The following is a 60,948-nucleotide window of genomic DNA, read 5'->3' on the forward strand; positions in this document are numbered from 1 at the left end:
CTATACCCAGATCTCCACTGGGGTATGTACGTTGCCTTCATACTTAATTCTTTTTATCCGCTCGGCTCTTACAATTTCTCTGTTGCTGTAGTACTGGGCGGAGAGCTTGGCCATGTGCCAGAGGCTCGCATTTTTGGAGCATGAAGTCTAGTAACTACGCGCTCTGAGCGGCCAGTCAGTGGCTTCTGAGGCGTGATTGGAGCAGCTAACTGCCGAGGTCGTTCAACTGAAGGTCGTGTTAGAGTGTATACTAAAAGTCTAACTTTTTGTATAAACATATAAGAATCACACTGGTCAAATGTCTATATTTATATGTTAAGTGTAGTTGTTCATTTAATTTATATTGTAGATAACATGGTGTGTGGTGTCACACACAGAAGATCATGTTATCAATTCCTTATAAATTATAAACAGTAGCTCACGATTAAGATGGAAAGGAACAAACCATTGGAGTAGTCGTAGTGTAATTTGATATTAGTTTATTTTAATTATAAAATTACACTAGTACACTCTGAGTGTATTGAGCTGGACCATTTAAGGTAAGTTCTTTTTATACTGACTGAATAAAAGAACAAGACCTTTGTTATTATGGAAATGTGTGCTCTTAATCCTGATATAATAACAAACACATATATCTAGTATTTATTTCTTTGACTTATCAATGGATAAGATTTAGTTCGATAAATCAAGAGACCCGATAAGTTGGGAAATAATATTATTTATAGTGTGTGTTATTGATTATAGAAGGAAACTATGTCCTAGTAATCTAGGTTGATGATGCCCCCAAGAGGAGCTCATAAGGATTGTCATGTAAATCCTGCAGGTGGACTTAGTCCGACATGATAATGAAGTTGAGTGGTACTACTCTTGGAGCTAGATATTAATTGAGTTGTCAGTAACTCATTTAATTAGTGGACATTTTATAACTTAAACACAGGGAGACTAATACACTCATAATAAGAAGAAGCCCAAAATGTAATTTGGGATTGGTGCGGTAGTTCAATAATAATTCTTTAGTGGTATGAATTATTATTGATGAAATTAAGTTGGGTGTTCGGGGCGAACACGGGAAGCTTAATTTCATCGGGAGACCAAAACCAATTCCTCCTCTCGGTCCCTATCATAGCCTCTTATTTATAAAGTATTATACCCACCCATACTCACATTCTTATCCATCCTTATGTGGCCGGCCAAGCCAAGCTTGGAGCCCAAGCAAGGGCCGGCCAAGACATGGCTTGGATGGGTTGAAGTGTGGCCGGCCTTAGCTTGAGTCCAAGCTTAGGTGGCCGACCACAATAAAATTAAAAGGATTTTATTTTTTAAAATTTTTCTTATGTGGATTCCATGGTTTTAAAAGAGAGTTTAAAAATTTAAATATTTCCTTTTATAGCTTTCTACAAAAGATTAAGTGAAATATTTGATATATTTCCTTATTTGTAGTTGAAAGGAAGATTTTAATTTTTGATAAAACTTTCCTTTTTTAACCATCCTCATGATTTAAAAGAGAATTTTAAAATTAACTCTTCCTTTTATAGTTTCTACAAAAGATTAAGAAAAGATTTGATATCTTTCCTTATTTGTAAATTGAGAGGAAGATTTTAATTTTAAAGATAACTTTTCTTTTTGAAAATCATCCACATGTTTTAATAGAGAGATTTTAATTTATAAAATTTCCTTTTATAACCAACCATGAAGGGAAAATTAATAGAGAAATTTTTTATTTTAAAAATTTCCGGAAACAAATTAGGAAGTTTTAATTTTGTGTTTAAAACTTTCCTTTCTTGGATGATTAAGAGGTGGCCGACCACATTGAGTTTGGAAGGGAAATTTTTTATTAAACTTTCTTTTCATTGGCTAAGAGAATAAGAAAGTTTTTTTATAAAATTTTCCTTATTTGCCAAGATCAAGGAATATAAAAGAGAGGGTAGAGGTGCCTCACCTCATAACTTATGTTCTAGTTTTCTTCTCTTCTATTTCCTTGGTTGGTGGTCGGCCCTTCACATCCTCTCCCTCTCCTATTCTTCTTCCTTGGCCGGCGGCATCTTAATCTCAAGGAGCTTGGTTGGTGGCCGGATCTTTCTTAAGGAAGAATGAGAGATAGGAGGTCTTGTTTCTTAGCATCCCTTGGAGCTTGGTGGTGGTCGAACCTCATCTTCTCTTGGAGTTCTTGTGGTGGCCGAAACTTGCTTGGAGAAGAAGGTAGCTTGGGTGGTTCTCATCTCGGTAGATCGTCACCCACACGACGTCTGAGATAAGAAGAGGAATACGGTAGAAGATCAATAGGTTGTTGTTTACAAAGAAAGATATAACTAGTAATTTTATTCCGCATCATACTAGTTTTCTTTGTATACTTTTTGAAATATCAAACACAAGAGGCATATGATTCAAGGTTTCAAATTTGTGATTCGAGTTTGTATTTTTTTTATTTTTCGAATTTATGATTCGATTGTTCTATTTGGTTAAACCTAGGGTTATATAAGGAAATTAAATATTAGATTTCTTTAAATGGCTTTGTCTAGGCGGTGGTGGATGATCCCATACCAAAGAAGGTCTAGTACCTCGCCATGCAGTTCTGGAAGTTAATTTTAGAAATTAATATTTAATTGAATTTATAACATGGGTGGATTTGGATCAACAATGTTAAGCATCATTTGCGATCCAAGTCTAAATCATTAAGAACAGATAAGTTAAATTTGGAATCAATAATGTTAAGTACCGTTTGCAATTCCTAATTTAATTTCTAAAGAACACAATAGGTTGTTAGTAAAGGTTTAGGACTTGTACAAAATTTTTATACAGGGGAACCAGTATGATATTCCGCATAGCAACCAACAGGTCGATCTACAAATGAGCGCTGAACTGCTGGAGGCAGAGAGGGGCAAGAGCATTGAGTAGGCTTCGCAACTAGCGGGGCTCAATAAGTAGGCCAGCTCTTTCAAGGCGAAGTTTTTTTCGGCCAATACTAGGAAGCTTCGAGCCATTGAGGACCTGGAAATCAAGAACAAAGTGGCTCGGGTCCTGGCTCAAGACCTGAAGGAGGCAGTCGTAGCTCTGAATGTCGAGTGAGAGAGCCAATTGGCTGAGAAGGCGGTGGTGCAGGAGCAACTGGCCGCTAAGGATGCCGAGTTGGCTTCCATGAAGGCCGAACTAGATGCCTCCCGAATGGCATTGGAGGTCTATCAAAGCACCGAGTCCAGCCGGTTCGAGATTATGAAACGTGACTACCTCCGCTCGGACCTTTTCAACGACCAGCTCACCGACCGGGTGCTCCACCTCTTCAACCTCGTCATTGACAGGACGCTCGACCAGTTGAAGGGTGGTGGCTACATCCCAACCTCCTTTACCAACAAGGTCATCAGTTGGGACAAGCTGATCTAGTTGTTGCCCGATGATGTGCTAGACTACTTGGAGTGAACCCGTCCCATTCGAAGCTCGCCTCTTTTTTTACTGCCCCTCTCAAGCTTGTAAAAATTTTCTAAGTCTTAATGCATGATCGCCCGTTTGGTGTATTCTTATTTATTTGATTCTATATTTTATCATGCATCGTCGTTCGGCATATATTTGCTTTGTTGGTCGTCACATCTATTCATGCATCATCACTCGGCTCAAGTAGGACTAAGAACTACTTACGTTTTGTGAAAAATTTCTAAGTGTGGTTCCATATTCATGCGATCGTCAATGTAACTAGTCACTAGGATGTCCGAGCGATCAATCCAAAACTGCTAAGCGGCCTTATTTTAGTGAAAACTACTTCTTGGAGTGACACGTTTCCTGGTCAGCCTGACTCTCGGCTTATATATTTTATTCGTCGATCCTGTTCACTTGTCATAGAATTTATTTTTAGAGTGATTGATCAACCGTTAATCGTTATAGACTTGGGTTTATAGTCGCTGCTCGACTATTAACAAAGACTTGGGTTTAAGGTCGCCGCTTGACCGTTGATGAAGACATGAGTTTAAAGTCGCCGCTCTACAGTTGACGAAGATAGGAGTTTAAGGTAGTCGCTTGACCGTTGATGACGACAAGGGTTGAAGGTCGCCGCTCGACAATTGATGACGATAGGGGTTTAAGGTCACCGCTCGACCGTTGACAATGATAGGGGTTTAAGGTCACCGTTCGACCGCTGACGAAGATAGGGCTTTAAGGTCATCACTCGACCGCTGACATAGATAGGGGTTTAAGGTCGTTGCTCGACTGCTAACGTAGACAGGGGTTTAAGGTCGCCGCTCCACCGTTGATGAAGACTTGGGTTTAAAGTCGCCGCTCGACTGTTGGCGAAGACATGGGTCTAAGGTCGCCGCTCGACCGTTGACGAAGACATGGGTTAAGGTCACCGCTCAATTGTTGGTGTAGACTAGGGTTTATAGTTGCCGCTTAACTTTTAACTTAGTCGATCGACACAAGAGTCTTGGATACTTGTGAATTTTATTCATCGTTTACATTCATTTATAGGATATACTCTATTACAATATTATTTATATTTTACCATGTACCTCTCAACCGGGCCTATAGGGTTGGAGATGGTTCGCGCTCCAAGGCCGATCGAGCTTTTTTCCTTCCTCGTCTTGCAGGTAGTAGGTTCTCAAGCTGAGCTTCTGCACGACCTTGTAAGGTTCCACCCACAGGGCTTCGAGCTTGGTGATGTCGCTGACCAGCTTTATTCTTTTCCATACCAGATCGTCGACCTGGAAGGACCTCGGGATCACCCTCCGGTTGTAGTTTTGCTTTATTCACTGCATGTATGCCATGAGTCGGATAGCGACTTTATCCCAAGCTTTATCCACCAAATCGAGCTCCATGAGCCTCCGCTTGGCATTCCCCTCGTCGTAGAGTTGCACTCGGTCGGATTCTATTCCGACCTCGATGGGGACCACTGCCTCGTTTCTATATACCATTTGGAATGGTGTGATGCTAGGGAAGAGCCCACAGGACACTGGGGAGTTCATCGACCCAGCTGCCTCCTGCATGGTCGAGCCGAGCCCATAAGCCTCTGAGGATCTCCTGGTGGTGACTTCCGCCTGGCCATTTCTCTGGAGGTAGGCTACTGAGGTGAAGACTTGCTGAATGTCATAGCCTTCGCACCACTCCCTGAGTCTATGTCCGACGAACTGCCTCTCGTTGTCCGAGACAAGCTGACGAGGGATGCCCAACTGGCACAAGATGTTTTACTAGATAAACTTGATGACCATCTGTTCGGTTATCTTTACTAGCGGCTCAGCCTCCACCCATTTTGAAAAATAATCCACCATGACAAGTAGGAATCTTCACTGACTGGTCGCCATTAGAAACGATTCGATGATGTCCATACCTCATTGGTCAAACGGGCAAGACACTGTGGATGCCTTCATCTCCTCGGTCGATCGATACGAGATGTTGTGATATTTTTGGCATGACAGACAGGTGGCTACTGTTTGAGTGGCATTATCTTGAAGCGTGGGCTAGAAATATCTGACGAGGAGGATCTTTCGGGCCAGTAATCGACCGCTCGGATGACTTCCGCATGAGCCTTGGTGCACTTCCTGAAGGATGTATTCTGTGTCCTCCGGTCTAACACACTTGAGTAGGGGCCTGGAGAAGGCTTTTATACAGCTGGTCCCCGATCAGGGTGAACCGTCTGACCCTCTTCTTCAGTAAGCGAGCTTCCTCCTGACCGGTAGGTGTAGCTCTAGAGCGGTTCGCCAACGCTCAACTTGGCCAGTACAGGCAAAGAGTTAAGGTACTCTTTGAGTTCCTCCAGCGCCTTATCTCACTTTGCGTCCCATTGAAATTTTATCGCTCGGCGCAGCACTTTGAAGAATGGATAACTCCGATCGGATGACTTGGAGATGAACCTTGACAACGCAGTGATCTGCCCGGTTAGCTGTTAGGCTTTCTTCAAGTTACGAGGTGGGGGCATGTCATGTAGCACCTTCACCTTGTTTGGATTTGCCTTGATGCCCCCATTTGGTGACGATGTGTTCGAGGAAGTGGCCACTCCTAGTGTCGAATAGGCACTTGTTCGGGTTCAACTTTATTCCATAGGCCCCCAAGGTTTGACAAGTTTCTTCGACGTCTGCACAAAGATCAACAGCTTGGAGGGATTTTATTAATATGTCATCGACATATATCTCCATGTTGCGGCCGATCTATCGTCAGAATATCTTGTTCATTAGCCTCTGGTAGTGGCGTCGACGTTCTTCAATCCGAACGACATGACATTGTAGCAATAGGTTCCGTCAACCGTTACGAAGTTAACCTTCTCTTGATCCTCTCGGACGAGCAGCACTTGATGGTATCCTTGTTACGCGTCGAGCATGCAGATCAGCTCGTAGCCCGCCGTAGAGTCCACCATCTAATCTATCCTGTGCAGCGGATAGAAATACTTCGGGCACGCCTTATTCAAATGACGGAAGTCGATGCAGACCCGCCACTTGTTGCCCAGCGTGGAGACCAGCACGACATTTGCAAACCAACTCGGGAATTGAACTTCCCGGATGTGACCGGTCTCCATCAAATTTTCTATCTCCACCTGGATAATCTGATTTTGCTCAGTGTTGAAGTCTCTCTTCTTATGCTTCATAGGTCGAGCGTTCGGTCGGACATTAAGCTCATGATGAGACACACTCAGCGAGATGCCTCAGAGCTCGTGTGTCGACCAAGCGAACACATCATGGTTTCGTCTAAGGCAGGTGACCAACTCTGCCTTCTTCTCACTTTCCAGGTCGGCCACAATAAACGTAGTTGCCTCCGACTGGCTAGGGTGGATCTGGACCTCCTCCTTTTCTTCATAGACCAGCGAAGGAGGTTCCTCCCTGATGGCATTCACCTCTAGGAGTGGATTCTTCCGAGCGGCCCTTGCTGTAGACTTAACCATCTCGACGTAGCATCACTAAGAGGCCAGTTAGTTACCCTTGACTTCACCCACCTCGTTGTCCACAAGAAACTTAATCTTCTGGCAGAAGGTGGACACCACTTATCGAAACTCATTAAGGGTCGGTTGGCCTAGTATGACGTTGTCATCATCCTCGTCCTCTTCAGCGGTTTCTCTCCAAGTGAAATGGATAGCCATGCCTGGCCGATTGGCAATACTCGTTGCCTGTGAATCCGTAGAGCAGGGTCATCATTGGCTGCAACTCATTTCAATTGATTTGTAGCTGGTCGAATGCCTCCTTGAACATAATATTCATTGAGCTCCCTATATCAACAAATGTTCGATGAATAGTATAATTATCGATTATCGCTCGGATGATCAAGGCGTCATTATGAGGGATCAACACTCCCTCTAAGTCTCAGAGGCTGAAGCTTATATCAGGTCCTTCGGCCTTCTCTTTGTTGCATCCAATAGCATGGATCTCCAGTCGCCGAGCGTGTGACTTCCTCGCTCGATTGGAATCACCATCGGTTGGCCCACCAATAATCATTCCAATTTCTCCCCGAGCGGTGTTATTCTTATTTTCTTCTTCCCGAACCGAGGGTCTGTTCCGCTCGATAGAAACTCAGGCGGGACTCATGTTGTTCCTTCATTGGGGCTGATGATGTCGCCGCTCAAACTCCCCTCTCTCTTCCTCCTTCCGGCCGGTTGATCGATATCTATGATGTTGATTGGGTGATGGTGACCATCAACAATAACCTTGTGGTGTCGGTCGGCTTGCAATCAGAGTCAGATAATAACAGTCGCTCGTGTTGTGCGTTGCCGACTGATGGAAGGAGCAGAATAGTGGCTTCCACGCCTTTCCTTTTGCAGCCTTCGGGCGACAACTGGCACATGTTGCACTGCATGCGTCCGGGGCTCATGGTGTGGTTGTTTTCCTCCCGATCGGGACCTCTTTGGGGGTTGATGGCTACTCGATTGTCACTGCTCGGATGCTGCTATGGGCTCAACAGGCGCCTCCTTTCTTCTGGCCGTTTGGGCTTCCTCCACGTTTATGTACTCCGTGACCCTCTTGAGCAGATAGTCAAAGTCCCTCGGCGGCTTCCGGATGAGTGACCGGAAGAACTCTCCTTCGGTGAGACCTTGGGCGAAGGCGTTCACCAACACTTCTGCGGAGATCGATGGAATGTCCATGACCACTTAGTTGAAGTGTTGAATGTAGGCTCTCAGTGCCTCCCTAGACCCTTACTTCAAGGAGAATAGATTGATGCTTGTCTTTTGGTGGCGACGACTACTGGCAAAGTGGTGTAGAAACGCTGCTCAAAAGTCCTTGAAACTATGGATTGATCTGTTTGGCAATCTCTTGAACCAACGTTGTGTTGATCCGGAGAGGGTAGTGAGGAAGACCCGACACTTCACCCCGTCCGTATACTGATGAAGTGTGGCTGTGTTGTCAAGCTTGGCCAAGTGGCTGTCCGGATCGGTAGTTTCGTTGTAGTCCCCGATTGCCAGCGGGGTGTAGTGCCTCAGCAGAGGGTCGTCTATAATCCTTTGTGAGAATTGTTGATTGGTCCGTTCGAGCGAATCATTGTCCCTTGGTGTCTTCCCTTTTCGCACGTCTCGAATGGGTGCGTCATCCGAGGAAGATCCCTGGTCCTTGTCCGCTCGACCTCGTTCCTCTGATGGAGTCCGAAATAGTGCTCAATGAAAAGAGATCGGTGCATTGGGTACCTCCCCATATGTGCCAGCCAGCTTATTATTTTGTCCCCGAGCGGATACATTCTCCGCTCGATCTCCAAATCTTGCTTGATGCCCCATCGTTGATGCCATGGGCTTATGCGCTTGGCGCTCGGCCAGCGCTTGTTGCTGTTGTCGCTCCACTATCCTTGCCGCTCGGGCTTGTTGCTGTTATCGCTCCACTATCCTTGCCGCTCGGGCTTGTATAATCATATCGAGCTCTTCCTTTGTCAGCGTCATCATGGTGAGTCATCCAGCGTCTTCCATTTTCTTGTTTCAGATGCAGGCTACGTTCCCACAAACGGCGCCAAAATGATCCTATCCGAAAACGGGAGGGTGGAAAACTGGAGATGTGGCTGCTACGCTGACTGACTGTAGAACACGCTATACTCTGCAAAACAAGTAACGTCAGTGTCGAGCTAGGGCAGGGGTCCCCGGCGTTAGCCCTTCGACGCTCAAGTCAGTCACCGAAAATGTAAAGGAAAATAGAGCAACAGTAATGCAAGCGCAAACAGTAATCACGCATACCTCCGTCGGTGATAGACCCCCCTTTATATAGAGCCCTGGTGGGCGACGTGCATGCTCCTCGAGGCATAGGCATGTTCTCTAATATGTCCTATGATGGAACTTGTTAGGAAAGTACCTTTGACACCATATCTTAACAGGGTATGCATATCTTTGACAAGACAATAGAAGCTTCCATCGTACGATCAGCCTGTCAATCATGTCTCATGTCAGCGACACTAACTCTCAGAAGGATATCGAGAGATAAGACAATGGTTCCGCTGCTTGACCGAGTGGGGTAGCCGCTCGGTCGAAACTCCTCCACTCCATTGATAGCCAGGTCCCGCTGCTTGGTCGAGCGGGGTATGCGCTCGGCTGGGACTCCTCCGCTCCATTCATGACCAGGTCCTGCTATTTGGCCGTGCGGGGTAGTCGCTCGGTCGAGATCCCTCCGCTCTGTCGACCTAAGCTGCTCTTCCTTATGGTGGCTGAGTGTAGTAGCATGGTCCTTCCGTTCGGACAAGCCCTCTGATCTCCTTAGCATCTTGTTGCTCTACACTGAGCGTCTAGCTATCTTACCGTATTATCCGAGCTAGATGGTTGGTCCGCCTGGACACTTATTACTCGACCAGCCTTTGTAGTCTCTTGCCAATTGGACCCTAATTGCCTCGATCGGCCGCTGTAGCCATCCTCCGCTCGACCACCGTAGGTAAGACTTTTGACACCATAGCGTAGACCACCTTGACTTTGATCTCCACCTCGGCAGTTGACCCGTACCGGATGGGCCCCCCTCTATCGCCGTATCAGTAGCTTTTGAGGATTCACCTCTAAGGAAGCACAAATTTAGAGCTACAAGATATTATTGAAAGAGGGACACAACACTTCACGACCACCATTCTATGAAGGCAACAACTTTGTTTACTAGAAGAGCCGCATGGAGTACTATCTCATGACCGAAATTGACATGTGGTTCTCAATCACGGAGGGATTTACGACACCAACCGAGAATGAAAAAGTGCTTAAATCATTAAAATGGACTATTAAACCAAAGATGAAGATCCAAGTAAATGCTAAGGCAATCGTGACTCTTCAATATGGGTTGAGCTCGGAGCAACTCAACAAGGTTGGACCCTTAAAGAGTGCCAAGGATGTGTGGGATAAGCTCATTGAGCTAAATGAAGGCACCAAGGATTCGAGAATTGCAATGAGAGATCTTCTAATAAATCAAATTCAAAACTTCACAATGAAGGACGGAGAAATAGTAAGCTCACTACATGAGAGATTCAAGCGACTCCAAAACGGTCTCCATTCAGTTGGAAAAAGTGTGGAGAACCGGGAACTCATAAGGTATGCACTAAAATCTTTCCAAGAAACTCATTATGGTCATCCATGGTGGATGTCTATAAGGTTTCAAGGGATTTGTCAGTAGTAAAGTTAGATGAATTATTTTGTGAACTTGAATTGTATGAACAAGCTAACACAAGTCATAAATAGAAAGGTATAACATCAGTTGCAGGTGAAAATACTAAAAAGAAGCACAAAGAAAAGAAGAAGGAGAAGAAGGAGGAGTCATCTTCAGAATCGGAGCAAGATAGTGATAGTAATGTAGTAATGAAGAACTATCATAAAGAGAAATGACAAATTTTGTTTGAAGAATGATGAGATGCTCAAGGAAGTTTGACCAGAAGATGTCAAGAAGATCTTCAATGATGACAGAAGAAAAAGTAAATCTCTTATGGATTCAAATTCTAAAACTAATATAATTTACTATGAATGCAAGAAAAGGTGCACTACAAAAAGAAGTGTCCAAAATTGAAGAAGTAAGAAAAAAAGATTAAGAAGAAGAAGAAAACCTTGAAAGCCACATGGGATGAATCATCTTCATGCTCATCGGAAGAAGATGAGAGGAAGAGCTCAAGGCACGTGGTACACTCATGACCTTAAGCCAAGAGGAAGATAGTGAAGGTGAAGATAGTCATGGGGAGAATGAGGAATCTTCAAGTGAGTCATCATTTAGTGATGACGAGGTAACTTCTCCCAAGCTTGATAAGATGTATTCTACCATTGTATATTTAACTAATGCTCTAGCAAAATCAAAAGATAAGGTTAAAAAGTTAAAAAATGAATTGAGATCATTTAAGAATGAAATTGTGCCATGTGAAAGTTGCATGCATCATGAAAATGACGTGGTTGAATTAGATGACCTTAAGAATGAGAATGCATTTTTGAAATTGCAAGTTGATGATTTTAGAGGTGCTTAGATATGATTTTAGGAGCTCAAAGGAGTGTTTACAATAAAACGGGTTTAGGTTTTAAATCACAACATAAAGAAATCAAATTCACGTCTTTAGTTAGTAGAAACCATATTTCAAGGGTTAAGATTGTGCAAGCTTGGGTACCCGAGCAATTTGTTGTTGATGCTACCAGACCCAAAATTTGGGTACCAAAATATTTGGTTTATCGTGTTTAAACAGGCAAGCGCCGAGGGGGAGCATTCAACAACATGGTTTATAGATAGTGGATGCTCTAGGCATATGACGGGAGATTCATTAAAATTCTCATCATTTAGACACAAAAGTAAAGGTACTGATCCTGCCCCGAAGTTGAGGAGAATGACCGCCGGGAAGTAACGCTGAGGTGGCTCTTCGTCTTCGCTGATGATCCTATGCTCCTACAACCACAAGTCGTTAGTGCCAAGCCGGGAGGGGGTTCCCGACGACGGTCCTCCAACGCCCAAGTCACACACCGGCAAGTGAAGATAGGAGCAAAAAGAAAGTGATGAATAGTATCTTCCAGAGATGTATTCTGCGTACCTCGACGGAGGGCGATCTCCCTTCTTATATAGAGCCTTGATGAGTAGATTGCACGCTTCCTGAGTGGACACGCTTCCCCAAACTTTCCCTAAATGCTAGCATCGAGAAGGTGTCCCTGACACCTTACCATAACGGGCGGGCATATCTCTGCAGCGGCAGCGGAAGCTTCTCTCGTACGATTCTCTTTCTTACCGTTTGATTTTCTATCCATCTGCGCCGATCGTCGGCGGCACTAACTCCCAAAAGGATGTAGGCATGTGCCCCTACTGTTCCTGTTTGTTGGCCACTAGTCTGACTAGACTCTCCTCGACTGGTTCGGTCAGTGTGTCGTGGCTGATCGGCTAGAGTATCATTTGCCTTTGTGCGCTGCAAGCTCGGTCGTCTCTCGCTGAACTCTATCGGTCGATCGGCGATGGAGTGCTTTCCGGTCGGCTAGTCAATTAGTTGACCCCCTTGACCTTGACGCCTACCGAAGCCCCAAACTTCCTCAGAGGTGGACCCTCCTGCGTACTCCCTAGGTCATCCCCAAATCAGAGAGCTTCCGGTCGGCTGGTCAATTAGTTGACCCCCCTGACCTTGACACCTACCGAAGCCCCGAACTTCCTCGGAGGTGGGCCCTCCTGCGTACTCCCCCCGAATCACATGCCTCCCCTTTAAGTCTAGTTGAAGGAGACTGCAAGTCCGACTGATTAGACGAAATGGTGCGAAAATATTACCCTCTGATTGGTGTTTCGATCGGTTATGCTTCTTTGTTCTCGAGGCGATGCCTTTAGCGGGCTCATCGGTCAGTATGAGGGACGTCTGACCAGGAGTCTGCTATTCTTGTCCGCTCGACCCATATAACCTTTGTCTTGGCACTTCCCCTTTCCTATCAGCAAAATCTCTTGGAACCCGCACCAATCTAAGGCGTTAATGCTGAGCATGCCTCCTTAATCATTCTGACAACCGCCCTACGAGCGCACGCCATGTGTCACCGCCTGTCGCCACATGCCTGAGGTGACAGGATGGGTCGTGACCCTTGGCATTTTGAATTTTGACAGCCAGATTTTCCTCTAGGTATTCGTGCTACCGATCGGATGGCATAGCCTTGCCTCTTGACGTCTATAAGCAAGCGGTCGCCGCCTTCCCCCCATCTTTACTCATCGTTCTTATTTCCGGCGACTTCCTCAGCGTTTCTCGGTGAATCCTTCTGCTTCTCTTGCTTTTCCTGCCCTCGGTGAGTTCGTTATTTCCTTTTCTAACTGTCTTCTATTCTGCCATCTCCGACACCCCTCCGGCGAACTCTTTTACCCATCCTTTACCCCATTTCCTTTGCTTTTCCCTGGCTCTTCTTGGTTATTTCTTTGACCATGGCCAGTACCTCGCAGCCTTCGACCCCCGCATCGAGTCCTTGGTACGACATCATGAAGTCCAAGTTTGACGAGGACGATGCTCGGGCTCTTGCGAATACCTTTGAACTTCCTCCTGGCTATGAGATCCACATTCCGTTGGCCACCGATCGGCCGTCCACTCCGCCGAGAGGCTGTGTCTGCTTCTTCCGGGACCAGTTTGTTGTCGGCCTGCGGATCCCCCTCCATCCCTTTATCGTAGATGTTTGTAAATATTTTGGCTTGTCCCTTTCCCAGTTAGTCCCAAATTCTTTTCACTTTTTGTGCGGGATAATTATCTTGTTCCGCTTGCATCACATCCCTCTGACCCCTTCGGTTTTTCACTACTTTTATTACCCAAAGCTCTCCGATCAGCCAGACACCTTCCACTTGCAGGCTCGCCCTGGCCTGGTCTTTTTTGACATGGTACTTTCCTTCAATAAGCATTGGAGAGAGTATTTCTTTTTTGTTCACTTTCCCGATCGGCCACCCTTCCAGACCATTTGGCAACTTTCGTTGGGGCCCCAACCTTCACTGCCCCATTATAAGAGCACTCCGGCTACTTACATGCTGCCTCCATGCTGGCCGGTCAGAAGTTCAACATTCATAAGTTGCTGGAGGAAGGAGTTCTGGCACTCTTCGGTCTGAGCCCGATCAACCCATCCGAGCCGATCAACTTAGGTAAACTGTTCACCCGCTTCTTTTCTCTTTGTCTAACTGATTTCTTTCTTTATTTTGCAGTCGACATCATGATGAAAGCATGATTGGTTGGACAATCGAAACTTACCAACGCCGACGTCGACAAAGTAGTGGTCAAAGTTTTGGCCGAGCACGAATTCCGACCGGATGATCTTCCAGAGCAGACACCCACCGAGCGCGGGCTCGTCGGCAATCAAGAGGCCGGTGGGGAGTCGAGTCCGGCGCCTATCGAAGGTGCGGCGATTAGTGTGTCGCCCGCAGAACTCCCGGCCACTCAGTCCACTCCAGAAGAAGGCTCGCTATCGGAGACGCCGCTCGAAAATACGCGCAAGAGGCACCGATCGGAGAAAGCTGCTCGTTCAATTTCCTCAGCGGCAAGGACCGTTGATCGGATTGGCACTTCCTGGCCAGATGCGTCGGAGGCTGCCAACATCTCCTTCGACCAGACACCCTCCGACCCTCTTGTCGCCTCTCCAATCACCAGCTTGCCGCCACTATCAGGTCAGGGTCGTATCTTAAGGTCAAGCATTCACCCCGCACCCTCTTCTTCCCGCATTGGCCGGTCGGCTTCCTCTCACTCAGCCCCTACCGGTCGGAGACGCGTCACTGCAACCCTCCATCTTCCTACCGAAGAGATTTCGGAACCGGGGGGCTTAGCGGATCAGACTGAGCACCGGATCATCATTCGAGGCCACCTGGCCAAGGTGTGGGAGGATGCTCGTGCTCAAGCAGCGACCGCGCCCCCGGGTGTGCTGGCGGATAGCCATACTAGGCAACTCACCAGCGTGAGTTTCTCTTTTAGCTCTTGCATTAGTTTGGCCTCTTCTCTGCTCTACTCCAGGTTCTTGTTTCTATAGTTTTGGGTGGACGGCTTGGCAATGTGCCAGAGGCTCGATTTTGTGGAGGAGGAACTAAGATGGTTGAAGGAGGCTCTCGTCCAGTCGGGGACCACTCACGGTCTGAACGACACTCAAGTGACTCAACTGCAGGCCGACTTGGCCAAGAGCGAAGAGCTGCTAACCGCCGAGCAGGGTAAGAGCACCGAGCAGGTCGAGTACATCGACCGACTCAAAAAAGAGATCACTACCTTCGAGAGCAAAATCACGCTCACCACCTTCCGCAAGCAAAGGGTCGTTGATGATCTGGAGAAGAAGAATACGGAGGCCCGGGCTCTCGAGCAGAAGATGAAACAGACAGAAGACGAGCTGAAGAAGGCGGAGGGCCTCCTGGTGTCCGAACGGTAAACTCGTGAGTCTGAAGAAGCCTCTTTAAGGAGCCAGCTGTCCGACAAGGATGCCGATCTCGCGGTGGTGAAGGCGGACCTGGAGAGCGCCCGATCGGCCTTAGAGGCTCATAAAGAAAGCGAGCATAGCTGCTTCGAGGAGATGAAGGTGGCCTACATCCGGTCTGACACCTTCGTTGACAAGTTCGTTGCCCGGGTTCTTAGACTCTTCGGCTGCACCGTGGACAATATCTTTGATCAACTCAAGAAGAAGGGGCACCTGCCTGCCGATCTACCCGGCACTACCATTGACCGCAATTAGCTCAATGACTCTATCCCTAACGACGCCCTGGCTTATTTGGAATGAGCCCTTAAAAACCTTGTCTTTTGCTCACCTTGCTATGTAATCTTTGAACTGTACTTTTGTCTGCCCCCGTAAGTATCCGGTCGGCAGAAACTTTAAGGCACAACTCGGGTTTTCTTCATATTCGATGCCTTTCTCCATTTTTCTGGTGGCTTTTGAATATGACAAGGCGATCGTCTAGACCTATACTTATCCGACCGTCGATGACGTGAGGGTTTAAGGTTGCCGCTCGACCGCCGATGACGCGAGGGTTTAAGGTCGTCTCTCGACCATCGATGACGCGAGGGTTTAAGGTTGCCGCTCGACCGCCGATGACGCGAGGGTTTAAGGTCGCCGCTCGACCGCCGATGACGCGTTAGTTAGACAGGGACTTGAGGAAACTCATGAGTTGTTTTCTTCCTGCATTCAACAAGGATATACAAACGAAGGAATACATGAATTCATTCGTGCACCTCTTCACCTAGCTCTATAGGGTTGGAGGTGGTTCACACTCCACGGTCGATCCAGCTTTCTTCCCTCCGCGTCTTCCAAATAGTAGGCGCCCGAGCGTAGCTTTTCCAATACCTTGAACGGACCTGCCCATGGAGCTTCCAACTTCTTGACATCGCCGACCGACTAGACCTTCTTCCATACGAGATTGCCCGGCTAAAAAGATATAGGGATTACCCACCGATTGTAGTTTTGTCGCATCCTTTGCCTATACGCCGTCAGTCGGGCGACTGTCTTGTCACGTACCTCATCGACCATGTCGAGTTCCATCATCCTCCGCTCTGCATTTCCTTCGTCGTAATGCAACACCTGATCGGACTCGACTCCGATTTCTACTGGGACTACCGCTTCTTCACCGTATACCAGATGGAACGGAGTGACACCAATTCCCTCTTTGGGCGTCGTATGCAGCCCCCATAATACACTGGGCAGCTCATCCACCCAACTGTCTCCCATGTGATCGAGCCGGACGCGTAGTATTCTGAGAATCTCTCTGTTGGTGACCTCCGCTTATCCATTGCTTTGGGGGTAGGCCACAGAGGTGAAGGCTTGCTGTATGTCATAGCTCTTGCACCATTCTTTCAGTTCTTGGTCAGCGAATTGTCTCCCATTGTCTAAAACGAGCCGGCGTGGAATGCCGAACCAGCATATGATGTTCTGTCATATGAACTTCTTGGCCATACTCTCTGTTATCCTTGCTAGTGGTTCGGCTTCCACCCATTTGGAGAAATAATCCACCGCTACCAGCAAGAACTTTCTTTGACCAATCGCCATAGGAAAAGGGCCGACTATATCCATATCCCATTGGTCGAACGGGCAGGCCACAGTGGATGCCTTCATCTTCGTGGTCGGCCGGTGTGTCAAACTGTGATACCTTTGGTAGGACAAGCAGGTGGCCACTGCTCGGTTTGCATCTTCCTGGAGCGTAGGCCAGAAATATCCTGCCTGGATGACTTTCTTGGCCAATGACCGCCCGCCCGGATGTCCCCCACAGGAGCCTTGATGTACCTCTTGGAGAATGTATTCGGCGTCCTCCGGGACCACACATTTGAGCAGAGGGCGGGAGAATGCCTTTTTGTATAGTTGCTCACCTATCAGTGTAAACCGGGCGGCTCGCCTCCTTAAACTCCGATCAACGTCGTGATTTCCAGTCAGAACTCCCGATTAGAGGAACTTCACGATGGGTGTCCTCCAATCCTCCGGAAATAGTATTCCTCCCGCTCTGTCCACGTGCGCCACTAGGGAGACCTACTCAATCGGACAACAAGTGACGATCGGCGTTAGTGCACTAGCCAACTTTGCTAGCTCATCTGTTATTTAGTTCTCCGATCGGAGAATCTTGCATATGATGACCTCTTGGAAGCTCGCCTTGAGCCTCTCATAGGCCTCCGCATATAGCCTGAGTCGAGCGTTATTAATCTCGAACGTTCCGCTCAACTGCTGCGCAGCCAACTACGAATCTGAATGTATGAGTACTTTGGTGGCCCCGACGTGTTGAGCAACTTACAGACCAGCTATGAGCGCTTCGTACTCGGCTTCGTTGTTGGTGGCTCGGTGATCCAGCCGAATGGATAACTGCACCCGGTCCTCTTTAGGAGAGATGAGTAATATACTGATCCCACTTCCTTGGCGAGCGGACGAACCATCCACGTACACCTTCCATGAGGACTCAGGTTCCAGATTTTGTACTTTCACGACGAAGTCCGCTAAGGCCTGTGCTTTTATGGCAGACCGAGGTTGATACTGGATGTCAAATTCACTGAGCTCAGTGGTCCATTTGATTAGCCGGCAGGAGGCTTCGAGGTTGAGCAAAACTCGACCCAAGGCGTTGTTGGTCATCACAATTATGGTGTGGGCCAGGAAATAAGGTCGGAGCCTTCGAGCGGTGAGGATCAACGCATAAGCGAGCTTTTCGAGACCAGTGTAGCAAGACTCAGCTTCTTTCAATATGTGGCTCAAAAAATACACCGGTTGCTGTTCTCCCCCCTCTTGCTTGACTAACGCCGATCCGATCTCATACTCAGTGGATGATAGATAAATCCACAGCGGTTCCCCGACAATTGGTTTAGCTAGGATGGGCAGGGAGCTGAGATATTGTTTGAGCTCCTCGAAGGCCTGATCACACTCATTGTCCCATTGGAACTTGGCTGCCCATCGTAATATCTTAAAGAATGGCAGACTCCGGTCAGATGACCTGGAGATGTACCTTGATAGGGCCGTGATTCTTCCGGTCAGCCTCTGCACTTCTTTCAGATTGCGGGGCGGTGGCATGTCCTGGATCGCCTTTACTTTGTCGGGATTCGCCTCAATTCCTCGCTCGGTGATGATCTAGCCCAAAAAACACCCACTCTTAGCGCCGAACAAACACTTGGTCGGGTTGAGCTTGATCCCGTAAGTCCTCAGCGTTCGACAAGTTTCTTCTACGTCTGCACAGAGGTCGACTGATCGGAGAGATTTAATGAGGATGTCGTCGACATATACCTCCAAATTTCGCCCGATCTGCTTTCGGAACACTTTGTTCATCATCCTCTGATAGGTGGGGCCAGCGTTCTTTAGCCCGAACAGCATGACCTTGTAGCAGAATGTCCCATCAGCAGTGACGAAGCTGACCATCTCCTGATCTTCGGCCGCGAGTGGCACCTGGTGGTAACCTTGATAGGCATCAAGCATGCAGATCAACTCGCATCCGGTCGTCGAGTCCACCATTTGGTCGATCCATGGTAAGGGGTAGGGATCCTTGGGACATGTCTTGTTTAAGTCTCTGAAGTCGATGCATACTCGCCATTTATTACCTGACTTGGAGACCAACACTACGTTGGCGAGCCAGGTCGGAAATTGAATCTCCCTGATGTGTCCGGCCTCTAGTAGCTTGTCAACCTCGGCCCGGATGATCAAATCATGCTCAACACTGAAGTCGTTCTTCCTTTGTTTGAGTGGTCGAGCATCTGGCCGAACGTGCAGTTCATGCTGTGCCACGCTCAGGTTGACTCCAGGCAGCTCGTGCATCCACCAGGCGAATACGTCGTGGTTCCTTCGCAGGCAGGTGATCAGCTCCCCCTTTTCCTGGTTTGGCAGATTGGAGGCTATAAAAGTAGTAGCTTCTAATCGACTCGGGTGTATCTGTATCTCCTCCTTGTCATCGTACACCAGTGTAGGAGGCTTTTCCCTGATGACGTTCACTTCCATCCGGGGGCATTTCCTGGCGACTTTAGCTTCTTCCTTGACCATTTCAACGTAGTAATGCCGAGCCGCCACTTGGTCCCCTCAGACCTCGCCCACCAGCTTCCCGACAGGGAATTTAATTTTTTGGCAATAGGTTGATACTACTGCCCGAAACTCGTTGAGGGTCGGTCGGCCTAATATCACATTGTACGCTGAGGGCGCATCCACCACAATGAAATTCGTGGTGCGCGTCCTAACCAGTGGCTCGTCTCCGAGCGAGATGACTAACCTCGCTTGCCCGATTGGCAAGACCTCGTTGCCGGTGAAACCGTATAGCGGAGTTGCCATGGGCAGGAGCTCAACCCGATCAATTTGTAATAAATCAAATGCTTGCTTAAAAATAATATTTACCGAACTTCCCGTGTCGACGAAAATCCGGCGGATGGTGTAGTTGGCGATTACTGCCTTGATGATCAGCGCATCATCATGAGGGACTTCCACTCCCTCCAAGTCCTTGGGGTCGAAACTGATCTCTGACCCTTCTGCCTTCTCCTTACTGCAACCCACCGCGTAGATTGATAACTACCGAGCATGGCTCTTCCGAGCTCGGTTGGAGTCCCCTCCAGTCGCGCCACCTGAGATCATTCCGATTTCTCCGCGGAAGGCGTTTCTTCTATTTTCTTCCTCTCGTATAGGGTGCCTATTCCGATCAGCGGAAACGCGAGTAGGACTCTGATCTCGCCAATGATGCCCTTGTTGGTCGCACGCCTTCCGACCATTGGTCCTTTGCTCAATTCTGCGCTCGGGATGTTGCTCTAGGGTGGGCGACCGGTGTCGGAATTCCCTCAGCTTTGGTCGGTGCACATTAGGGTCTCCTCGGCACTCCCAGGTGTTGTGCGTTCCTGACTGGTGGAATTTACAGAACATTGGGGTCCATTTTTGCTCTTCTTCTGCAAATTGGCCTCCATATGCACTGCATGCGTCCTTGGCTCGAGATACTGTTGTACTCCTGTGGCCCGGGGTCCGCGCGGGGGTTGGTGGTTGCTGGGCACCCTTCGTTCAGATGGGGCGTGGGGCTCGGCGGGTGCTTCTTTTCTACGGGCCGCCTATGCTTACTCTACGTTGATATATTCCGTGGCCTTCTTCTGCAGATGGGCGAAATCTCGTGGTGGCCTACGGATGAGTGACCGAAAGAATTCGCCTTCTACGAGTCCCTGGGTGAAAGCGTTCACTAGTACCTCCGGGGAGACTGTTGGTATATCCATCGCCACCTGGTTAAAGCGCTGTATATAGGTCCTGAGCGTTTCTCGAGGGCCTTGCTTCAGCGAGAACAAGTTGACACTCATTTTTTGATGTCGGCGACTGCTCGCAAAATGGTGCAAGAAGGCAGCCCGGAAATCCTTGAAGCTATGGATGGACCCGATCCGCAGCCTGGTGAACCATCGCTGAGCAGGCCCTGATAGGGTTGTTAAGAAGACCCTGCACTTCACCCCATCGGTATATTGGTGCAGTGTGGCCGTGTTGTCGAACTTGGCCAAATGGTCGTCCGGGTCAACACTCCCATTGTACTCTCCGATCGCCACCAGGGTGTAATGGCGAGGTAGGGGATCCTCAATAATTCCTCGCGAGAATTGATTGTTGACCCGCTCGGGCGAATCATCGTCTCGTGGCGCTTTTCCCTTTCGAGCATCCCTTTCGGGCGCCTCATCTGACGAAGAGCCCCGGTCTCGACTGGCTCGGCCTCCTTCCTTTGAGGGCGTCCGAAACAACGCTCGGTGGAAGGGGATCGGCGCGTTGGGTGCTGGTCCGAACGTGTCTGATATTTTGCGGATCTCCTGGTCGGCCACGGGTTCAGCCTCGCGACCCTGATCTCCAAGTTGGCCGGATCCTGAGACGGCTGGCTCTTGTGCCGGGCGTTCGGCCAAAACTCGTTGTTGCTGCTCCATCACCCTCGGCACTCCTGCCTGGATCATCTTTTCCAATTCTTCTATCATCAGCGTTACGATCATAGGTCGTCCGACTTCTTCCATCTTTTGCTTCCGGGTTCAGGTTGAAGTTCCCACAGACGGTGCCAATTTGATCATGCCTCGAAGTTGAGGAGATGGCCGCCGGGAAGTAACGTTGAGGTGGCTCTTCGTCTTCGCTGATGATCCTATGCTCCTGCAATCATAAGTCGTTAGTGCCAAGCCGAGAAGGGGTTCCCGGCGACGACCCTCCGACGGCCAAGTCACACACCGGCAAGTGAAGATATGAGTAAAAAGAAAGTGATGAATAGTAGCTTCCAAAGATGTATTCTGCGTACCTCCGCGAAGGGCGATCTCCCTTCTTATATAGAGCCTCGATGAGTAGATTGCACATTTCCCGAGTGGACACGCTTCCCCAAGCTTTCCCTAAAAGCTAGCATCGAGAAGGTGTCCTTGACACCTTACAATAACGGGGCGGGCATATTTCTGTAGCGGCGGTGGAAGCTTCCCCCGTACGATTCTCTATCTTGCCGTTCGATTTTCTGTCCATCTGCGCCGATCGTTGGCGGCACTAACTCCCAAAAGGATGTAGGCATGTGCCCCTACTATTCCTGTTTGTCGGCCACTAGTCTGACCGGACTCTGCTCGATTGGTTCGGTCGGTGTGCTGCGGCTGATCGGCTAGAGTATCATTTGCCTTTGTGCGCTGCAAGCTCGGTCGTCTCTCACCGAACTCTATCGGCCGATCTGCGATGGAGAGCTTTCCGGTTGGCTGGTCAATTAGTTGACCCCCCTGACCTTGACGCCTACTGAAGCCCTGAACTTCCTTGGTGGTGGGCCCTCCTGCGTACTCCCTGGGTCATCCCCGGATTAGAGAGCTTTCCGGTCGGCTGGTCAATTAGTTGACTCCCCTGACCTTGACACCTACCGAAGCCCCGAACTTCCTCGGAGGTGGGCACTCCTGCGTACTCCTTGGGTCATCCTCGGATCAGGTACCGTTTCTTTTGGAAATAGTGGTGAATTAAAAGCAATAGGAATTGGAGATATTAGAATTTCTGAAAAATTTGTGATAAAAAGATTTTATTAGTGAAAGACATGACTTTTCATCTTCTAAGTGTTAGTCAACTATGTTTTTGGGTTATAGAGTTGAGTTTATCTCAAAAGTACAAAATATATGATGCATGTCAAATGGGTAAGCAAATCAAAGCTACCCATAAAGATAAAAATATTGTAAATACTTCAAATGCATTGGAATTCATTTACATGGATTTGTTTGATAGTAGTAGATATGTTTATTTAAATGGTAGTAGGTATTGCTTTGTGATTGTAGATGATTACACTAGATATACATGAGTATTCTTCTTGAAACATAAGGATCAAACTTTAGATACCTTGATTACTTTTTATAAAAGGGTAAAAAATGAAAAGAATCACAAGATAAACAAAATAAGAAGTGATTATAGAGGTGAATTTGAAAATGATAGGTTCACAAGTTTTTGCATGGAAAAAGGTTATAAACATAAATTTTCCATCCCTAGGACTCCACAACAAAATGAAGTTGTTGAGAGGAAAAATAAGATTTTACAAGAGGCCACTAGGAGCATGTTAAATTAATATTCACTTCATAGCTACTTATGGGCCGAAGCAATATATACGACTTGTTATGTACAAAATTGAACATTAATACATAGGTTTCTAGGAAAAACACCTCATGAGTTGTAATTTGGTAAACCACCTATAATTAAACATCTTAGAGTATTTGGATGTAAGATTTACATTCTAAAAACCAAAGATCAATTAGGAAAATTCTCCGTTAATGCAGATGAGGGTATTCTTGTAGGTTACTCAAATCATAGCAAAGCATATCAAATTTATAATAAAAGATCAAAATTAATTGAAAAATCATTAAATGTTTTGTTTGAAGAAAATCCTCCATCAAATCCTACTAGAACAAATGAGGAAGAATTATAATTTGAGTTAGAGAAATTAACATTAAATGAAAGAAATGATCAAGGGGGAGAAAACCAAGAGAGTGATAGTGAGAAAATTAAAACTTTACCACTTGAACTCAAAATTACAACAAATCAAGAATCAAGACCTACTAGGATTCATGTAAATCATTCCTTGGATCAAGTAGTAGGAGATATCACACAAGAAGTGAAAACTCAATCTTATTTTAGAAATGAAGGAAGTCAAGTAGCCTTAATCTTTCAAATTGAACCAAAAATCATTGATAATGCCTTGCTTGATCCAGATTAGATTTTAGCAATACAAGATAAATTATCTCAATTTAAGAGAAGTCAAGTTTGGAATTTAGTTCTTAGGCCTAAAGAAAAATCAATTATTGATACAAAATGGGTCTTTAGGGACAAACTTGATGATAAGGGAATAGTTGTAAGAAACAAAGCTAGATTAGTTGCTAGAGGCTTCAATCAAGTAGAAGGGTTGGATTATGATGAAACTTATGCACCCGTAGCTAGATTGGAGTCTATTAGGATGATGTTGCATTTGTCGCTTATAATGGATTTAAATTGTATCAAATGGATGTAAAATCATCATTTTTAAATGGTCTTATAAAGGAAGGAGTATATGTTGAGCAACCACCGGGGTTTGAAAATTTAGAATCTCCAAATCACGTGTATAAGCTTAAAAATGCCTTATATGGATTAAAACAAACTCCACATGCTTGGTATGAACGATTGTCAACATAAAAGATTTTATAGAGGAAAGATTGATCCTACCTTGTTCTTGAAAAATAGTGGAAATGATATATTTGTGACCCAAATCTATGTAGATGACATTATTTGTGGTTCCACAAATAAAGATTTCTTAAATGAGTTTATCAATTATATAGAGAATAAGTTTGAAATTAGTTTGGTTGGTGAGTTGACATTTTTTTTAGGTTTTCAAATTAAACAAACAAATGAGAGAATTTACATCCATCAATCTAAATATGCTAAAGAATTATTTAATAAATTTAGAATGGAAAATGTCAAAAATATATCTACTCCCATGGTCACTAATACTAAATTAGATAGCGATCTTGAAGGAAAAGAAGTTGACTCTAAGGTGTATCGTAGTGCTATAGAGAGTCTTCTTTATCTCACGGCTAGTAGACTCGACATTCTATTTACCATGAGTATGTGTGCAAGGTATCAATCGTGTGCCAAGGAGTCACATTTGAGTGTCGTTAAGCGAATTCTCCGATATATCAAGGGAACTCAAAATGTAGGCCTTTGGTATCCTCGAACTGAAACTTTTGATCTAGTGGGATATATTGATTCTGATTATGCCAGATACAAATTAGATCACAAAAGTACTAGTGGTGGATGTCAATTTCTAGAGTCCTCTCTAGTTAGTTGATCAAGTAGGAAACAATATTGTGTGGCTCTCTCCACAATCGAAGTAGAATATATTGCTATAGGAGAGTGTGTATCACAATTATTATGGATGACCCACACACTAGTGTTAGGATCGATGATCGCGGCTAGAGAGGGGGGTGTGAATAGCCGCCCCAAATCGTTCGTTTCTTTCTACAAATCAGGTTAGCGCAGCGGAAAATAAACCAATAGAAACGAAAATAAGGAAGAGCAAACCTCAACGCGATGATGTAACGAGGTTCGGAGATGATACTCCTACTCCTCGGCGTGTCCGTAAGGTGGACAAAGCCTATCAATCCGTCGGTGGATGAAACCCCGGAAACCCGGCTAATAGTCACTCCTTCTGGGTGGAGAAACCTCGCCACAATGTCTTGCAACAGCAAGATAAACAGGAGTACAAGAATACAGCAAGAAACTAAGTACAATACAACAATGTAATAACCCTAGCTTGCCTTCTTGTCGACTGGTTGAAGCAGCAACTTCACGAGACGCCTACAACAGCAGGAACCTAGTCGAAGAAGCTCACACGAAGCTTCGGAACTCAGCAAAGCTCAAGAGCACACCAGCAGCTCAGTAGAAAGAAGAGGAAGAAGAGCGAAGAACAGTAGCTCCTCAATCCCTTTTATAACATGCGAAGAAGACACAGAAGAAACTAGCCGTTGCTACGCAACGGCTAGGATGTGGACCGATCAGGCTTTATCCTGATCGGTCCACAAGGGTCCTGATCGGTCACAAGACCGATCAGGCCCTTCCCTGATCTGTCACAAGACCGATCAGGCCCTTCCCTGATCGGTCATGGACCGATCAGGTCCTTCCCTGATCGGTCCCATGACCGATCAGGACCTTTCCCTCCCGAAGGTGATCTCCTTCTGATCGTCTCCTGATCAGTCTGCAGACCGATCAGGAACTTCACTGTATGCGATCTGCTGACCGATCAGATAAGCAACAGAAAGCTTCTGTTTGGTTACTGATCGGTCACCAGACCGATCAGATAACCCAGCGTATCACTGGATCGGTCACCAGACCGATCCAGTTTTAGAGCTCCCAGCCCTAAACCCTACTTGGTCCTGAGAACGAGCTACCGAGCCCTCTCCGACTTCGTCCGGTCCAGAGAACGAGCTACCAAGCCCTCTCCGACCACAGTCCGGAGAACGAGCTACCGAGCCCTCTCCGACTTTGCATGCCAAGTCTCCAACTTGGTCTTCTCCGTTCCAAGTCTCCATACTTGGACTTTTCCCATGCCAAGCTCCCTGCTTGGACTTTCCCGTGCCAAGTCTCCATACTTGGACTTTTCACCAGATGTCTGGTCAACCTTGACCCATCTGGATTTTCCTTGCTTGGCTTCACTCACCAGGACTTCCAAACTGCCTAGCTTCACTCACTAGGACTTTCCGAACTGTCTGGCTTCACTCACCAGGACTTTTCCAACTGCCTGGCTTCACTCACCAGGACTTTCCCACTGCCTGGCTTCACTCACCAGGACTTCCACTTTTACCTAGCTTCACTCACCAGGACTTTCCCACTGCCTGGCTTCACTCACCAGGATTTCCCGACTGCCTGGCTTCACTCACTAGGGCTTTCCGAACTGCCTGGCTTCACTCACCAGGACTTCCCGAACTGCTTAACATCCCAGTTAGGACTTCCCAGTCAAGTATCCGGTCAACCTTGACCTACTTGACTCTTCTTCATCCAACCTGATCAGACCCTGATCAGTATCTCTCCGCATGGACGACTGCACCTGCATTGTCCATGTCTATATGTCTTTCTGTATTGTCAAACATCGAAACCATGACCATGGTTTACGCTTGGTTAACTAGGTCAACCTTGACCTACTGGAAATTTCACCAACAACTAGAAGACTATAAACTCACTTATAAAAGTGTCCAAGTTCTCATCCATCATTCAAGAACAAAACATATAGAGGTCAAGCATCATTTTATTCGTGATCATGTGACTCAAGGTGATATCGTTCTCAATTATATTGAGTCAAAATTAAACTTAGCCGACATTTTCACTAAACTCCTTCTCGAAGTTGAATTTAGTTTTCTTCAAAGGGAATTGAGAATGTGTTGTATTGACTAGACCACAATCCTCCATGATCATTTCAAAGCTAAAATTCTTGATGTCTCCTTAATCATTGCTTTGCCTCTCACAAAAACATAGGATTTTCCTTGTTTATCCTTTTGATATGTTTAGATGGAAGTGAGAGGTTAGGGTCAATTCTCTTGGTCATAATGCTTATTACGATGCATTACTTTAGTCAAGAAGATTGAATTTTTCCATTGATCATTTATTTGACCAATCATGGGGAAGATCAATACATAATTAATGTGTATTTGGTCCAAAGATCATGATTGGATATTTTAAACCTCACCAACCATCCTAGTCCAATTAAATCACTTTATTCTTTTTAGTGATAATTTTGGAGTACTTAAATCCAAAGGTGGGCTCCAATTATGACAAATCGATACAAATATGTAGATTTGTGGAGTTATCAGACCTTAAGTGATTGATATCAGTTATCAATTGCTTAAGAATTCCACTTTTCGTACCTGTTCAGGTCGGAATCGATCGAGCCAATTAATTAGGACAACCCCAATCGATTGGATCAATTGATTTGGAACCATAATCTGTGCCAAAAAGTGTGTTGAATCAATTATGGTAATCGATTCGGCTAACTTCACGTAATCACAGTAGCTTTCTAAATTTATCACAGTGATCGATTTGGCCTATTTAATCGATTATGGTAGTCGCTTACCGAACATTTTCACGACGCACAGAATCCGTCTGAAGGGCTTGTTATAATCGCTTACTGTCATTCTTAAGCGATTAATGTATTCCCTAATCAATTACGTTATGGGCTTTTGCGATCCCGCGCCTTAAATAAGTCACCTACCCACTTTCCCTTTTTTAAACCTTCTCGCCTCGTGTCTCTGCCCTAGCCGACCTCTTCCCTTTCATCGTCGATCGAGTGTCTGAGCCAACCCCTTCTCGCCATCGAAAGCTCTCTGGTTCGACAACACACATCAGCGCCTCCTCCTTCTCATCCATACCTCCGAAAAGTAAGTAACTTCTAAACCCTAAAACTCAATTTTCAGTGTCTTTGTTGCTCTATGTTCTTTGCTAATCAGTTGCTTCTGATGTCTTCTTGCATCATCCCATTTGCATTCATATTGTGTGTTTACTTTTCATTGTTGGTGCATCATTCACATATTGACAACTAGTTGCATTTCATTCTCATATTAGACGAAAAACTATTACGGGTGAGGGTTCTTCCCACTCTCCTCAGCCACCTACAGATTCCAGATTTCCCAATGCATTATTACAACACAAATTCAACACCCATAAGTTCAAGCTTATTTCTCCTCTCTCAATAGATCAACAGTTCTTTCATGATCATTGCTCCAATGTAGTGAGTGTTCTATGCCACTATCAATTGAAAAAAATTAGTGTATCTTGAGCGTGCATCCATGAGGATTATGTATCCCAATTTTATAACAACCTCAATCCTCATGGTGACGAATATCACTATCGAACTCGCGTTGCTAAATGCACTTTGGATTTTTCTCCTTCTATATTACGGTCGTTCTTAGAGTGTTCGTCATCCACCAATACGTTTATTTTCTACCCTATATTTCCAGAGCTTTTACCTCCACCATTTGGTCATATTTCTCTTGATAACATGCATCAACATTTTTATGGTCGGCCACGACCTGATGGACCCCTAGCTTCTATCACCACATACTCTGCTATGGAGCTCTCTCCAGTTGACTATGCCTTGTTTAAGGTCATGGTCAAATGCATTTTACCCATTATAACTTGGGCCCTTGCATCTATCAGACCCATACACATATTCATGTTATATGTGTTGGTATAGCGGGACCGGCAAGAGGGGGGGTAAATTGCCTATACAAAAAATCCCCCTTCTCAATTTTTGAACTTGATTAGTAGCACTATTAAAACAATAATAATAAAATTGAACTTAACAACTTAAAAAAAAAAAGTAAGAGGACCAGAGGTTTACTTGGTTATAACTTAGATTTGGTTGTTAATCTAAGACAGTGAACAACACTAAAAAGATCTCCTTTATTGTAGGCGGAGAAGCCTCTTACAGACGTTGACAGCTCAAGAAATAAACTAGAAAATAGTACAAGAGTTGTAGTTCGAGTTGTTCGATATTTTCTAGGTCCAGGGCTTTTTTATAGCCTCTGGAAAATCTTATCCGCAGCTTGAAGGTGCCTCCAAAGAGATTCAGGCGCCTTCCATCGGATAAGATTTTATCTGCCAAGGATAAAACATTATCCTCGGCCAAAGGATAGCAAAGGCGCTTTCAAGGGATGGAAGGTGTCTTCATACTGTTCATAGAAGGCACCTTCCATAGAGAGGCGCGGAGGAGTTTTCAGTTGAAGGTGCCTATAGCAGTTTAGTAACTCCCACTTGCTTCTTTCACTGCTCCGATTACCAGGGTGATTTCATTCATCCGGAATTAGGCTCATTGGGACCCATCTTCCGGCCTTCTCCTCGAGCAATCTTTTCCCTTGGCTTCTCGTCTCTCGAACGCCACGTACATTCTTCTCGTCCATCGGTGTACTCTTTCGCAGCACATCGTCCCTTGGATGAACCGAGCCCGTCCGCTCCTTTCCCATGTCATCCTTCTCTCTAGCTGTGTCTTCCGCTCGACTTCTTGTGGTCCTAAGTTCCTGCACACTTAGACACAAGGATCAAATACACAAGACCTACCTTAACTTGATTGATCACATTAAAATAATCCTGGGGTACTTACAATCTCCTCCTTTTTGATGTGCATCAAGCCAAGTTAAGTTAAGGTTAAAAATGCACTAAAATGATGCAATTTGTTAAAATGGAAAAAAATTGAAAATTATCTAACTCTCCCTTTCTCCTCTTAAATTGTACTTATTTTTCCCCCTTTGATCATATAAAAAAAGGTAAAATTATAATAGACAGTTAAACAGTTTTGAAAATAAATTTCTAGGGGTACACTACAAGCATTACTAATAGGACAATGTTTTTCAGAAATAGTTTTCAGTCCTTTTTAAAAATATATATATATATAGAAAAAGATTCCAACTTGACATATAAGCAAAAAAAAAAATCTAATTTAGACAATTTCTATGAAAAATTTTGGAATTTAATCTAAAAAGGATTTTAGAACCCAATATAGGTTCCTACCTACTGAATTTATTAAAAATTTAGGGGTATATGAATTTTCCTAATTTTCCTAATTTGTCACTGGTGATGTCTAATGAACCAATCTAGTCTATCATATTTTCTAAATATTGATTTTTGAAAGATATTCGAATTTAGGCATGCACAGTATTTTTTCCCATAGATTTTATTCATTCTTCTAGTTTATCTTTTTCTATTTTCAAGTTATCAAACATTTCTAATGGGCATAAATTTGCTAAGTTTAATTTTAACCTAGCATTTTCCTTTTCTAGTTGTACTATATTCTTTGAAAGTATTTTAATAAATTGGAAAGATTGTTCGAGTGAAAGTGTGCGTACCTCACTTATCTCGTGGTCTGATGCTCCTCCTTCATCACAGCTTTCATCTGAAGATTCTCCCCTTCATCTATGCTCATCTCTGAGCTGCTTTCATCGTCATTTTTAGGTTGGTATTCGGTTATTAGCGTTATGTTATTGTTCTCTTCGGTCTCAGATTCCTCTGAAGTGATGTCCATCTAAGGGTCGAATTCTTCTTTTCTTGCCGCTTTGTGGTGTTCCAAGAACTTTTTCCAATGTTCTTTTGCAAATGTATAGTCACCAATTTTTTTGAGTTCCTGGACAGGTAGAACATTAAGTAGATGAAATTCAGCCTTATCATTGGCCATGAATTCGTTTCTTTGTTTTTTGCTCCATCGATATTCCTTGAGTTCTTTTCCGTCTATTATTTTGGGTACTTCGAAACCATTTTTTGATACTTAACATGATGTTGAAGTTTGTTTTGAAGAAGACCTCAATTTTGTGTTTTTCAGAACTCGAACTCCCTCTCAAATGTTGGCGGATTGATGCTAGGTCCGGCCATCGTCTTTGCACTGCAGTTGGCGGTTAGTCTTTCTGAAGCGGTTGGACTCTGATACCACTTGTTGGTGCAGCGAGACCGACAAAAGGGGGTGAATTTCCTACAGAAAAAAATAAACCCCATCTCGATCTTTAGACTTGATTAGTAGCATTATTAAAACAACAATAATAAAATTGAACTAAACAACTTAAAGAAAGAAGTAAGAGGATGAGAGGTTTACTTGGTTAAAACCTAGATAGTTGTTAATCCTAAGCAGTAAACAACACTAAAAAGATCTCCTTCATTGTAGGCGGAGAAGCCTCTTATAGATATTGACAGCTCAAGAAATAGACTAGGAAATAATACAAGAGTTGTAATTCAAGTTGTTCGATATTTCCTAGGTCCAGGGCTCTTTTTATAGCCTCTGGAAAATCTTATCCGCAGCTTGAAGGTGCCTCTAAAGAGGTCCAAGGCGCCTTACATCGGATATAATTTTATCTGCCGAGGATAAAACATTATCCTAGGCCAACGGCTAGTGAAGGCGCCTTTAAGGGTTGGAAGACACATTTGTACTATTCATCGAAGGCGCCTTCCGTAGAGAGGCACGAAGGCAGCTTCAACCCTGTTGAAGGCGCCTCTAGCAGCTCAACAACTCTCACTTGCTTCTTCCGCTGCTCCGATCGCCTGGATGACTTCATCCATCCGGAATTAGGCTCACCAGGACCTATCTTCCGGCCTTCTCCTCGAGCAGACTTCCTCCCCGGCTTCTCGTCTCTTGAACGCCGCGTACATTCTTCTTATCCACCAGTGTACTCTTCCGCAACATCTTGTCCCTCGGATGCACCGAGCCCGTCGGCTCATTTCCTGTGTCATCTTTCTCGTTAGCTGCGTCTTCCGCTTGACTTCTTGTATTCCTAAGCTCCTGCACTTAAACACAAGGATCAAATACACATGACCTACTTTAACTTGGTTGATCACATGAAAACAACCCTGAGGTACTTACAATATGCTCTCAGCTAGTCCCTTGACATCAACATTGCATTAAACATGTTCCAATGCATCATTCATTTCACTCGACCAGCTCATAGGATGATACACATGACATTTGGCCATGTCATCACTGAGTGGCTGGAGCCTGTGGGGATCGATATGACACATGGTCGTCAGCTTTCGATGTCATGGAAGTATTCGAGGATCTCTGTGTGATCCTTCTCCTTGGCTCACATTGTGCCTGAGGTTAATCATCTTCGTTAGGACGCGCAGCGGCCGAGGCGGCAAGCGGCCGAGGTTGCCAGAGCTGATGCTGAGGCAGAGGCTGGATATAACACGTCTGAGTCTGAGGATGACATCCGGGCTCAACTTTTTCAGTTTGAGGAGACCACAGACACCCGATCTAAGGAGTTACGTTTGGAGCGTGAGCTAGAGATGACACAGATCCATGGGTGACTTGATACTCTTATAGAGGGCCAGGCAGGCACTTAGATGACTCTAGCTGATATTCGATCAGATATTGCCTCATTGCACGAGCTGGTCCGCTCCTGGACCATCGGGCCATCATTTCGATCTCCTCCTCCTCCTATGGTGGCTCTGCTATTGATGCTTGCACCTTTGCAGTGGTCGTTCCTCCTACAGCTAGCAATGATGCTGCTGGTGCTAACGACATGATGGATTTTTATATACCATTCATTAGGGACTAGTAGATATTTATAGTGTACTTAGATATTTTCTTTAAGTCATGCCTACTTGTATGAACTTTTTGACTTAACTATGATTTTTTGGAAATGGGTGCCCTTATTCTATCTATCTGTTTATATGTTTATGTTTTTCTCATTTGCATATATTTAGGGGGAGTGACCCTACTATGCTTATATTCCTTGTATTTTTTAACAGGAGCACACATGCTTTTGTGATACAGATTCTATGCATAGCTTAAGGGGGAGTTTCACTTCCTACTTTAGTTTCTACTCTTGTGTATTATTCTTTTTGATATTTGCCAAGGGAAAGAAAATATTGCATTTAAATTTCATGATATTGCATAACATCTTTTGCAAGTTTACAAATACAGTTTACATAGTTTTATACTATTGTTTATGCTTATATTATGCGTTTATGCTTATGTTATGCTATAAATTAGTCTAAACTTAAATACATTGTCAAACATTAAAAAGGGGGAGATTGTTGGTGTAATCATGCCCTAGGAAGAAATTTTGATGGTTGACAATTATCTAAGTTTAGGCTAATACATTATATCTAATATGAGTTTGAGTTTCTAGACTAAAAAGATTGAGGACCGGATACCTGGCAAGAGAAGCTCTTGCAGGTCGGAAGACTAGATGCAAGGCAAGAGAAGTCCAAGGAGGTCAGTGGACCATATCTTTGGCACAGAAGAAGTCCTTGCAGGTCAGAAGATCGGATGTAAGGCAAAAGAAGTTCAGGGAGATCAAGAATAAGATTCTTGGCGAGGCAATTGAAATCAGCTAAAGTAAAGTGTGTTAATCGATTAAAAAAACTCTTAATTGATTAAGAGGATGTTAAGCGATTGAGCCAATCGCTTAACAAACCTTATGTTTGAAACAGATGGTTTGTCAAGAGATTACAGTAATCGACTAGGAAACCATAAGCGATTAAATCAATCACTTATGTTGTTATTTTGCTTCAAATAGAATGCTTCTGTTCGAAGCTTAAGCGATTGGCTCAGTCGATTAAGAGACATTTTGTTCGAAATCAAAATAACTCCTAATCGCTTAAGCTAGTCGATTACCCTAATCTTAATCGATTAGTAGGCGATTTAGAGGAGTTGCGTAAATGAAACACGCACAAAATTGACTACTTTAATCGATTAACACCTGGTAATCGACTAAAATCACTTCTTAATCGATTAAGACTCACAAAATGACAAGAAAAATGACTCTTTCTCTACGGTTTAAGAAGATCCAAAGCGCCTATTTTAAAGGAAACTATTCTATTACGATTAAGTATTCTCCATTACTCTTTAGTGCTCAAGCTTAAGCTCAAGTTCAACTTCAAGTGCTAAGCTCTCACTAATACTGTAATCTCAAGCCACTCAAAGAAGAAGAACGTGTACTCAAAATCCTAATTTCTTGACTTCTTCTTCCTTATGAGGTATTCTATTGAGAGGGAGAGTTGTAGATGATTGTATAAGATTTCTCCATCTTTAATGTTAATCCGAGAAGGAGAAATTTCATAGTGCAAAGTGTGACCCGGATGTAGAACCTTAGATTAGTCATCTTAAAAAAAATGGATACCAAATAAAAATAAATTAGTATTACCTTCAAATTTTTACTGTGTAAAATCAAATTAATCAAATAATCAAAGTGAGTAATTCACCCTTTCTTCTGACTCAACCGGACCTAACATTAATTACATTATTGCTTTCCATTTTTTTTACCGTTTTCTCGTTCACGTAAATCCTTATGAAGGAGCTACAGCCATTTTTGTTTAGTATTCTAAGTAACTCACATTAATAAATTAAAATAAATTTAAATTTATAGGCTTAATTTGTAACCAAGCATGTAAAGTTATAAATATTAAATTCTTTAGTAATACACACTATTGTTATGATTTTTGTTTTTTTATTATCTGCATTATTTGATTTTCACTTAAATTTTAACTGAAATTAAAAATAATAAATAAAAATAAAATCTCAATCCCAAAATTTCCAACCACATGCTTGTGAGTAGACAAGTACCTTTGGCATCAATTTTGCTAAATTGTGGCTAGTGGATAATGGCGTGTATAAATATCTACAAGCAACAACAAAATAAATTTAAAAGGCATATTCCAAATAAAATTAAAATGTTTTTTATGGAAAATAAAATAAAATTAAAAAATTTTTATGGAAAAAAAATAAAACCATAAATCCCCCAATTGAATGAGCAGCAGCTCCACACTCCCGACGCATACTGACCACTAATCTTATGAGCAATGGCGACGGCCGGCGCTCTCCGCCTCGGCCACGCTTCCTTCTTTCTCTCTGGCCACCGGCGCAGGTCTCCTCCTCCCTCATTTCCCACTGGACGGAAGGTGCCAGCGCCCGCTAGGGCTTCGGCCCACCTGCACGATCTCTTCGTCGGGGTGGGCGTGGGACTCCCCTGCACCGTCATGGAGTGCGGAGACATCATTTACCGAAGCACCCTGCCCCGACCCACTGGCCTCACCCTTACCGCCCCCGGCGTCGCCCTCGCCGTCGCCGCCGTGTCCTACCTCTGGGCGACCCCCGGCGTCGCACCCGGCTTCTTCGACATGTTCGTCCTCGCTTTTGTGGAACGCTTCTTTCGTCCCGCCATCCACAAGGTATTGCCTTTCGATTGATGCACAATCTTATACTTTTGCTTCCCTTTGTGCGCCTTCCGATCCCTTGGTCTATCGCCTCGCTTGGTTCCGTTATGCAGGATGATATTGTGCTCGGTAAGAAGCTCGGTGAAGGCGCCTTCGGGGTCGTCTATAAGGTCTCCTTGGCAAACCCCAAGCCTTCAATCAAGGTGCTCTCATAGTAATTTCCCAAATCATGTTGATTTTTTCTCAATTCAGTTGTTGGATTATTTCACTGGTCTAGAGATGTAAAGAGGGCTGTTGCCACCGGCACGGCACGGCACGGCACGGCACGACCGCTTGCACGGAACGGCACTTCCGCCGACACGGCACCGCACAGCAACCGGCACGGCACAGCGCGGCATGGCACGGCCGCCGGCACGGAACGACAGTCGGCAGCACGGCACGGCACGTTCGCCGGCACTACACGGTACGGCACGACAGTCGGCACAACACTGCACGCCACGGTTCCCGGCACAGCGCGTCATGGTACGGCGGGCGTTACGGCACAGCACGGCACACCGGCACGGCACTGCACGCCACGGTTCCCGGCACAGCGCGGCATGGTACGGCGGGCGTTACGGCACACCGGCACGACAGTCGGCACTGCACAGCACTGCACGTCATGGAACGGCAAGGCAGCCAGCACAGCAAGGCATGGTAGGGTCGCCGTCACGGCAAAGCACGGCACGCCGGCACGATAGTCGGCACGGCACGCCGGCACGATAGCCGGCACGGCACGCCGGCACGATAGCCGGCACAGCACTGCACGTCACGGCACGTCCGCTAGCACGGAACGGCACAGCAGCCGACACGACACAGCACCACGCGGGGCATGGCACTGTCGCCGGCACGGAACGGCACTGCCGCCGACACAGCACGGCACGAACTGGACTCGTGTCATGTCCAGTCCAAGCACGGTCCATTGACACCACTACTCTAGTCATAGCAGTTTTCATGTCAACCAAGCGAGCATGACAGGGCTAAGCTCCTGTTTAGCCTAATCCCTAATTCTTGTTCATTTGATTGGTTAAAAGGAAGGCGATTTGGTATTGAAGAAAGCCACCGAATATGGAGCAGTGGAGATATGGATGAATGAGCGTGTGCGACGAGCCTGTGCTAGCAGCTGTGCCTATTTCTTGTATGGTTTTCTTGAGGTACTCTTCTCTTATGTTCTGGGACACTGTCTTTTATCAACTCGATTTCTTTTGGGAAGAAACATTGCTTGATGTAACAAGTGCCGTGTGTTACTTCACAGAACAAATCTAAAGGGAAGGGTGGAGATGAGTACTGGCTCATTTGGCGTTTTGAGGGTGAGGACACACTTGCAGATCTCATCCAAAGCAAAGAATTCCCCTATAATGTCAGTATACTTTTGCAACCATTGTTCCAGTTTCATGTGCTCTATTTTTCTAATGTTGTTCTATCTCTGTGCTGCTACTCAGTTTAGCTTTTTAATTTTCCCAAGTATTTCTGAAGAGTATGTTGAACCCCATGAAGCTTAAGTATCTCTGAAGAGTTGCCAAATTAGATGAAGTTTTTTATTAGTTCAACCAGTGTATGGAATAATTAATTCTTTTAGGGGAATCAGTTTATGAGATTTTTTCCTTTTTGCCTTTCATAAAACACCTTTATAAGTAAACAGTTCAATATGACAAGGAAAAACTACAATGAAGTGATTCAAGTTAAGCCAAAGTGATCTAGCTAACTTCCGCAATAAGCATAATCTATGTGACAGTATGATACCAGTGCACTAATAAGCATAATCTAACTAAGCGTTGGTTATAGCTTCTAGTGCTTGTCACACAATTTTTCTCATCTCTTTCTCGGAAGATATGCATTTATGTTCCTTCGAATAGTTGAAAGTAACCGAGTCATTTTGTTGTATCTTGATTATTTATGTACTGTTGCAATAACTTAGCAAGTGATACCTTTGTTAAAGAAAAAACTGATTATAGTGAATCAGGCTCCAAGTGATGTGATTTTAAAAGCTCAACATTCATCTTTAAGATTACATTAATGCTCATCACACTAATCACAACTTTTGGATCAGTTCTATTACATTGTTTTTTCTGAGGTTCTTATGTTGTCTTGCCTTTTCGTAGCTGATTTTATTCGCAAGTTCTATCCTACTATTTCTTAATTTGCCCGACATCCATTTCTTCAGGTGGAGGCTAAGATTCTAGGAGAAGTTCAAGATTTGCCAAAGGGATTACAAAGAGAGAACAAAATTATTCAAACAATCATGAGGCAACTTTTGTTTGCTTTAGATGGTCTTCATTCGACAGGGATCGTCCACAGAGACATTAAGCCTCAAAATGTGATTTTCTCAGAAGGTGGAAATTGTCATGTCATAGTTCTACACGGTTGAATTTATCTGTTTGTAGATGGGTTCTAATCAACAATAACTATAATTGCAGGGGCTCGAACCTTCAAAATTATCGATCTGGGAGCCGCAACAGATTTGCGAGTTGGTATAAACTATATTCCCAAGGAGTTTCTGCTCGACCCACGGTATATATATCTGATCTTGCATATTTCTGTTCTATTATATTTTTGATATCTTTATCCAAAGGAGTTTATACATAGGTAGTTCTAAAACATTCTAATTGTTGTTGTTGTTAGGTATGCTGCACCTGAGCAGTATATCATGAGTACACAAACACCCTCTGCACCTTCTGCACCAGTGGCTACTGCATTATCCCCTGTTCTGTGGCAGGTTCATCGATATGCACATTTTAGTATTCATTTATGTGCCAAAAGGATGAAACAGTTATATTTTCATTTGTTTTTACCAGAAAATTAAGTCAGTCTTTACTCTTTTGGCGTTTTTGTTCTCAACAGCTGAACTCACCTGACAGATTTGACATTTACAGCTTGGGCCTTATTTTCCTTCAAATGGTATGTTCTCAAAGTCTCAAGAAATGCTTGTCTTACCAGAATGTGCTAGTCAATTCCCAGCAATGCACACACATACAATCATTCACTATGAGTATTTTCTTGTTCAATCAAATCATCGAATGACTTTCTTTACCGTCATTGTGAATTTATAAGATTAGACCCTTATAAGCCTTAAGTGAGGGAGATCGTAACTCCCCAATTTAGTCTTATAGGTGAGTTGAGAGCTAGCAAAGGAGTTTTAAAAGATTAGATGAGGTTAGCTACTATTAAGTTAGGCTTAAGCATTTTAACTTCTTGATATACTATTTGTCAATCATCACAAATATTGCTTTTGAGTAAAGTAGAAGAATGAGGCTAATTGCTACTTCTTTGTTCAGGTATTTCCGTCGCTACGGTCTGACAACAGCCTTGTACAATTTAACCGTCAGCTGAAGCGCTGCAACTATGACTTAAGTGCATGGAGAAATCTAGTGGAGCCCCGTGCCAGTCCAGATCTCCGAAAGGGATTTGAACTGCTAGATTTAGATGGAGGCATTGGCTGGGAGCTTCTCACTTCCATGGTTCGTTATAAAGCGCGCCAAAGAACCAGCGCAAAGGCTGCACTAGCTCACCCATTTTTCAAACGTGAAGGCCTGCTCGGTCTGTCCATTATGCAAAATTTAAGGCTTCAACAATACCGCGCGACGCAAAAGGACTACAGTGAAGCTGCCAATTGGATTATTAAGTTTATGGCAAAGTCAGGGACAGCATCAGAAGGCGGCTTCACAGAAGCGCAACTCCAGGAACTGAGAGTAAGTAGCCTTAACATTTCTTCCGCCAGTAGTCATATGAAAAAAAGACTAGCTTATCGCAGTTTACAATGCTTGCATTGTTTCTTCTGCCATTTTCTGATCTAGAGTGCAATGCAATGCAATTAACAGGAAATCAAGCCGAAGAAGGGCGGTTCGCAGCAGCGTAACTTGCTCGCTTCCATCCTCCGCGTGCAGAGGAAGTTAATTAAAACCCTAAATGAGAGCATGGATGATCTTAACAGACGGAGGAAAAGTATTTGGTGGAGTCGATGGATCCCCCGGGAGGAGTAAGAAAAGCTAAATGATATGCTGCAAATCTATAGATCCAGGGAATTGCTCCCTTGAAATGTAAAGGAATGTATATATGGCCTCGCTACTCAGCATATAAGAACAAGTTCCTACTCACCCTTTTGAGTCACTTGTGATCGACAGCTTCCTAGTTTGTATCTTCTTTATAGTGGCTGTTCATTAGAAGCTAGGTTTCAAAAGTTGAAGACTCAGGGCGAGACAATTGGAATTTTAAAAGGAAAGATCTTTCATCTTTTTGATTTCGTACATTCAAAATAATACAGAATAAAAGATGCATGAAAGTTTGTGGCACACTCGAGCCCATATCTAAGATGAATTTGAATGTTTTGAAATGGCAGAGGTAGTTAAGTTAGCTTTTCTGATGCACAGCAACAACATGGAGATCCATTTCCTTCAGCATGACGGAACGCCCACATGAGTCGCATGGAGCTGTCCGAGACCCGCAGATACTCTCATGTTCGGAGAGCCCTCTGAAACGATCCCGAGCATCAGCTGCTGCGGCACCAGCTTGGACCATATCTCCGCAGAAGCGACAAGTTACCAAACGAAGTGGGCACATCAAGGATTGGTGTTCGACCTGTCACATAAGAGAATGAAGGTCTCGTAAACAAGAATGAATTTTCTTCGCAAATACATATATACAAAGCAGTGTAAAAGAGGCATCAAAGGAACAATCTACTGAATTAGTAATCGTTTTTATGGAGAAACCTTGATGCACGAAATATAAAATGCCATAAAAGTACTAAGAGTTCGTAGTTGAAACAAAAGCGACAAATCAAATTCTGTGCAGTACAGATGATTTAGAGATCCAACAAAACAACAATGGCAAGCCAATGGGTCGCCTTCAGCAAATTAAGCTCAGTCATTACCATTATAACACCCCTCGCATTTTTTTTACTCTGATTGATAAACCTAGTTTCTCTCTTTTATTATATATATAGTTGTACCAAATTGCTTGTGTAAGGCACAGAATACATCCATCCAGTGCCATCTACAATGAAGAGAAGAAACTCCAAAAATCAAGTGGTTTACAAACAAGTAATTGATGGTAAACACTGAACAAAAGGTTTGTGACTAATTTTTACATGGAATAGGTAATTGAATTTAGTGACTCACATCCAAAAAATGTAAAGGTGGGAATCTATAAGATTAATATGCAATGATTGAGAGATCATGTATCTAGACCATTGAATAAACCATAATATCCTGACTAATTACAGGAAATATCTATTTCATAGAAGAGTAAGATTATGTAAAGTGATAAAATCAAATAGTTGTTGCCCAACTTCTTATAAAAGAAATCCAGAACCAAGATTGGCAACTGCATAGAGCCTAATAACACACAAGAAATAAACATGGAATAAGTAGCATACCATTTGTTCCGTCTCTAGTATCACTCCACACGGGCAATGAAGTGGTTCATGAAACACCCTCATGTGCTTCTCCAACTTTTCTTGCTGAAAGGCGTGTCCACATTTATCACAATGTACATGGTTTGCCACTTCCTCCTTTCTAAGAACAACTCCACAACCATTATATTGGCAAAGAACATTGTGTCGAATGCAATATGCTTCATGGAGTAAAATGGTGCGACTGGATATATAATGTTTGCAATTTCGGCATTCTACAGATTCCACATCAACTTGTGATGGAACAGTAGCATGTTCCCCGACCTTTTGCTTAATGTTGTCTTTATAAGCCACAGAGATTTTATACCTTGTAACACCTTCAAAACCAAAAACACCAATGCTATAGGTACCAGCAACCAGATTCAGATCCTTTGGCCTTATTATCAGAGCCTTGGAGCCCATCTCATGAGATGACCATTCATGGCGATGCTGGGTCGGAAATATCATTGGATGCCTTGATACATAAATGTTGGTATCTCCATTACCATCTGCATCGAGCTTTATTTCAATATTGATCTGACCAGATGCAATTTTATCTCTCATAGCATCCTCAACAATGAACTTATAGTAATTACACTCCCCTTTTTCAACAATTCCTTCTTCAATCTTTCCCATGATAAGTGGTGTAAGAACACGATCTTTCCCTATATTGTTGGAAGCAGAGTCAGGTCCCTCTACGTCAACTTCAATATCAGTTTCTAGAACAGAGACACTGGAAGCAGGTTTTAGCTGAAGAACCCTCAACTTGTAGTTTAGTTCACCATAACTGACAGTAATAATGTCACCTTCAGACAAAGTTGCATGTCTACGGAGAGTTGTCTCGAGCACGGCCTTATGATTGGGAATATCAGAAAAACCCATCCCTTCAGGTTGTAATTTTGCATATGTTCCTTTTGGTAAGCTAACATAACGCACCTCAATAAGAGGAACATCTAGACAGACACCAGAGAATAAATTGTCCCATACGTGGGGAGGTAGTTCCACTGAACCATCTCTTGCAGTAAACTCTAAAACTCCTGAATGAGTTAATCGGAATCCACTCTGGACATCAGCATCAGAATCTGATGGAACTGATTCATTAACCATCGACAGCCTAAAATGCATGGGGCCTTTATCCAGGGCACCTTGATCAGATAATTCTTGAAAGCAAGAAGGTGGAAGTTTGATTTTGTCTCCAAAGCCATCAAAAGATACAGCTTCAAAAGTTCGGGAAAATACAATTCCATTCCCGAGAAGCATGCTTTCTTCCTTTTGCCGCTCTGCCTGCAAGAAGAATTCAGTTTTATGCTGGTTCAAGTTATTCAAATAGGCAGACAAAGAAGTAGAAGCATTGTTGACAATATTTCAAATATTACTTCAAAAAATGCATCATTCCACTTAAAGCATCACCAAGAACCAAGTTAGTTTTCTTTCTTGAAGATTATAATGCTACACATAACTAAATTTGATTTTAAACCAAAAAAAAGTCGCAGTTTTTGATTAATTGGGATGCAGATTCACATGCCATTTGTTAAAGGGATGTTTAATATAACCAACCCACACAATCTCCAGAAGCTAACCAAATTTCATAAATCAAGCCCAGAAATATGTAACCGTTACTTAGCAAATCAAAGAAGAAAAACAAAGATGCACGAAAAAAAGCTCCTTTTTTTTTCAGCTACTCGCTCAAATCGCAATTAATAGCCCGGCAGAATAAAAGGATAAAGGAATATACAGAATAAAGAGGCGGAGAAAGAAGAGATGTAAGACCTCGAGTTGGGCGCGAGCGGCGTCGAGGCGCTTATCGCGCTGGGTGGCTTCGATGGCTTCGCGTTGGCGGGCGGCCTCAGCCTTGGCCCGCTGCTCCCGGTCTAACTTGGCCTTGGCTCTAGCCTTGCGCTCCCTCTGCTCCCTTTCCAACTTCTCCCGAGCCACACGCAGCTCGAAATCCATGTCGATCGGAATGGTTCAATCGGATCGAGGCACTCCTGCGCGGCGATTACCCTTTCTTCCTCTCCCCAAAAGTCCCGGATCGATGAAACAACAGGAACCCAGCGGGGATAGATAAAGATGCGAAGAGCTCCTCCTTTCTCGGAAGTCGGATTTCTACTGACGCCGGCGACGCAGCATTCGTTTTGGTGGGATTATAATCGGCGAGGCGTCCGATTTCTTGTAAAACAAGGCATAAGCAGAAGGCACGTGCATGCCGTGCATACGTACGCACGCGCGTTTGTACGAAGCATCGAGATGGTTCCGCTTCCGTAGACGTTTTATATCTGTATCCTTTTTTATTAAAAAAAAGTTTTTTTTATTACTTTAAATAAGTATAAAATATTAAAAGAATACTTATCCTAATTTTATTAAAACTTACAATAATTTTAATTAAAATCACTCTAAATATTTTAAATCAAATTCATTAGAATATTAGTAAAAATTGAGTGGATAAATAAACTACTTTTTTATACTCAATTGTAAGTTTTAATTGCTCTGCCTTCCTATAAAGTAATATAAAAATGGAAAAATAAAAATGAAATATTATTTTTAATAATTGCCTATTTAAAGTTGTATCAAAATTTCTTACTGAATTTCCCAAGTATATTGGGCTTAATGTAACAATGGGCCTGTGGACTGGGCTCGGGCTTCCTTTCGAATAATTCTTTTTATTTATTTTCTTTCCAAATTATAAATTAACAACACCCAAAAATAATATTATTTTTCTCCAAAAATTAAGTCGATCTTCAAATTTTTTTCCAAACTTATCCACATGTGTTCCAATACACATCATTCTTGCATTTTACACCCTAAAGTTTTGTCAATTTAATTCCATATAATTTCCTGACCCATCAACCTCGTCCAACTCTTGGCAACCAAAATTCTTCAATTCCACTTGCCGATCGATCAACCTCATCCAACTATTTTGAAGATCGAATGGGATGAAGACACCAGAAATCTTCTCAACCATGATTTTTTTATTCAATCAATAAATCACAAATGAGCATGTGGTCAAAATTGCAAATTTACGAAGCATTTGGATAATCTCAAAGAACTTGTCAATTTACAGTTGATCATCTATCAGAACACTGATCAGGTAAAAGCGTGCGTGATTTGCATCAGAAAGTAATCACGTAGAAGATCTAAGCAGTAATCCAAGGTTGGCCTGAATGATTTTGTTTCACCAATTTGGAAAAGAAAACGTTTATGTTCTTTTTTTTTTTTTTTGGAAAAGAGATCATCTGTAGTTGTCGGCTAGTGAAAATTAGCGGTCTAGAGATTTGCAGGTCATCAAAACCTTCCCCGCTATTATTTGTAGGGTTCATGGACTCTGAGAAAAGTAGTGGACCAAGAGACGCAAAAATTGATGGCTGCTTGCTTGTTTGCATTTGTATAAATTGGGAACCATGACATTTCGTATTTTGCCGGCAGATTACACGAGTTTCTCGTTAAAAAATCGGATATTGTTGAGCCAGTTTGGAATTTCAGAACTTGCTCCAGCTGGATAATACGGAAAGGTGTGAACTTTTTCTACCTCTCTGGTTCGCTGCTGCTGTAAGAAATAGAAGGAGACGAGCGGCTAGAAAAGCCTTGATGAATTCTTCAGAGTTTGCTGCAGCAGCTTCTTTTCCTGCCTCCTTCTATGGCACCTGCACATATGCAGCTGGGATTGCTGGTAAGGTTTCTCCTTAACGAAACCATGGCTTCTAGGGTTTATAGAAACATGAAGAATAAAAGAATGATTTTTGGGAATTCTTATGTCTGCGATCTTACCCGATTTCATGTTTTTACTATGTAAGTTTTGGAAAGGATTCTGTTTGGAGTTCATCCGTTCCCCTTACCTTGTCGTATGATTTGGGGATTCTTCCAATCGCAGACTAAAGTGAGAAAATAACAACTTCCTTTGATCTGTGTGCAGGCAATGTCTTCGCCTTCGTTTTGTTTGTCTCGCCCATGTAAGTTCACTTCATCAATTTGTTGTTCCTTGTTTGGATCTGTGCGCCCCAAATGCTTGATTAATTGCTTGAACTTGTTCAGGCCAACATTTCGACGAATTGTGCGGAACAAGTCGACCGAGCAGTTCTCGGGGCTGCCCTACATATATTCCCTCTTGAATTGCTTGATCTGTATGTGGTATGGCCTTCCTTGTGTATCATATGGTGTGATTTTAGTGGCTACTGTCAACTCCATTGGTGCTGTTTTCCAATTTGTGTATGTAGTCCTCTTCATACTCCATGTAGATGGCTCAAAAAAGGTGTGTGATTGATTTCCTCAAGTTGTTTTCAGCAATCGTTCCTAATACTCGCTTCATTTCTTCTGATAATTGCTCTGTTTTCAGCTGAGGATGTCCGCACTGCTTTTAGGTGTGTTTGGTGTTTTTGCCCTCATTGCTTATGTGAGCCTCGAGCTGCTTGACCACCCGACACGACAAGCATTTGTTGGATATCTAAGTGTTGCTTCACTCATCTCCATGTTTGCTTCTCCATTGCTTATCATTGTAGGTCTTCTTGTTATTCTTAGCAGGTCTCTGATTAGTTCCCGATGCCGACAATTTTGATTTGCCATTGTTCTTGTTTTGTTTACTTGATAGAATTTGGTGATCAAGACGAAGAGCGTTGAGTTCATGCCATTCTATCTTTCACTCGCAACCTTCTTGATGAGCATCTCTTTCTTTGTGTATGGGATGCTATTGCATGACTTCTTCATATATGTAAGTCTTCTGGAATCATGGAATCCACTGGCTGGCTTAGAGATACTGTTGTGTTTACTCAAAAAAGTTCTTGAATACATATTTCAGATTCCGAACGGGATTGGCACTGTCCTGGGAATTGTACAGTTGTCGCTGTATGCCTACTACAGCAGAAAATCTGTAGCAGCATCTGGCTTGCCGTTGCTGGCTTCGTACTAAGGTTAAGTCTCGACGAGGTTAAATATAAAATACATGTCACTTCCATGAATTTCTTTGTTCATGATTGCTGTCAATACTTTGTAAAGTATTGTAAGAGATACATTCCAGTTCCATATGTTTCCAATTTTCTACCATGCTTTGGGTTGTCTATATGCGAGTACAAGCAAAATTAAATCATATGTATCGCGCACAATATTGGCATGCTGAATTTATTTAGTCCAATCATGAATCATTTGTATCGTCATGGTTTTCCTCTATTCTCGTCGTCGTCTGGAGCATTTGTTAGACAGAATAAAGGTTGCATTTTGGTGGGAACCATCCATTGTAATATTCATGCTAAATGCTTTGAGAAACAAAGATAGTTGGTAAGTGAACACTGTTGACAGATAATTGTGTGTGCTCATTTAGCTTCTGGGGATTCCTAGTTCTATCTATGAGATAGAAACTATTATGGTACGAAGACAGCAACTCTAGGTGTTTTCAATTTACATATCTGCTAAAGAGCACAACACTGAAAATAGAAAGATATTTGTTTTGTTATTAACCAATATTAGACTTCTCGTACCAATATTAGACAAACCTCCAGGTCGCCTGGCTCAATTAGCCTAGGCGAGCAAGGTAGATCGGTAACACTGAACTTTGGCAGATCGTGCAAACTAGGCAAGTCATACAAATAACATTTCATATGAATCAAATACAAAGATATTTATTCCATATAAACTCAAGAATTTCTATTCCATTCCATAGGAATAACTATTTCATCCCTTTTCTATCCCACTCAGATGAACTGTTTGCTGGCCCAAAACAGAGTCGTCGATTACATAAATCAATTTGTTGCATAGGTGCTTTCTATGATGTGATCAGAGAACAAAAAACCAATTTGTTGCTTCAATATTGACAATATTTAAATGGATGCCAGGGTTAGGAATGGTCTCCGTGCTAGTTTAAGTGTCCTTCAATCAGCCTTGAGCTCATCATATGCAGTGTAAATGAGCCACGAGATTGGATGCTTAGGTTCTGACAATTTCTTCAAGGTCTTTATCAAGCAAGTTAGATGGCATCTTCTTTCTCAATAAAGACTATTCAAGCAAGATGAGGTTGATTCCAGTGTACTGAGAAAAAATGATAACGGTGAAAAGATTACTCGACTTTGATACCTATTCAATTGCCATAAACTAGATTGTATATCAACAAATACATGTATTCTACAGGAAGGATTCTATGAGATATGATGTGTGCGCGCTGACATAGTACATATAAACTAACAGTTTCTTCCTCTTTATGAATTCTTTCACATACCAGTGCGGTTTAGACACCTTCTGGTAAAACAAAATAAATAAAAACTAACTTAAAGAGATGGTGATGTTTGCATCATAAAGTTTGATGTGCAATTCTGGCCAACTCTGTTTCTAATCTGGTGCATGCCTGCAATTTGATCTTGACCTCATTTTGTGCTGTCCACTTCACTTCCTCCCTTCTTCTTGCAGTTAATGCCTGCACCACTTACTCTGTCTCCACTGTATTCCATTTCAGATCCATATATATTTTATAAGCAAAATTGCGTATCATTCCAAACTTGTTTTTCATTTGCAGAGTTGCCTACCACTTCAAGCTTCGTTTTAGCATTCATGTCCTCACAATCAATGGTAATTCTGTATTTCTGATCTCTTGTTAGAAAAGTTGCAAGGTTGATGATGCAGATATCTGTGTTTGTGGCTGTTCTATAATCTGAAGAGGCAACGAAGGCAGTAAAATGGTGTTCATAGTAGAAAAAGAAACCTTATAAATATATATCCACAAAGAAAAGGTAGCTGAGATTACGTTAGGTATTATTTAGGTCAGATTGTCATCCATATATGACTTTAATTCAGTGCATTTGAAAGGTTTTTAAAAACATAGAGAAGGGGAAAAAAAGTTGGGTAAAAATTAAATGGGTGCCCATCATTTGCGTTTTCATCATATAGGCTATCCATTTCTAATTGAATATCTAGTTTTTACAATGTGTAAAAGTTAGCAACTAACTTCTACAATATATTATTTGATCATTCGACTATATGTTATAGAAGTTAGTTGTTAGCTTCTATAACAATGACTTTATATCATTTTGATTTTGTTTATTTGAGTGATAACTTAATTAAAATAATATTTTAACGAGCATTTGATCATGATCAACCGTGTAGAAGTTAGTATGTAGCTCAAAAATTAGTTGTTAGCTTTAACAAACTTTATATCATTTTATTTTTATTTTTTTTGAGTAATAACTTGATTAAAATAGTATTTCAAGGAATACATTACATTTCAAATGAAAATAATATAATCATTGTGGCAAAAAAAAGATGAATACGTTTGCCCCCAACGTCTCCGCCAATTCGTCCCAAGGTTAATACGGAGGAGGTAAATCACAGGCGGCTACTAGCCTTTGGAATAGTGATTAGCACATAAGGGAGATATTTATCTCGATTTTGTCGAGATTCGAACCCCAGACCTCATTATGGAAACACCTCATATGCTAGCCACTAGACCCATCCGAGGGGACGAAAATAATATAATCATGATCAAATGGGTAGAAGTTAACATATAGTTTCTATACGCTCGATAACTACTATACATTATAAAACCTACATGCTAGCTTCTACAGTAGCATTGAATCCAACGGTATTTATGCTAGCTTTTTCAACCATGTTGAATCCAATGGTATTTTTAGGATAAAATTATGAGAGAATGTTCATTTGACATTTTTTTTTTAAAAAAAAACAAAGGGTAATATGGTATTTCTATTAATTTAGGGTACCATTTTGATTTTTGTTAAAAAAATAAAAATAAATCCCACATCTAAAATTTCTTTTAAAAGATAAATATTTAAAGTCATATTTTGAAAGGTAGTTATAAGCTTTTTTTTTATCATCATTTAAAAGATGTGGTGCGAGTCTTCTTTTTTATGGATTCTATAGGTAATAATTAAATCTTAAGAAAGTGATTATGCACTATGAAATTATGGATGCTTATTAGTCAATAGATCATCATGTCGATCCATCCTCAACCAAACAAATTCTTCAAGAATGATATTAAAAATTTAAATTTTAGTAAAATGTTGATTTGCATAGGATAGTATAAACGATGGATACATGATATCTTTAAATGATCTGGGTTTACCCTCATGCGCCTAATAGTCTTTTATAAAAGTTTTTTATTTTAAAATTTTGATTCATAAAAGAAAGATTTATTTAGAGGGAAAAGAATATAAAACAACATAAATATGTTTTTGTCCAAAAAAAAATGAAATATATCAAAAGAAATACTCCATCTTAGTTTTTTCATCTCAACAATATTTTTTTTTTTAGCAGACTACTCAAAATATAGTTATAGTAGTTATTGGTAAAAATACTCCATTGTTGGTTAAAATTATTATAATATTAATTAAAATTGCTCCGATTTTATTCAAAAATTTCTTTTTTAAAATTGCTTCAATACTAATTTAAATTACTAAAATACCGATTAAAACTATTTCAATATTAGTTAAGGCTAGCAATATTGTTTTAATAATTTTGATCAAAATTGATATAATATGTAGTATTTTAATTAAAATTATTTTATGTTCTACTAAGATAAGATGAATAAGCAAATTAATTGGTAACAAATCAAACTAATATAAATACAATTAATTTCATCGGTTTACCGAATTAGCTAAACTTTTCTTAATAGTACCGATGATGCAACATCAGTTGAATACTATTTTCTTAAAGTATTTTATCTATCCGAGAGTCGAGATGATGAATGTTGGGATATGATATTCATGTTAACTTTTAATGGACTCCGAGTCAGTGAGACCTGCAACCACAACGACGTTAGTACCGAATCAGGGAGGGATTCCTCGGCGATGACTCTCCGATGCTCAAGTCAGCCACTGATGATTTAGAAGAAGCCAGAGAACGAAGCAACAGAGTAACAGTAGCTACAGTAGAAATTATGCATACATCCGTTAAAGATTGGGGTCTTTATATAGGGCTCCTGGGGAAGCGCTGTTTTTCGAGGCGTGCACGCTTCTCAAAGCTTCCCCTGAAAAGACATGTCAGGAAAGAATCTCTGACGTCATACCTCAATGATTCGAGCATATCTCTGACATGACAGTGAAAGCTTCCGCCGTACAATGCTCTGCCTGACCATGCTGTCTGTCGATAGCACGGTTTCCCATGAGGATATCGGTTGATCCTCCTTTTGTCTGTTATTGGGTCGAGCGGGATGGTCGCTCGGCCAGCCATTAGCCGTTCGGGTGAGCTAGCCTTTGAGCCAAGCGAAGTGGCTGATCAGCCAACATTCCATTATTCGTGCTATATCTGCAAGTGACCACCGGTTCTGAGGTTCAATGCGAGTCCGAGCGGGTTGGCCGCTCAACGTATATCTTGTTCTGAGTATCGGAAGCTCGATCGGTATGCGACCAAGCTGTGATAATCATTTGGTTGATATCGGCTCGACTATCCTTCACACTGGTTGAGCAAGTGGGTCGTCCGATCGGCCAGCGATACGAGGGCGTTGACCGTCTAGATTTTGACCTCCACCATGACAACGACCCTTTGAGGAATGAGCCCTTTTCACCGGATCAGTATCTTTCATGTTTTGTGGGCATCTAAGGATCGAGTTTTAATTTTTGTATATTTTTTTTTAATAGATGATTGATCTAACCTTTGTTTTATAGGCATCTAAGGATCGAGTTTTAAGTTTTGTATATTTTTTTAATAGATGATTGATCTAAAAATGTTAGATTGATAAATCATCCGTTGTGAACATTTTCTGGATTTACCAAAATATTCAGTGAAAATTAGTTCATTTAGATCCGATAGAAAAACTCAGAATCCAGTTAGCACTTTGGACTAAGAATACTCTAAATAATACTAATTAAGACCAAAGAAAAAGATTAAGCACGTTGCTTATCCTCTTCCAAATCTATATATACATAAGAAAAGATCACCTCCAATTTTCCATCTTGATTTGAATCAATCGAAGAAAAGAGCAGTCTTGATTCATATGGAGGTAAAAGAGCACCTTCCCGTTGCCGTCGCCGCTAAAGCTCGGATTCGAACGAAAGTGGTCGCCGACGGAGTGTCGACGGGCTGCGGTAACCTCACCGGCTTCCACGCCGGCTATTTCCGCATCAGTCTCTCGCTCTGCGCCCAGGCCTTGCTCTGGAAGACACTCAGCGAGCCTAGCGGGGGCGCCGCCGGCGGCTCGCACGCCCTGCGGCACCTCGCCCGCTCGGTGCCGGCGGCCGCCCACTTGCTGCTCTGGTCGGTGGCGCTGGCGGTGCTGGCGGCGCTGTGCTTTCTGTACGCGCTCCGCTGCGCTCTGCGGCCGCGCCACGTGGCCGCAGAGTTCTCACACCACGTGGGCGTCAACTACCTCTTCGCCCCCTGGATTTCCTGGCTTCTCTTGCTGCAGGCGGCGCCGCCTGCCGCTGCTCCCCTGTCTCGCGCCCTGTGGTGGGCCTTCGTGGCGCCCATCTTGATGCTGGACGTCAAGATCTACGGCCAGTGGTTCACCGACGGGAAGCGGTTCCTGTCGCTGGCGGCGAACCCGACGAGCCAGATGACGGTGGTGGGGAACCTGGTGGGGGCGCAGGCGGCGGCGCGCATGGGGTGGCCGGAGGCCGCCACCTGCATGTTCTCCCTGGGGATGGTCCACTACCTCGTCCTCTTTGTCACCCTCTACCAGCGCTTCGTCGGCAGCACCAGCCTCCCGGCGATTCTCCGCCCCGCGTTCTTCCTCTTCAGCGCCGCGTCCAGCATGGCCAGCTTGGCATGGGACTCCATCGCCGGAAAATTCGACCTCGGCTCCAGGATGCTCTTCTACCTCTCCCTCTTCCTCTTGGCTTCCTTGGTGATCATTCCATCGATCGATTATCCATTCGATTAATTTCACCGTTTGAATGCCCCCATCAAATTAATTAATCGGCAGGTGTCGAGGCCGGCCCTGTTCCGGAGGGCGATGCGGCGGTTCAACCTGGCGTGGTGGGCGTACTCGTTCCCGTTGACGATGCTGGCGCTGGCGGCGACGGAGTACGAGCAGGAGGTGAAGGGCGGCGTCGCCGACGCACTCATGCTCTTCCTCTCCGCCCTCTCTGTTCTCGTCATCACTGTACTCGTCGTCTTCACCGTCTTAAAGGCCGGCGATCTTTTCCCCAACGGCGACGACCCCTTCGCGCCGCCGCCGCCGCCGCCGCCGCTTGGGTCGTCCAATCATTCGTCCCGCTTTGAAGTCGCATGCTAATAATTTAACGAAATTAAAGTACCGATTAATTGCATGATTATTAGCTAAAAATAAGTGATTAGCCAAAAATAAGTGATTAGGAGTAGTGTACGGATGAGAACTTTTACGTCGTGATTGGCCACCTAAACTGGGACACACTTGCCAAGCAGGCTTGGGCCGTATGTATGTTTGGGATTGGGCCCAATTGCAGCCCAGCACAAATTATATTTTATTATTATTATTTTTCCATATTTTTCTTTTGGCATTGAAGAATTTTGATTGAGTTTTCAGCTCCTCCAGATTTTTTTTTTAACAATATTATAAATTTCAGATCCTCGAGTATTTGAAATACGGAAAAGAAGTATTCTCAAAGGAGTTGTAAATGTATCCGTTTACCGATCATTGTCGGTTCTAGAACAGTTAGACCTATATTAGATGTAATAGTACCACTATTAAAAATATATATAAAAAAAACATTGGGTTATGCGGATTCTCCGATATGTTTCAAAAATTGTGTATGAAAGGTGTAACCGTGTAGATATGACATTGCTAGTAGAAAGAAGAGTTTTATTTTTCACGGATCTTTCTTTGTTTCTCTATCAATTTCAAAATATAAGTTTATGGTAGAAGGAGTTCCGTCTCCTCAAGAAAAAAAATGCTATTTTAGATTCAATGAAATTACATTAGATATCAATCTACACTCAAATTATAGAAATAATATTCGTAAATTTACAGTTGACAAAATATTTTTCATGATTTATCCGTCCATGATATTATGGTGGGTTAGATGCATGGGACAATTTAAAATGAACTATCTCATCTTTTGCTCTAATAGAAATAATAGGTGCAAGACTTATTGCCATATAAGAAGAGCTATTATAAAAAGAAGGTAGAGATTTAAGACGAGGGATAATACTCGAAACTTAGGACATTCTTGTTCTTGATTTATCAATACATCTTTTTTTTATATAGTGTGATATTTGGCTTAAGTTGATAAAAATTTGCTAAAATGGGAAAAAGTAGAATGATATGAAATTTTTACAAAATAAAATTGGATCAAGTTAGAGAAAACTTACAGTGAAAAGTTGAAATAGGTGTTCTAAATACCATAGAGAATTTGATAATTACGTGCACAATTATATAAATTATGGCTTTTGTATATAAGAAAGAAGTCATTACAATACAAGCAATCTATTAACCCAAATAAAACAATGGTTGATCAACAGCCAAAAGGCCAAATAAGGTCCTTGATTTTTCTATTGAAGTCCCATAAAAATAATCTATTCTTACTTTGTTGACAAATATATTTGTATATGAATTGTATTTTACTAATTTATGAATATTGTAAATGGTATGCTTTCAACAATTTAGCTTTATTTTATCAATATTGTAAATGATATTCTTACTTTATTTTACCATTTTTTTTAATTTGTCAATCAAATTCTTTTTTAAATTTCTCACTTTTTTCACAAATTCTTTTATTAATTTAATTTTCCCACCATCTCCTTCAATTTTCTTTATAACTTCCACCCCTCCCTTCTTCTCCAATTCCCTTCCCTCCCTTTTCCTCTTCCTCCATTCCTTGCCTTCATCAAGGTTCTGCTGCTCTGTTCTTCCCTAACTCTCTCTCCCGTTCTAACTCAGTTCATTCTCCTGCAAATTCCGTGGAAGATCTGCCGGATTCTTCTCTAACACCACCATTCCTCCATCAAATCCATCTCAAAATCCAACCTTTCTTCGAATCTTAGCCAAAAAATCTCACCTTGAATCTTGCATCATGCCTTTCTCGTAGATGTCGCCTATCCTAAGTGAAATCCTTCTCTGCGGGTTTATGGTCAATTCCGCACTCCGGCGAAGAACTCACCTCGTTCAGTCCTTCTCCGTCGTCTTCCTCTACTGGTTCTACGTATTCTCATGATCAACTAGAAGCTCCACGGATCATATGCCAAAACCTTATCGGTAGTAGTTACTTGAAACCTATAAACAATCTAAAATTCCACCAAAAATCCCATTTTTTCTGAAGATATATCGCAGATCTTCCATGGCTTCCGGGGCCTCGTCTGGATCGAGCCAGCTGCTGAATCCTCACTCGGAAGAGGACTTGAGTTCACTGAAGAAGCTGAAGCGTAAGATATCGAATCGGGAGTCGGCGAGGCGGTCGAGAATGCGGAAGCAGAGGCAGTTGTGTGAGCTTACGGAGGAGGTGAGCCGACTACGGAGTGAGAAGAGCCAGCTGATTTCAAGCTTGGGCGTCGCAAAGCAGCTGTGCGCAGCAGTGGAGACGGAGAACTCTGTGTTGAGAGCACAGGTGATGGAGCTCGGCCGCAGGCTGCAGGCTCTTGCCGGCATACTCAGCTACGCCGGCGGTTGCTGCCACATGCTCTACCATTGAAGCGATCAGAGCAGAGGATGAAGAGAAGTCATTCGTATGTGTGATTTGTGCTTGTGGTTGTGTGGTTAATGTACTGTGTCTGTTATGTGTAGCCATGGCTGGAAGACAGTGGTGGATCCAGAAATTCAAGTATAGAGGGACAATTTATGTGGAACAAGGGACGATATTCTCTATCTCTATTAGTGGAATCCTATAATACCAGGGGTTCCACTCCCGGAAAGGGGGGGTGACCGCCGATGCCGCCACCCCTCTGGATCCGCCCCTGCTGGAAGATGTGCTTGCTTGTGTATCAAAATGCAATATGTAAGAAATGGAGGTTTTTTTTGAAAATAATTGTAATTTGCCTATTTGTAATTGTGGCTTTGTCACCTTTAATCCGGTCCGACCATGTCCAATTAGGGTCATATCTAGAAGTGTAAACGAATCGAATCGAGTTGAATATGTAGAAAAATCTAAGATTTGAATTCGATTCGAAATAGGTATATTCGAGTTCGAGCTTGATTCGAAATTCAAAAAATTTAAAATGTTTGATTCGAGTTTGGTTTGAATTAGGGCTTGGGTTTGAGTTCGGCTCGAAATATTCGAATATGTTCATGAACTATTCGAATTATTGTTCGAAAATAAGTTCGAAAGGCTCAAAATTTATTTATTTAATATATATTTAATTTATATTAATAAATATTAAGGCTCGCAAGTAGCTCGAACAATATAATTTGGGCTCAAGTTCGGCTCGAAAAAAAGTTCGAATATGTTCGAGTTTGACTCAAATTCGATAAATTCGAATACGAATCGAATATTTTTCGAACCGGCTTGATTCGTTTGTAGCCCTAGTCATGCCTATCGCGGGCTGAGTCGTCATGCTTGCAACATCGAAGTTACGACCGATATTAATCAATGAGAATCTCACCATTGATAATCAAAGAGACGAACAAAAACAAAGATCAAACACACAACTATGTTTAATCTATGCTTACTAATGAACAACTACATAAAGTTACAAAACGTTGAGAGATAAATCAATGAGATGGTGTCACAATTCACTAGCAACATTTGATGTACATGAACAAAACAATGTGAATACTTAGGTCCATGATCAAAGAAGTTGAGTCTTCATGTTTGTTTGAAAAGACAGTGAACGATTAAACTATGGGCATGTCAATTCATAATATCACTTTTGCTGATGTCCAAACTTTGCTTTTTCGCCTAATGAATTTAGATGGGCGGCCACTTTCAATCTAGATGCCTACCCACACTTAGGGTTACCCGGTTGCGCATGAGGATGATGAAAGATATCCTCGAATTAGCACATGTACTAACTAATTTGTGTTGCTTTCTTCTTGTTATCTAAACCCATGCAAAGTAATGGTGGACTGAATTAGTTAGGTGTATTGCCAAACATGCAACATGTCACCAACTACATGCACAAAGAATTAGGTTGTTGGTTGATGAAATCATCTGTAATGCAATTAACTTTTGCATCACTGATCTAAATATCAAGTAACTAAGAGCTTAGATTGGTGGAATTGATTAGAATGTGAGGAAAGCATTCATGAAGAGGTAAGCCATTTCTAATAAATAAAAAGAAAAGGCAATGTGTAAATGGTGGCTTATTAGATTGATCTGAGACTTTAGGTGGCTTTAATGATCCCTGTAATTGGATGAGGATTCAAATACTTTTTCTTTCATTGGATATTTGGTGGTGGAATGCATGGAAGAAGCACCACTGTGTTTGGATTGCAACAAGAATGTTTATGAGTTGTGGATGAGAAGATTTCTTTTCTGTTATTATTATAAGTGAAGAATAATTAGATTTTTTTTACTGTCCATGTTTATATTACATCACTATTCTTTCTCTATTGTGTAACCAGTCATCTTTTGCAAAGGCAATTGGTGCTAAAAGGAACATTCAAGCAGATTATGTGAAGGCAGTCGAAAGATGCAACAATACGAAATTAAACATGTGATTTTGTTTCCACATAAAGAGAGACAACAAGGCCTTATGAACTATGAACTTGTATTTTCAATTTCAAGTGAGATTTTCAAAGACTTTATTTATCTGATATTACTCCTGTCTTGGGTAGGGCTTTAAATGAACCAACCGTTCGTAAATAAATTTGGTGTTCGACTTGGTAAGAGCTTGTTTATGTTCGTTCAAGATACATAAGATTAATTAAACAAACAAGCTTGAGCAGCTCGTTAAGTTAAATAAACAAGCTTGAACATATATGTGTTCAACTCGTTAACGTTCGTGAACAATGTTCATGAACAATGTTTACGAACCATATTCATTAATAAACCTCTTTTCAATATATTAAATAAACAATAAAATAAATAAATAAATTTAAATTATCAAGTTCAATAACCAATCAAACAACTAAAAGTTTCAAACAATCAAACAAGTTTAAATTGAGAGTTTGATAACATTTAAACAAACCAAGCTCGAACCAAGCTCAAACCAAGCTTGAATTGAGAGCTTGATAACATCTAAACGAACCAAGGTCAAGTTAAGCTTCAAACAAGCTCAAGCTCATAAAAAATAAACCAAGTCAAGCCTGAACACTCATTTCAAAAGCTTGGTTCATTTTAAGCTCGGCTCGGCTCGGCTTGATTACCTTATCAAACAAGCTTGAACACCCCAAAGCTCGGCTTGACTTGTTTACAGCCCTAGTCTTGGGTGTATGTTCAGAAATTACAGGCATTGTTTTCTGATGTCAAATGCAATCAAATTTGAAGAAACTGATACTGCTATTACTGATGCAATTTAGTTTCATTGTCAACAGAAGATGATTTGCCAACAAAAGAAGGCAAAAGACTAATTATATCCCTCAGCAGGTCCTGTGTCAACAACTCCCATGTTCACAAAAAATTGAAGCAAATAATGTTCAGTATTGAAAATGGAAGAAAAGGGTTGACAAATGTTTTTGTGGTAGCACTTTGCACCTGAACTGATACTGAATTCGTCAGTTGTCCCACAAAGGTTTCACTGAATAAGTTTATGGAATGTATCTTATTGTTGTTCTAGAGCAAATATGCTTTTGTCACCCATCACAGGCTTCAGAAGCCTGACCTGCATGAATCTAGCACGCATTCCATCTTCTATCCTTCTATGAAGCTCATCGTCCAGACCTTGCTCTCCCGCATGGGCCAAACCATCACAAACCAACTTATATGTGAACTCTCGAGGGATAGATCCACTGGACACCATCTCAACCAAGAGATCCCTTGCTTCCCTGACTCTTCCCGTCTCACATAATGCGTGAATGACAGGCGTATATGAACTTGAAGAGGGAACCCCGTGGCTCCGTGACACCATGGCTCTCATCATCTCGATGGCCTTGTCAATCTGGTTAACAACGCTGTAGTACCGAATGAAAGAGTTGTATGTGATTCGATTGGGAGAACAGCCCTTCACAAGCATATCATCGAGCAGTTCATGTGCACGCTCAATCCTGTAGGTCTTGCAGAGACCATCTATCAAGCAGTTGTAGGTCACTACATCTGGAACGAATCCATTGAATAACATCCTCCGGAACATGTGATTCGCTTCCCAAATCCTCCTCGTGATGGCCTTGCGGCAGCCGGTCTGCAAGCTGCGCTTGCAGTATGAGCTGATCAGAATGGTGTAGGTGAAGGTGTCAGGGCGGCATCGCGCGCCCGGCAACTCCATCTGGTCAAGTAAAATCCTCGCCTTTTTGAAGAGGCCAACGCGGCATAGTGCCGAGATGATCGTGTTGTATGACTGGGCGTCGGGCTTGCAATGGAGCTGCTTCATGCGGTAGAAGGCGGCGAGAGCCTCCCTGGTGAGGCCCTCCTCGCCGAGTAGCTTGATCACCTCGGTGACGGTGGCGGTGCTGACAAGGCGCTCATTGGAGCGAAGGAAGCGCCAGAGTAGGGGGAGGCGGTTGGCGCGGGCAAGGACGCGGGACATGTCGCGGCAGGTCAGCTCGTCGTGGGGGAAGCCGCAGTGCGATTCCACCCAGGAATAGAACTCTAGACCAGCAGCGACGCCGAGGCCAACGGATTCCGGGTCGCGATGTTTGGCGGGTCCACGGGAGCCGGCGGAAGAGGAAGACTCGAGGCGGAGGCAACGCTGTCGGAGTGGGGAGCGGTGACGGCCGGAGGTACGCTGCCGGCCGACGGAGCGGGGAGAAAGGAAGAAGTAGGTGGGGATGGAGGAGAGGGCGTCGCGGACGGCGTCGGAGGTCCAGCCGCGGAAGCGAGGTGACGGGGGAGGGAGGGGCCGACGCTGGAGCAAGACGGCGACGGCCTGCCGTACAAGAAGGCCTTGGCGGCGGTAAGTGTAAGAGACAGCGCCCGGCGAAGCGTTTGGAAGGGAGTCGAGTCGCATGACTCACTTCGCGTCTTCGCCTCGCGATCGGCGGCGACAGGACGGGAACGTGGAGGATGCTGCGGCCGCCGCATGGACGGCGATTTCGTACGACATTAATTTGAATCGGATCGGATCAAACGCGGTTGAAGTCCGTATTGGTTCCGGATCATGAATCCGAAATGTCAAAACCCGACCACAGATAAAGTTGAGCTAATGTTAATACATGTGAAAACGGAGACCGAATTCTCTGGCCAACTTTTTGTCGATCATAGGATGATTTATAATATAATTATGATAAATAGGTAGTTGGATTGTTGGACGCTGAGTAGGAGAGGCCTTCAATCATTCATCTTGATCCAAATTATAATCTGGATGAGAAGGTGAATCACAGAAAGAATCGCAACTAATTACGTCCGTGATCCATCCGCGCGAACATATATATATATATATATGAATAGTAATTATAAATAGTAATTATGAACGATAATTAGATTTACGTTCATCAACGAGGAAGCAATAAGAATCATATGTATTATTGTTCAAGCTTTACCCCGACTTTTTCAATCCTTATAATGAGCTTTCAGTAGTACTTGTTGCCCAACTTAGTACAGATTTTACATGCTCAAATCATGAGACATTTCTATCCTCATCTTTAAGTACTTACCTTTCTAGAGACTGCATACTCGGATAAGGTTTGAGATTTTTTGAAGATAAAGGAGACAAAAATAAAGTCTTTCCTTATACCTAGAAAATTTTATTAAGTTGCCATACAAACTTTACTAGAAAGCATACAAACTAGGAAATTGCAAGAATATAAACTAAGTTAGACAATAGCTAATTACAAGCCTACATGAGGAAATTAAAATAGTAAGGACATTACATAAACATACTTATAGAAAACTAAAATCACACTTGAAATCATACTTGCACACACACTAGCACACTTGATTGTACTCTCTTGCTTCATCTGCTTCAGCTGGGATGCTGGGATGGTCTTTTATAGGGTGTGTTGGCTGGGAGGATTATTTAGAAGAGAATGAAAGAAAATAATAAGCTATTTTCATAGTGGAAAAGAAAGAGAAGGACATAGAGTGGTGGAAAGGAGTTATCTTTGTGAGTGGGGACTAATGATATATTTACATGGAAGAGTAGAAAACAAAACTAAAGAAAAGTTTTCATAGTGAAAAAATTTTCGTCGTTTACTTCATTAAAATTTTAAGAAGGACGAAAAACACAATCCATCAGTGGATAGTTTTAAGCCAAAATCGATCATTTCAAAATCGGATGGAAAGCAACGGATAGAAAAAAAAATCATGCATGTACTCATTTTTACTCATAAAATTATACCATATATAAAAAAAATGAAGCATGTACCCTTTTAACCTATAAAATTACATCATATACCCAAAAAAATGACGCATATACTATTTTTCAATTACCAAAATTACACCGCATGTACCCACCCTTCCCCAATCAATGTAAACATGCATGCAGAGGAAGAGATTTCTTTCTCTTTTCTTTCTCTTCTCATGCCCCTAGGTTTATTTCATTCATCCATCGTCCACTCCTTCAGGTAAATAGAGTATAAAGGAGGGAGGCAACAAGTAGTGGAGGATGAGTTGTAGCAGGTAGTGGATAATGCACTGAGTAAAGTCTATATAGGTGGAGAAATAATGCAAGCTGACATCATAGCTTACGAATTGGTGTGAGCTGACTTCATGGCTTACATCTATTGCTATGGCTTCATTATGTTGTCAAGATTATGTTCACCTACTGAGTCTAAAGACGGAGCTCTGGAGCTAGTAGCTTGATTTGAGGTGTTGACTCTGTTTAGAACACGCCTATAAGCTATTGTTGATCTTGCCGAGTTGGCCAATTTCCCTACTGCATACCTTTCTGCTTTCTTTTGATAATGTTGGCAGAGGACTATATGTTGAGTAGAGAAATTTAATGAAAAAAAAAAATCTAGTGTCTATGTCTTTTGGCTAGTAGATTTTTTTGGTATAGGTTTCTCTGACTAGTGTGTAATTGTTTGGATCTTCATGCTAATCTCATAACTAATTGCTTCCTTAATTGAAGTATGTCAATGCTTAAGTTAATCTGTTGGTGCTAGAAGTGATGCTCACTCCAGATCAGGATATGAGGGATAATATTTAATTTCTAATTGAAGGTCATTTATCTCATAGATGCCTATCTTAATTGAGTGTCTGACTAATTCTGTCTTCAAGTTTATCCACTCTAGTGGGGAGCTTTCAAACATGTAGATAACAAATATTTCTTCTTCTTCAAGGGCTTGAGTTATAATGTTGCCCAATTTCTTTGAGAGGTCTTTAACATAATCCAAGTCATGTACCCAAAATTTGTGTAGAAGTCTATAATCCATTAAAGTAAATGGAGTAACAAGTCTTTCTATAATATTTCTTGAGACATAATTTTCAAAGTCAATATTGACTTTTTTGAAGGAGTAAATCAGTTGGCATGGACAACCATATTTATCCGAGTCTACATAGGTTTTGGAGAGTTTATGACATTTCAGTTTATAACTGAATTCAGTTTCGTAGACAATTATTGTATACAATAGTCAAAAAAGAAGCTAAGAAAGTAGTGAATGAAACAAAAAAATGAAACTTTTGAACAGTTATATAAAAAATTGGATACAAAAGAAAGGGAAAGAGACATTTATAGAATAGCTAAAGTGAGAGAAAGGAAAATAAGAGATTTTAGCCGAATAAAATGTATTAAAGATGGATGTAATAGGGTATTAGTAAACGATGGAGAAATAAAAAAGTGGTGG

The 60,948-nt window shown here is 42.8% G+C and overlaps 6 protein-coding genes across 6 annotated transcripts; 4 read left to right on the forward strand and 2 right to left on the reverse strand.

Annotated features, from left to right (window-relative positions):
- Nucleotides 1-34,463: 34,463 nt before the first annotated feature.
- Nucleotides 34,464-39,013, forward strand: LOC122006488 (serine/threonine-protein kinase STN7, chloroplastic-like). The gene is made up of 10 exons (XM_042562016.1): nucleotides 34,464-34,885; nucleotides 34,984-35,073; nucleotides 35,941-36,060; nucleotides 36,162-36,266; nucleotides 37,071-37,239; nucleotides 37,324-37,417; nucleotides 37,529-37,622; nucleotides 37,748-37,804; nucleotides 38,182-38,595; nucleotides 38,725-39,013. The coding sequence occupies exons 1-10, from the start codon at nucleotides 34,517-34,519 to the stop codon at nucleotides 38,884-38,886; spliced, it is 1,674 nt and encodes a 557-aa protein (XP_042417950.1). The 5' UTR covers nucleotides 34,464-34,516; the 3' UTR covers nucleotides 38,887-39,013.
- A 138-nt stretch (nucleotides 39,014-39,151) lies between these two features.
- Nucleotides 39,152-42,464, reverse strand: LOC122006487. Its single transcript, XM_042562015.1, has 3 exons — nucleotides 42,063-42,464; nucleotides 40,278-41,576; nucleotides 39,152-39,481 (listed from the first exon to the last, which is right to left on the reverse strand). Exons 1-3 carry the CDS (start codon nucleotides 42,243-42,245, stop codon nucleotides 39,254-39,256), a joined length of 1,710 nt encoding a protein of 569 aa, XP_042417949.1. The 5' UTR covers nucleotides 42,246-42,464; the 3' UTR covers nucleotides 39,152-39,253.
- Nucleotides 42,465-43,626: 1,162 nt separating this feature from the next.
- On the forward strand, nucleotides 43,627-46,299 carry LOC122006489 (bidirectional sugar transporter SWEET2a-like). Its single transcript, XM_042562017.1, has 7 exons — nucleotides 43,627-43,959; nucleotides 44,203-44,239; nucleotides 44,322-44,538; nucleotides 44,623-44,781; nucleotides 44,875-44,994; nucleotides 45,082-45,193; nucleotides 46,112-46,299. The coding sequence occupies exons 1-6, from the start codon at nucleotides 43,878-43,880 to the stop codon at nucleotides 45,190-45,192; spliced, it is 726 nt and encodes a 241-aa protein (XP_042417951.1). The 5' UTR covers nucleotides 43,627-43,877; the 3' UTR covers nucleotide 45,193; nucleotides 46,112-46,299.
- Nucleotides 46,300-50,176: 3,877 nt separating this feature from the next.
- Nucleotides 50,177-51,681, forward strand: LOC122003969 (S-type anion channel SLAH4-like). The gene is made up of 2 exons (XM_042558926.1): nucleotides 50,177-51,063; nucleotides 51,142-51,681. Exons 1-2 carry the CDS (start codon nucleotides 50,215-50,217, stop codon nucleotides 51,451-51,453), a joined length of 1,161 nt encoding a protein of 386 aa, XP_042414860.1. The 5' UTR covers nucleotides 50,177-50,214; the 3' UTR covers nucleotides 51,454-51,681.
- Nucleotides 51,682-53,223: 1,542 nt separating this feature from the next.
- On the forward strand, nucleotides 53,224-54,132 carry LOC122003970 (bZIP transcription factor 44-like). The gene has a single exon (XM_042558927.1). The coding sequence runs from the start codon at nucleotides 53,474-53,476 to the stop codon at nucleotides 53,822-53,824; it is 351 nt and encodes a 116-aa protein (XP_042414861.1). The 5' UTR covers nucleotides 53,224-53,473; the 3' UTR covers nucleotides 53,825-54,132.
- A 2,558-nt stretch (nucleotides 54,133-56,690) lies between these two features.
- On the reverse strand, nucleotides 56,691-58,240 carry LOC122003971 (pentatricopeptide repeat-containing protein At1g77405-like). The gene has a single exon (XM_042558928.1). The coding sequence runs from the start codon at nucleotides 58,170-58,172 to the stop codon at nucleotides 56,832-56,834; it is 1,341 nt and encodes a 446-aa protein (XP_042414862.1). The 5' UTR covers nucleotides 58,173-58,240; the 3' UTR covers nucleotides 56,691-56,831.
- Between the last annotated feature and the right edge of the window lie 2,708 nt (nucleotides 58,241-60,948).

This window comes from Zingiber officinale, chromosome 7B (genome assembly GCF_018446385.1).
Source record: "Zingiber officinale cultivar Zhangliang chromosome 7B, Zo_v1.1, whole genome shotgun sequence".
NCBI lineage: Eukaryota > Viridiplantae > Streptophyta > Magnoliopsida > Zingiberales > Zingiberaceae > Zingiber > Zingiber officinale.

What these genes read in the sequence shown, in the direction of transcription:
- LOC122003970 (XM_042558927.1), top strand. Translation starts at nt 53,474, where the DNA reads ATGGCTTCCGGGGCCTCGTCTGGATCGAGCCAGCTGCTGAATCCTCAC.
- LOC122006487 (XM_042562015.1), bottom strand. Translation starts at nt 42,245, where the DNA reads ATGGATTTCGAGCTGCGTGTGGCTCGGGAGAAGTTGGAAAGGGAGCAG. An exon ending in CCGCTCGCGCCCAACTCGAG is followed by an intron (nt 41,577 to 42,062) that starts GTCTTACATCTC and finishes TTCTTCTTGCAG; the next exon opens with GCAGAGCGGCAAAAGGAAGA. An exon ending in TACTAGAGACGGAACAAATG is followed by an intron (nt 39,482 to 40,277) that starts GTATGCTACTTA and finishes CTTATGTGACAG; the next exon opens with GTCGAACACCAATCCTTGAT.
- LOC122006489 (XM_042562017.1), top strand. Translation starts at nt 43,878, where the DNA reads ATGAATTCTTCAGAGTTTGCTGCAGCAGCTTCTTTTCCTGCCTCCTTC. An exon ending in ATATGCAGCTGGGATTGCTG is followed by an intron (nt 43,960 to 44,202) that starts GTAAGGTTTCTC and finishes ATCTGTGTGCAG; the next exon opens with GCAATGTCTTCGCCTTCGTT. An exon ending in ATGTAGATGGCTCAAAAAAG is followed by an intron (nt 44,539 to 44,622) that starts GTGTGTGATTGA and finishes CTCTGTTTTCAG; the next exon opens with CTGAGGATGTCCGCACTGCT.
- LOC122003969 (XM_042558926.1), top strand. Translation starts at nt 50,215, where the DNA reads ATGGAGGTAAAAGAGCACCTTCCCGTTGCCGTCGCCGCTAAAGCTCGG. An exon ending in TCTTCCTCTTGGCTTCCTTG is followed by an intron (nt 51,064 to 51,141) that starts GTGATCATTCCA and finishes ATTAATCGGCAG; the next exon opens with GTGTCGAGGCCGGCCCTGTT.
- LOC122003971 (XM_042558928.1), bottom strand. Translation starts at nt 58,172, where the DNA reads ATGCGACTCGACTCCCTTCCAAACGCTTCGCCGGGCGCTGTCTCTTAC.
- LOC122006488 (XM_042562016.1), top strand. Translation starts at nt 34,517, where the DNA reads ATGGCGACGGCCGGCGCTCTCCGCCTCGGCCACGCTTCCTTCTTTCTC. An exon ending in TTCGTCCCGCCATCCACAAG is followed by an intron (nt 34,886 to 34,983) that starts GTATTGCCTTTC and finishes TCCGTTATGCAG; the next exon opens with GATGATATTGTGCTCGGTAA. An exon ending in CGCAACTCCAGGAACTGAGA is followed by an intron (nt 38,596 to 38,724) that starts GTAAGTAGCCTT and finishes TGCAATTAACAG; the next exon opens with GAAATCAAGCCGAAGAAGGG.